Raw genomic sequence first — 71,871 nt, forward strand, 5'->3', positions numbered from 1 at the left:
CTAAATATTTGAGGCTAAACAGGCTAAATTAGAACTACAGCCTTCAAAACTGTAATTGCTGTATAATATATTGTCAATAGCTAACTATGGGTCAACTATCATTGTACTGAGTTATATAATTCTTCCCATTGTCCCAGCCTGGAGCTCTTTCTTTTGAGTCATGCTCCTCATCAGTTATCCAGGTGCATCTTGCTTTGAGTGATTCCATAATTGTTTCCTCTTCTTGATCAGAGAAGATGCCATTAATTGGAAGAAAACAATTTCATTTAAATTTTGAGGGTTTGTTTTGCGAAGCAGGATTCTTCAGCTGTGTAAGGGAATTGTTCAGATGTTTTTTTTCCCCTCACAAAATAATACAACTAAGCTTGAATGTTTCAACATGATGACTATTTTATATTTACTATGTGTGTAAAGCTTAAAATAATAATAATAATTTCATTTGGCATTCAAGGAAAAAAGCTAATGAGAAACAAAGATAATGAGAGGGATTATCCATCTGTCTGTCCATATCACTCACAGTCTCCTGATGAGGTGTTTCCAAGTCACAAATGTGTCATGGTGAAATGTTTGTATACCTTTGTTGTGGGGGAAAAGGTCTAATTTATTTTTAGGTTTTAATGATTTCTTTATTTGAAACATCGTTTCACATAAGAGAAATAACGATGACATAACAGAAAACAAAAACAAAACAAAAAACGTCTTTGCATGATTAGAGCAAGTATGAATTAATAGTATAAACTATGTATGTATGTATGTATGTATGTATGTATGTATGTATGTATGTATGTATGTATGTATGTATGTATGTGTGTGTGTGTGTGTGTGTGTGTGTGTGTGTGTGTGTGTGTGTGTNATGTATGTATGTATGTATGTATGTATGTATGTATGTATGTATGTATGTATGTATGTATGTATGTATGTATGTATGTATGTATGTATGTATGTATGACATAAATAAGAACATGCCACATAGCAATGCACTGCATTTAATAAAATAAAAACTTTTAATGAATAACAGCATGTATATTTAATTTATATGTAACAGCCAATAATACTAAAATGCAGATCAAAATGTTGAAATAAAAAAATAGGCATATTATTTAAAAATATATATTTTTAAAACAGTCTGTGAAAATAAAATAAAACCATCTAGAGTCTGGGGGACAGACAGCCCGTTTTTTTTGTGTAATATATGTATATCAATTTTTTTTTTTTATCAAAGTCGAGTTAATTCCAAAGCTAATTTAACTCTTATAAGGCTGTAAACCAATATAATATTTCTGTATAATATCCCAGTTTTTGACTAATAATTGGTTTGAAATAAAAAGTAAAATAGCTGACTACGTACATCCTGTTTCCACGAAAACATGTTCACCCGGAAGTACTCCATTTTCCGCGGGTCTTTTGGGACAATAACACAGTGTGCAGAAATGGCGGGTAAGGGGCTAAATGTTTACGTTTTATAGTCATTCAGCATTCATTTACGTATATTTCGGTCCTCTATAGATGTCAGGACTCCTCTTCGCCTGCTCGAAGCGCATACCTGACATGTAATGTCTTCAAAACACCGCAAAAAACGAGCTAACGTCACCTAGCAAATGAAGCACAGGGGTGCCTGTAAGCTAACGTTGCTTTCAGACTCATGGCATCACATTTTCGGTTTTAGAAACACTAATATTCAAATCTAAGCTGGGTGTAGCTGTATTAATAAATGCGAAGTTCTCGCTGTGTTGGAATGATGCTATTTAGTCGGCTGACAGCTCTCCTGCTGTATCTTCTCGAGTGAAAAAAAGTACTTTGTAATTGATTTACAAACTATATTATGGATCCATGGGGTTTCAGCCCAGCTTTTCTGTGGTTACATGTCTTTGTAGACCTTCTATAAGCACAGAAACTTGGCATTTTATTAACAATCAGATGTAAAGACACTTAGAGGACGATATAAATATGATTTAAGGTACAAATGATTTCAGAAAGGTACATATTAATAATGTTAACAGAGTAACAGTTTTCATTCCCAATGTCTTTTTTTGTATAAAGAGCTACTGTCAATGCATAGCTATGAAAAAGTATTTGCTCAGTTAGAGGACTCTTATTTATTTTTTTCACACTTTAAGGTTTCAAGTAACTAGCAAAATTCTAACATCAGAAAATAATCAAATTGAATGCAATAAGGGATTTTAAATGAGTATTCACATTGCAATTCTAGAAAAAAATATGTCTAAACCAACCTATTCCTCAGTGAAAATTTATATCAAATTTATAAACTTGATTACAGAGGCCTGATTATGTACCTGTAGAATCATTGCATCCTTTAAATACAACCTTAGACAAAATGAAGTAGGTAAAAGTATCTGTCAAAGAATCATGCTTCTATTAAAAAGACTCAATACAAATGTAGAAAGTTTTGGAACACCATACTCAGAGTCAGACGTGACTGACTCATGTGGTGTGTTTGATTGATGGTCGTCAGAACCTTGACAACTTGGGCTAACTGATGAAACCATAATTTATGTTTTTTACTAAAAGATCTCAGGGAGAAAGTCAGTCTTAAGGTGTGTTTGAGGACAGTATCCTAAAGAGCCTTAAGCACAGAAATAAGGGCACTTCTCAATGTTTAAAAAAATTAAATAAAGACTTTAGATTGGTCTAGTTATAGTTAAATCTGAGTTTACTTAATGGAACTTAAATCTGATTGAGATGGTGTGTGGTAATCTTAGATAGGCCATTTTTGCTTGAATCCTTCCAGTGGTTAAATTACAACTATTCCTCCATGGCATTGAATTCACGCACTGACCTTCTCAAACAGGTCAGTGCGTGACCTGTTGCATACGACATGAATGTCGTATGCAAAGTTACTGCATACGACATTCATGTCTGAGTCCAGTGTTAAGAGTGGCACAACTTGTTTTTAGGTTCATGGTGTGATTATTTATTCACTTAGGGCCAGATTGAGTTGGATATTTTTTCCCGTTTGTTAATTGCATCATTTGAAAACTCCATATTTTTATTTTCTCAGGTTTCTAAAATCTGTTTGATCTGAAACATTAAAATTTAGACAAAAATTTTGCTTTTCATTTGTTTGTTAATTGGGCTTCATGTGCACATTCAGAAGATAATGATAGTTGTATTTATTCATGTGACCTCCAGACATCAATGTTATTTGATCTACAAATGTTGACATATGGAGCTCAGGAACCAGTTAGTGTGGGCTGTAATTCAGTAAAAAATATATAAAACACAATCATATATGCATAAGAAGAAAATTACTGCATTTCTGTCAAAATAAAAAGCGGAGAGCATTTCCTTGGCAACAGTTGTGTTTTATGGACACCCACAGATGTAAATGCGATGGAGAAGAAACTGGCTGAATACAAGTGTGACACAAATGAAGCGACCTGCCTGAAGTTAGGTAGGTGTTTTAATTTTTGATTACATATGCTCATTTATTTATTAAACATTTTTATTTTACTCTCTGAAGCTCTCATACTAATCAGTGATCTGTTGCTGTTAGTGCGATTTCCTGAAGACGTTGAGGATGATGGCACCACATTCCACCCAGAGTACAGCCACCAACTATTTGGAGATGAGTGAGTTTTTTCCCCCCCCCAGTATTATGTACTTAAAGTTGAATTAGTAAGCAAAACCTGACACAAGGAAGTATTTACCTCTGCTGCTCTGTCTGCAGTCTCTGTACATTTTCTTAAAGCTGACAGTATGAGTCAAAATGATGCTTGTGCAGCCGTGATAAACCCATTCTGTATCTTTATCAAAAAACAAATATTTTATTATTTGCTTAAAGATTTTACAGGGAGATCAAACTTATCACTTTCCTGTGTGCCGTTTTATAATTTTTCTATTTTTCATTGAGTACTAAAAGGAGCTATCTGGCTTTGAGACGCTTGATCCTGCATCAGCTGGGAACAATCGATACCAGTAGTTATACCAGCCCTCCCCCCGCACCTTCCCTCTCAGCTCCTCCAGACTAGCGGCAGCTGCAATTAGCCAACAGCTGATTTTAGCTGCGCATCTGCTGAGCTTATCATATAAACTAAATCTCAGTGCAATGCTCCAAAGAAAGTTGTTAGAGGCTTAATGGAGAAGCGTTGTACGATGAGTGTCCGAAAGAGCAGGAGCTTCTTAAAGAGACAGAGACACGATTTCAAGGCATTAAATTGCAAAGTCTAATGTCTTTTAATTCATGTTTAATATATAAGGCATTTTTATAACAACTCAAGGTAACAGTTACTTGATAGTACTATAAATGTCTGGAAAATACACAATGCTGCCCCTTTAACAAGACGAGGGGGAAAAAAAGTGTTGCAACTGTTCCTACATAGCTTCGTTTTCTTTTGTGTTCTTACTTATGCTCTTTCAGATGTGCATCATATTTATAAGCGCTTGTAGTCCTCATAAACTGTCTTGACTTGGCTCGTGCAAGTGCCTAACAACCCGAGCTCTTGGAGAAAGCTGGAAAGCCGCACACATCCCAGGCCTGGGGACAGCATGTAAAATCCTCACAGGGAGGATCCAGTCAGCCGGCATGTTGGATTTGTGAAACATCTTGCTGGGAGGCAATAGTAACACAGAAATTCCCTCATTAGGACGGTTCTTGCTGCTTTATGACCATACATAACATCCTGTCTTGTATATGATTTTGTTTATATGCTGCATTACCGCAGATACTCAGAATATGGCTTGAACAAACTTTCTCACAAGCTTCTTTTAATATTTTGTTTGACATCTGCTAGTGATAAAAATGGTACATTGTGATCCTTTTTTAATGTGTTTTTCCACCTACATTTGCACTTTTATTTCAGGCAATTAGAAGCTGGTTTAATAATTAGAGATGATGACATGCACATTTATGTTTTTTATTAGGATTAAGTAAATTATTTGTAATTGAAACAAAGAGCTTTAGGACAGTTTAAGCCTTTCATTTAGATTAAATTGTGTATTTAAAGAGATTTTAAAGCAGTTTCACGTCTCATTGCACGATATCAGAACAAGTTTTCCATTAAGTGACGATGAACCTAACCAAATGTACATAGCTTTTCAGTAAGCTCATCATTGTTTTCAGATTTTTTTTATTGTTTTTTTTTTCTTTTTTTGCATCTGGGGCTGTAAAGATCACACATTCTGTCAGAACACGTGATTTTCCTTTTTTTCATGTTAGATAAACAAAGAGGAGCCAGATGTAGACACATCAGCACAGATTTACTTCCAGTGTCTGTGGGATCTTACAAAACATTGCAGAGTTCCAGGATTCCAATAATTTGCTCCACTAAAGAGACGTTGAACTCGAGCGGCTCTGCGTTGTTGGCGGTGACACCTGTCTCTGGGCACGGACATACAGTAGCGTGCCGCTCTGCTCTAAATTGCGCTTCCAAATTAGTCAAAACTAGGATCGGTTATTTTTGCGCTCGCTGCAATCAACTCAAAAGGAACTCTGTAATTGGGGCATTAATTATTTCAGCAAGCGTTAATTGCTGGTAAACCTTAATCACACAGTTGCATAATGATGAATCTGTTTTGCCAAAATGTATTTGTTTCTTTCATTATCATATCACAATGCAGCACAGTGAAATTGGTGACCCTAGCAAGCATTCACTATATCCAGCCAGGTGTATATTTAATGATGGCGGATGCAAAAATGATAATCAGATGCTTTAATGAGACTATGCATGAAGCAGCAAATTTTATAATACTGTGTTTGTGAGTCTCTTGTATAGATGCAAACTCACTTGGACTTGTAATCTAACTGGAGTTGCTCTCTCCACAGTGAGGTCGCTTTTGGGTACAAAGGTCTTCAGATTCAGCTCTTCTACACCGCCGGAAACCTGAGCACACTCTTCAAAGTGAAATACTCATCGAAAGTTACAGACACATTTGATTGTGTCGAGGTAAGAAAATTGTTTTATTGAAATTTGACTCCTTTACATGTGGAGTTCTTCAGAGTTTTATTCTAGGCCCTGTCTTATTTTTGGCTCTATATATCTATACTTTGGACATCAATTTCTGATATTTATTTTGTAAACATATCCAAAAGTCGGGAGTACCGAGTGTAAATCCAGGAAGTAGATTCTGTGTTCTGAGACTGCATAAAACACAGATAATATATTCATATATGTGTTGTGTGTGTGTTTCTAGCTACTATTTCAAGCAAAATCATCTGAGAAGTATACTGAATGATTGATAGTTACATTAGGTTGTATGAAAAAACGTACTAATATCTTTATATTAATGAGTTTGTATAATTTGCTGGCATCCCACAATGCAACGGAAACCTGGCTATGGGAAGGTGGTTAACTCACGCTTGCAGCATACCCGAACCAGTGAAGCAAGATGGTGGAAGCACCATGCTGTCAGGATAGAGGGAAAGATGAATGCAGTAAAGTACAGACACATCCTGGATGAAAACCTGCTGCAGAACGCTCTTGACCTCAGACTGAGGCAATAGTCATTGTTTCAGGGGGACAGGGACCCCAAACACACAGCCAAGATATCTAAGGAGTGGCTTCAGGACTACTCTGTTGTTGGCCTTGAGTAGCTTAACCAGAGGCCAGACTTGAACGTCCATGGACAGATGTGAAAATGGATGTGAACCAACATTTCCCATCCAACCTGATGGAGCTGAAGAGATTCTGCAATTAAAAACGGGTGAATCTGCCCAAAAACAGCAGCTGTACCAGGCTAGTGGCAGCATGTTTAAAGAGACTGGAGGATGTGATGACTGCCACAGGTCTGTTAAGAATACTTGTGTACATCTAATCTAAAAATATATAATAATAAAAATGTATAAAAAACATTTTGTGTAATGGGAATTTGCGTGTGAAGTTTTGAGAAATCGATTCAATCCATTTTGAAATAAAACGGCAGAAGAAGTGAAAGTCTGAATAGAAATATATATAAATAATCTCCAGGGTTGAGCTTTTGGTCAAGAACTTATCCCTGAAGATGCTTGAATATAATTGATTTATGTTTCTCTGATAGCTGAATTGGTTTTTGCTGAACTTAATTAAAAGAATCAGAGTCAGCTTAAATACAGAATTTAACTCTAAAGTGAAATTTTGCACCCTGTTCTTTTATTACTTGATAACATTAACCAGGTAAGGAGGAAATACCAGCATTAATCAGTCAACTAAAACCTGTGGCATCCCACTTCTCCTTACATCTTGTGCTATTTTGAAAGAAATGGCAAAGTTGTAAATGCAACAGAAGACGATCTTTACTCTTTGCCTTTATGGTCTCATCTAGGGCTGCATTATTAAAGGAACATGGGGCATTTTGTGATTAATCCAGCCTTTCCTTACTTCTATCTCTCTTTTCCATCATCATGGTCTCCTTTCCAGAGCGTTAGCATCTCTATCACCAAGCTGTAGCTCAGGTGTGGACAGTCAATGCCCTCCCAAGGGGATACGTATATCACTGACGAGCACATTTTGAATGCATGGCGCCCAAATTGTTTGAGCCTGCCAAAAAATAGCACAATTTTATGTAAAGTGCAGCTCTAGCATTAACCAATTAAAGATTCATGTCATTATTAGACGTGTTGGTGAGCAGAGTTTGGAGCCGTCATGCAAACTGGAAAGCGCTCCGACTTCAGCGCTGACCCCGGCGCGTTGGTTCACCTTGTCAAGGGTTTGAGTGCAGCTGCAGGGAGCGAGGGGAGCTGCAAGGTTCAGGCTGCGTCTGAAGAGTGTTTGTCTCTGAGTGTGTGTGGAGACGGTCGGGGTGCGGTGCAGCTGGCGAAAGATGAGGGGGTTGATGCAGCTGCTTGTTACATTGATTCAAAACTCTGACCAGAACTCACCTTCTAACATAAGAAAAAAGACATCCTCACTGCTGGAAATCTTCCAGAAAACTAATTTAAAGCCACGTCATTATGTCGGTCCAAACATCTTTTAAATGTTTGTTTTTAATCCACATTAATGTCTTAAACTGTGACTTCTGATCAGATGAATATAATTATTCAACGCTGCACCGGCCCTCTGAATGGAATTACCAGATAAAATTACAACAATACGACAAATTAGATACTTTGTACTTGCCTTTGTGCTTATTGTTAGAAATAAAAGACATCAACAAACTGCTGCAAAGGAACATTGTTGAGTTAAATTCAGGACAAAACGAGGCGCCTATTCTTGGAGGCTGCGCAATTTAGTGTCTAGTAGGTAGGAGAGTGGGCCGGACAAAGCGACTTGTTTGTCCATGGTCTTTTAAGTGTGGTCCTCGTCCCCCCAGAAATGTGGCTGAACAATCACAATAGTTAAGAGGCATTCAGCTGCAGGTGCATTACTTCCAGTTAGATATTAGCTGATGTCTGAAAGGGGGGAGAATTAGCAGAATGTTGCATTAGCCTTTTGTGGCGCATTTTGCTCAGACCTTCTTCATTTCCCGGTTTTCAAAGCTGAGCAGCAAGGGTCTCTGTGCTCCAATAATGCCCATCACACATGTAAATGGTGTGAAAGGGCTTCTTAGCAAAGTGTTCTCATGTCAATCCTTGTGGAAATGGATACAATGCAAACATCACAGCTGAACTAACCACACGTTGTACTGAGTAAAAAGTCCGTGGGTAGGGGCCCTTTGTCTCTGGGGCTCTTTGAAAACGCGGGGGCAAATACGTTTGATTGGGTTCACTTGGCAGGATTAGAGGAGAGGGCTCCATTATGGATGCCCAAAGGTTTGTTAAGCTGAGATCAATTCATGGGGTTTTCTTCCTCAGTGAGAAGCAGAAATGTGTTTATTGTGGCAACTTCATCACATATTCATGGTTTAACATAAGTAGTAAATGTACGGATTTAAGTGGCCTTGTTACCGTTGGGGAGGTGGGGGCTCTGCTCAGCTGACAGTTTTAATTACCTAATGGGTTTCTATTCAGCCACTCTAAAAATGTACACTTGCAGATTTATTTTTGCAGCTTTAACTTAATAAAGAGAGAAAACACTTTCTAGTTTCTTCTGCATTTCATTCAGCTTTTTCACGTTTTTCTCATTTTACATGCTTAATCAATAATTATAGATATTTAACGTGATAGCACAACAAAAAGTTTTCTAAATAAAAACCATGAGAAATTCGTTGTGCGTCTGAGTCAATGCTTTGCAGACCCGCTGCAGGGTGTAATTACTGCTTTAGCATCATGTGCCTACCAGCTTTGCACGTTTAGCTATGTTTACGCACATTCTTTGCAGAATCACTGAACCAGATTGGATGCAGAGTTTGTGTAACAGAAAAACAATTTTCGCTGAGTCTAAATCGGATTCAGGCCTGGGCTTTGACTGGACCGCTCCAACACATGAAAACGCTTTGACCTAAACCAGTTGAGCAAAGAACTGCTTGTACTGCAATAAATCGTAACTACATAAATGTCATTGATTTAGACTCACCATACCAGTAATGCATTTAGTGATAATTGTGGTTTAATGCAGCAGAAAGTCTTTTAGGAAGAACCTCTTTACCAGAATTAAGTTGTTCTTACCAACAGCAGATGGAGCTGGATGCAACTTTTTAAGATTAGACTATGGTCCTAAGATGGAAAAAAGACGGGGGGGTTTCCCAGTAGCTGGATGTAGTGACCTCTGTGTGGAGATCTATGTTTGCAATTAATTCAAAGAAGAAAGACATTACCACCAGTAGATAGTATTTTATTTAAATGTTAGTATATTAGATATTACTGCATTCACCAACATCACTGCATATTGTGTGCTTTACTGATAGCTATAGAGCCAAAAATAATTGGAAATAAATTGTAATATTAAGCTTGTAGGTAAAAATGTGCAGTAAAACATGTGAGATTTGAGTTTTTTTTAATCTCTTAATTCTTAAAAATACTTGATTACAATGTAAACTAATATATTTAGGTGCTGCTTAAAGATACGAAAGAGAAGTAGGAAAGGATGAAAAGCCTGTCACAGGTTGGGGTCTCGTATGAGACATGAGGTCCTTCCTCCACATGTTTGCTGTGCTCCTTATAAGGCTTACGGCAGCTTTCTTCTTGTCACTTTTCTACAACCAATAGTTGCAGACAAATTCTCCCACCTGAGCTCTTGATCTTTGCAGCTCCTCCAGAGTCATCCTGGGCCTCTCTGCTTCTCTTATTAATGCTCTCCTGACCAGACCTATCAGTCTGTTTACTACTCAGGTGATGCCTGAAGGTAATTGCTTGTCCTGGATTTTATTTTGGGGTGTCAGAATGAATGGTTCTGAATATAAATGTGCTTGCCACTGTTTCTTGGTGTTGGTTTGTCACAAATAGGCCGGTAACAATAACAAATGTTGCTGCATGATAAAGTTGATAAAGTTATTACAATAAACGATAATATTGTTGTTTTCAGACCATTTTCAAATAACATAATAGTGATAACATAGCAGTGTAAGTACAGCCTCTCAAAGATCACCAAACATTTTACTTTGGAACTGGGAGACATTTTAAATATCAAAAATAAATAAAACAACCGAAACAACAAATAAAATGGAGACAGAAGTCTCTGTAAACAAAATTGTCCTTCAACCAAGGGTTAGTTGAGACCAGAGGAGGAGAGAGACTAGTTACATTAACTTGTACTTTGTACTGTTTATTTTGACTCAGATAATTTTATTTTGAATTATTGCTACTGTTATTTGAGTAAATTTTCTTGATACTTTCTTGAACTTGAATTAAGAACAAGCTTGTTTTGGACCAAAATTCACCAGACACAGACTCACACCTTTAGGTTTTAAAAAAGTTTCTTAAGTTTTGTGTTAAAAGAAATTGATTCAGAACTTGTTTTTTTTTTTTCTCCTTTTCCTGATTTTATTTTGTAATGATGTCATAAATTGTTCTCATTTTGGTCCTTAAAATACCAACATTTCCACGTAACTCTATATTTTAAACCATCTGATGGTGGGACGTTCTAAGATTGTCGTAAGGGGAAAATCGGGACAAAATAAAAAAAAGACGGGCTTAAGGGAGGAGTGAACTATTGCATTACATTATTGCATTGCTGTGCTCGTCTTCTCTGTCTAAATCTAATGATTATCGAAGGGCAATATAGTACACTGCTCAAAAAAATAAAGGGAACACTTTAACATTTAAGTGAACACTGAAGTGTTCCCTTTATTTTTTTTGAGCAGTATACAGTATATAGACTTCATAATCTGTACTCTTTTTGGTTGAATGTAGTTTTGGTTTCATGTTGTGTTTAGTTTTGATTCAAGTGCATTTTTTGTTGATGGAAACTGAGAGTCCATTTTATTTTTGTTTTTGGTTGTTTTGTTTATTTTGTTTACCAGGTCCAGTGTTTAGTGTTCTTTTGAAAATAAAGCGTATCTATTTTTGGCGATATCGCACCTATTATTATGTCATTACCATTACATCAGTTTAAAATGGTTTTCAAACAATATTATTGTTAGTCGCAATAATTTTTGAGACAATTAATCTCCCGTGACAGGCGTAGGTGCTAGTTGTTTTGCTAGGCCCAGTATGTGTTTCTTCACTAAGTTGGGTTTTGGTTGCGGTATCCAGGCCGACGATGTCGAAGGGAAGATCCGGGAGATAATTCCCGCTGGTTTCACCTCCAACACCGATGACTTCATCTCTCTGCTGGAGAAGGAGGCCAACTTCAAGCCGTTCGGCACCATGCTCCACTCATACACAGTCCACAACGAGGAGGCAGAGCAACTCACCTACCAGATTCACAAGGTACAGACGCCTCGTGCTCCCCTCCTCGCCTGTTGAGCCAGTTTTGAAACTTTTTTTCTTTTCTTTTCTGATGTTTTGCTCCAGGCTGACATCAGCTGCTCCGGATTCCAGGAGTACCACGAGCGCCTGCAGACCTTCCTCATGTGGTTCATCGAGACTGCCAGTTTCCTCGACATAGACGACGATCGTTGGGACTTCTTTCTTGTGTGAGTGCCCTCCTTAATTGACACCAATACCTCCCTCCCTTCCCCTGCCTGCCCACCCCCAATGCTTTACCCTAAAGCTTATATTGTGTCATTGAAAAACAAAGCCCCCTTTTGAGGCGCTTGTGACCAATTACCAGGCCAGTTTGATTATATTTCCCCCTGTTGGAGAATTGTTGATCAGCCAAGAGCTTCCTTTGTACCCAAAGCCCTTTTCAGATTTTTGGGGGGCAAAGAGCTGAATTGAATACTGTTGTCTTTTGAAACACTGAACAATGTCGTAACAGTAAAAAGAGCCTCTGCCAGTGTTTTCTTTACCCTGGCACCTATTAGAAGCGACAATGGGCAAAAAGGACTGAAGTGATCTGGAGGAGCTCAAACCCTCCTCCAGTCCCTTCTCTTCCTCTAAGTTGCAGTACTCCAATTAAGTGCATAATGTATTCAGGTTGCAGCAGGTGTACCAATCGGGGCTCGAACGCGCCGGCGTAAGACAGGGGGGGGGGGGGTCAGTGTGGATGTGGGAACAGAGAGGCTAAAACGGACACTGCTCCGGGAGTGTGCCTGTAATTGACCTGTTTGCCTTTGTGTTTTATCTGCAGATTTGAAAAGTACAATAAAGACGGGGAGACTCTCTACGCCACTGTTGGCTACATGACAGTTTATAATTACTACGTATACCCAGACAAAACCCGACCACGTGTAAGGTAATTGCTGGGGCAGCGCGTGCCTTCCCATTCTATTGTATTAAAAAAAGGAGTGGAAAATTATACATTTCTTTATCCTCTTCCCAAAGAGCCCAAATTACTGGCTTCTATAGCCAGCCATTCATCCAGATTTTGTTTCAGAACCAAACCAGGGGGATTTGTATCTGAAAACAACTGTATAGATGAGCTTTTTATGTGATTTGATTTGTTGCATTGACGAATCAGTATAAAAGTCTATTATTTGCTGCTTTCAATCAAGGAATTTCTCTTTCTCAGAAAAACAACAACTTACATCACTCACACATTTTTTTCTATTTTTATTTTTTTTTTCTCCTCATTTCCCTTTAACTGAGCAGCCAAATGCTGATCCTGCCTCCTTTCCAAGGAGAGGGCCATGGCGCTCAGCTCCTGGAGGCCGTGCACAGGTTTTACTGCAGCCTGTCAAAAGTACAGGACATCACAGGTGAGCATCACTTGTCTTTGAAGACTGGACGGACTCATTTGTATTTAAACATTTGTGCTTAAACTATCTTTTTTTTTCTGCTGTATCACTGGCTGGTTAAAAAGGCAAGCTTTGAACTGAAAGCTTTTCCTAGGAGTAACTTAACGCTGAAAGTTTGATTACAATTGATTTTCACGTTGTTTTTTTACAAAGACAGGAGGAAAAATCTCTACATAGTTTACATGCAAAAGACATGAAAAATAACTTGGGAAATGCAAAAAAATAAGATATTAAAGTGTTTCCAAGCCATATCCACTAAGTGAAAGCATTTTCAGATAAAAGTGACCGGGTTGTGTTGTAGAGAGCCTCTTCATTTGCACACAGAAGCTTTTGTTGCTGTGAACGATGCCCCCTAAAAACCCATGTGAACTTCCTGCTGATGTTTCAGACCTTGTGTGTCCAAGTCCAGAACTCGACATCTACTATCCTGCAACTTGTAGATGAATCCCTTCCTGAATCAAATGAATGACTTGTTGCTGGGCTAAAAGATGCCGATAAGCCAATTGATTCAGGCTTGTTGGTGAAGGAAGGGATGTAAAACTTGCAGGATGGTAGATGTCGAGAACTAGACTTGAGCAGCTCTGTTCTGGGCAGTTATCAGTGTGTTAAAAGACTTGGTGGAAAAACTTAAACTGTGGTGTTTTGAGTGTTGGGGGCTCAAAGGTGCAGTTTTGTCCATTCTTTCTTATTACATTTTCATTTTTTTCATATTTATTCTGCAGGTTCTGGTAAGTTTTGGTGATTTTCTCAGTATTTCCATGTGCAACACCGTAATCTCAAAGGCCTGCATAGACATTATTTTTAATAGGATACTATTATTAAGGGATCATGCTTATGCATTCTAGCTGCGGTGCGCAAATGCTTCTAATTAAAATCTTAAGTAAATTTAAAAAATTATTAAATGTTATAACTCATATCATCCAAGTACCTAAAGAGTCGCTGATGGTGATTCTCTGGGAAGGAAAGATCTCCGGTAGCAGATCTTTCTTAAAATATGGGGGGAAAAGTTACAATTTTTTTCTGTTTTGTGTTTCTGGATAATGTGTCAGATTTAGAGTTCAGCTTCAAAATACTAAAAAAAAAAAAAAAAATTGGAAAAGGTGAATTATTGAAAACTCGATCAATTCAAACCCAAAATAAGGTTTACAGTAACTAGGAAATAACTTGCTTAGGTAAGTGGGAACGTAGCTCCAGGTGTTAAAGATGGATTCATGCTCTGGAAATCACATGAGTTTTTCTAAACGGCTGCAGTTTGCACAGCCCAGAGCTCTGTTGTCCCATTAAATTCAGATTTAATGGAACTGCATTTACTTTAACTACTATTATATATTTAAGTTTATTTTATCTTTTTATCTTAAGTAGAAAATATGTAGAGGAGGATGAGGATAACGCCTAATAACCTTCTTGTCAATCTTAGAGTTGTTGGCTTTCTACGAGTTTTTCCAATTCTTCCAGTTATCCCAGCTCTTTGCTGCACTGTCAAAGTTTCTGCCCATATAGGAGGAAAATGAATCGAAAACCTGACCAGTCACATCGACTCATGTTAATGGTCTGATTCTGTGTCTTTACAGCTGAAGATCCCTCAGAGAATTACGTGAAGCTGAGAGACTACGTTCTGACCAAGCTCTGCCAGAAACTGCCGTCCTTCGATGCGGACAAGCTGCACCTCGGCTTCTCCGCCGACATGATCAGAGAGGCCCAAGAAAAGTTGAAAATCAACAAGGTGCTGCAAAAAAAAACAAAATATATTAATAAAAAATTAATTGATCATTTTTATTTTAAAAAATTGCATCAAAACCATGAAATCTGTCTAATTTTACTCAATGTTATCACACCACAGCAGTCTAATACAGACACATGCCAGTTGAGTCATAATGGGTTGAATTAAAATTTTAATAAAACAAAAGACATCATGCCAACCGTTCTTTTTTTGTTGTTGTTGTTCCCTGCAGAAACATGCGAGGCGAGTTTATGAAATCCTGCGTCTAAGAGCAACAGACATGAGCGACGAGGAGAAAGCCAGAGCGTACCGGTTAGAGGTGAAGAAGAGGCTCTTTGGGCCCTATAGGGTGAGGTTATAATTACGTCGGCATGGAGTCGGCTTTCAGAGCGCCACTCTGAGCGATTTCCATATGTATTCAAATATATGTGAATGTCAGATTGTCTCTGCTGTCAAACATGGATCCAGTGTGTAGTCCTCCACCTCTTTTTAGCATAACATTACATCTGATTGATTGGGAGAAGACGAATGGTGCATTCGCAGTGCTCGCTTGATCGGCTCACAGTCTTGTATTGTCACTATTTATTATGTTACCTTTTTAAAACAGCAGAAAAATTGATCTACAGGCCTGTGAAAATTGATAGATTACCAGTGGCGCATTGTTAGAGCCACAATGGGGCGCACCAGGCGTCTGTGGTTTTGCTGCGGCTCAGGCTTTTTTCTATTCAGGCATGTCATTAGCCGGGATTTGCATTTCTTTGGGAGAAATCATTTCATGATCGTGCATTTGAAGCACTTTGTCGTGGGGGGGAGGGAAAAAAAACCTGCAACTATTCAGAATTTGGCTCTTTTGAAAGCCAACGCACTTTTATCTCATGTTTTTGTTGTTGTTTTTTGTGCTCTGGGTGAGTTCCACAGAAAATACAGAAACTCCTCTGAGTCCGTGTTTCAGACTCGACATGGGAAACACTGAGTTGATGTGTGCACCAGAATAACTCCCTACATCCTGTTTGCCTGTGACATGTTCTGTTTGAGCTGCTCAGTGAAACTTTGCATACCATCCATTAGAGAATTTGCTGTCAGCGGGGAAACCGCACGTCTCGGGCAAAAGGCAGAGACTGACACTGAAAAGACCTATGTGGCAAAGCGGGACGGAGGAATTCCTTGGGAGAGTGGCAGCGAGGGATCTGGTGGCCAGATGCAGAGGGATTTTTTTTTTTTTTTTTTTGCTTCCCTCAGGAGATTTTAGCTTGTAGTCAGTTGAATGACAGAGGCCACAGCCCTGCGAATGTAAGAGGGGTTGTTAATTTCTGCTCTGAGCTCCAGTTCCCTGGTGAACGTGTTGGCCAGCATGGGTGAGCAGCTTTCTCCACACGCAGCACATCGTTCAGGTCTCACTGCGTCTGCGTTTTCTCTTGCAACCTGCTGAAACCCTGGGAAATTAACAACACTGTCGCAAATTTTGTTTCATTGTCCCTTAAGTATTCATTTGTCTTGGCTAATGACTTTGCTGCCTGTTAGTTCAGTGGTAGTTCAGACACAGCGTTTGTAGTTGAGTACCAGGGTTTTCCAGGTTGAGGTCATTTCAAAAATGACAGTAGTTTGGAAAAATATTTATATTTCTAGACTTTATTTCCTGCAGCCTCAATTTATCTGTTCACCTGAGCATCAGTCATCAATGGATTTATTCATTTATTATTCTGTCCCTCATCCAATCATTTACTCACCCACCATCCTTTTGCCTATCCGTCCGTCCATACATTAAGCCTGTCGCAATAAGCAATTTATCAAATAATCACAGTATAAATTAAAATGAACTCAATAATTTCCATTGTGATTATTCATATTTTTTGAATGACAATTTTTTTTAGAGACATCATAATTCATTTTATTTATGGTTTCGATTATGTGTGTTGTTTATTTCAGTTGTATTTATTGCTTTTGGTTGTCATGTTTATTTTTCAATATTTGAGTTCTTTGCTAAATGAAAGTTTATCGGTCTGTAGGAACGCAAACTTGGTTGTTATGAGACTTGAAAATGATCTCAAAACAACAATATTAACATTTATCGCAGTAATTACTGGGAAACTATCATCAAATGTATTATCGTGACAGCTGTATTACCCATCAATTCTAATGTAAAAGTATCTATTAATTCTGAATCATTTTCTCATTTGTTTGTATTAACAGTCGTCCAAAAACATACTAAAAATATTTAAAATTAGAGTCTTGAGGGGAAAGAAAAGTATATTTTAATACTAAGAGAATGCTGGATTCTGCTCCGACTCTTCTGATCAGTTACTGGTCCCGATCAGGTTCTTGTAGTTATTGGGTCGCCTTTGTGATATTTGTTTTACGAAGGTGCCACGAGTGTGAAAGCTCCAGATTCCTCACCGCTGGTTCATAGTTTGGCGGTAGAAATGACGAGGCTAATCTGGGACGTTTGTCTCTGCCGGTGCAGAAAAACCAGAGGGAGCTGGCGAAGATGAGGAAGTGCTTACGGCCAGAGGAGCTGGTGTCCCACATGGGCCAGCTGGACACGCAGACGCAGCACGAGGAGCTGGAGAAAAGCTACCAGCTCGCCCTGGAAGACTACAGGAGAATCATCGAAAGGCTAGCGTCGCAGGCCTGATCCCGCTGGGCCAGAGTCCGGTCTGTACAGAAGCCCTCGTCGCCGCAGCACTCGCGCTGCAGCCGACATGACGCTGGTCGAGTCCTGCCTGATTCCCAGCTGATGTTTCTACACCAGAGGAAGTAATTCATTCAGGTTGAGTGGGGAGGGGGGGGGCTTCCTGTTTCTTCCATGTGTTTGATCACATTGTGCGATATGATATGATGTGTTATATTTTCACATGGAACCACAAGTTCACTATCCTTCAAATAAACTCAATTTATTCTCCATTATTTTCTTAACCTCTGCCATCTGCAGTTTCAGGTGTTTTTGAAGGACTTCATTGTAAAAATTAAAAAGTGTTTTGTATGTTGTTCAAATGGCGGTCATTCTTAAGAAAACAAATAAAACGGAGTAACCAAATCTGACTTTTTTTTTTTTTTACTTTTGTTTTCATTTACAAGGTTACGGGTTTATGTTTTTACAGATATGATGTTCTGATGTGGAGACATTGTTCTGTTGAACATAATTTATTGGGATGTATGCGATAGGTGAATTAGAGGGAAAAAAATACATGGTTGACACTTTGAAAGAAAGTCCGAGGAGTTTGACTTTTTTATTCATCCTTTATCCGGTGATACCCCAAAATGAAACCCAGATATGTCGTGAAGAACTGTTTTCAGAGAGCATCGTAAACACCAAGGAACAAAGCAGGTAAATAGAGATAGAGTTGAGATGTTTAAAGAATGGTTGGATTATGAATTAATAGTTTGAAGGTCACCGAGAGCTCTTTAACCCATCATCTGAAAAAAAGATCAAAACATATTCATGTACAAATGGCCTAGTCAAAGGCCTTAATCCAACTGAGGATCTTTGGCAAGACTTGAATACTGATGTTTTCCCTCAAATCTGACTGAGATTAAGTTGCATATACAGTGGGGCAAAAAAGTATTTAGTCAGCCACCAATTGTGCAAGTTCTCCCACTTAAAAAGATGAGAGAGGCCTGTAATTTTCATTATAGATGTACCTCAACTATGAGAGACAAAAGGAGAAAAAAAATCCAGAAAATCACATTATATGGCAATATATGGTGGAAAATAAGCATTTGGTCAGCTACAAACAAGCAAGATTTCAGGCTCTCACAGCCGTGTAACTTCTGTAAGAGGTTCCTCTGTCCTCCACTCGTTACCTGTATTAATGGCACCTATTTGAACTCGTTATCAGTATAAAACACACCTGKCCACAACCTCAAACAGTCACACTCTAAACTCCACCATGGCCAAAACTAGAGAGCTGTYAAAGGACACCCGAAACAAAATTATAAACCTGCACCTAGCTGGGAATACTGAATCTGCAATAGGTAAACAGCTTGGTGTAAAGAAATCAACTGTGGGATCAATTATTAGAAAATGGAACACTTACAAGACCACTGATAATCTCCCTCGATCTGGGGCTCCACACAAGATCACACCCCGTGGGGTCAAAATGATCACAAGAACGGTGAGCAAAAATCCAGAACCACATGGGGGAACCTAGTGAATGACCTGCAGAGAGCTGGGACCAAAGTAACAAAGGCTACCATCAGTAACACACTACGCCGCCAGGGACTCAAACCTGCAGTGCCAGACGTATCCCCCTGCTTAAGACAGTACATGTCAAGGCCCGTCTCAAGTTTGCTAGAGAGCATTTGGATGATCCAGAAGATGACTGGGAGAATATCATATGGTCAGATGAAACCAAAGTAGAACTTTTTGGTCAAAACTCTACTCGTCGTGTTTGGAGGAGAATGAATGCTGAGTTGCATCCAAAGAACACCAGGCCTACTGTGAAGCATGGGGGTGGAAACATCATGCTTTAGGGCTGTTTTTCTGCAAAGGGACCAGGACGACTGATCCGTGTAAAGGAAAGAATGAATGGGGCCATGTATCGTCACATTTTGAGTGAAAACCTCCTTCCATCAACAAGGGCATTGAAGGTGAAACATGGCTGGGTCTTTCAGCAGGACGATGATCCCAAACACACCACCCGGGTAACGAAGGAGTGGCTTCGTAAGAAGCATTTCAAGGTCCTGGAGTGGCCTAGCCAGTCTCCAGATGTCAACCCCATAGAAAATCTGTGGAGGGAGTAGAAAGTCCGTGTTGTCCAGCGACAGCCCGAGAACATCACAGCTCTAGAGAAGATCTGCATGGAGGAATGGGCCAAAATACCAGCAACAGTGTGTGAGAACCTTGTGAAGACTTACAGAAAACGTTTGATCTCAGTCATTGCCAACAAAGGGTATATAACAAAGTATTGAGATGAACTTTTGTTATTGACCAAATACTTATTTTCCACCATATTTTGCAAATAAATTCTTTAAAAATCAGAAAATGTGATTTTCTGGATTTTATTTCTCCTTTTGTCTCTCATAGTTGAGGTACATCTATGATGAAAATTACAGGCCTCTCTCATCTTTTTAAGTGGGAGAACTTGCACAATTGGTGGCTGACTAAATACTTTTTTGCCCCACTGTATATATGTATAAATTATTTTTTTTTTATGTGAAAAGTTTGTAGAAACAAACCCCAAAAGTAAAAAGTATTAACTCAAGGGAGATGAATGTAAATGTAGAACATCTTGAAAGTTATAGCTATGGATCGTAATACGGTTGAAAAGTTTGGGTTCTTTAACGTGAGTAGAGTGGTGACTTCAAAATTTTGCACAATAATCAAGCGGGTAAAAAAATTTACATTTTCAGAGGCATTTTTTTGTAAATGATTTTGCTCTCATATCTTGTTTTTCTTTCTCAAGCAGGAGAAAATTAGCTATTCCTTCTTTTTCCTCATTGTTTTTTTTTTCTCTATTCACAGCTATTTTTAGCTTGTCTAAAATAGCTGAATGTAATTTCTGCAGGATCTGTGGGTTTTCCCTCATCCCCAGTCATCATGCTCTTTTGAGACAAATAATGATGTGAAATTGCAAGGATGGAAATCTTCATCCTGTCGAGGCTGCAGCCGTCGCCGTGAATGATGATGCCAGAATAAAAACGAAGTGTGGGACATGCGGATAAATCCCTGTAAAATCGGACATGTAGAAAAGCCTTGTTGTAGAACACAATAGGCTGATTAATTCACTTTCCAGTGTGTTGAGGGATTTTTTTATTTTTTTTTTAGTGGTGTAATTTGTCCGGGAGACCCTCTCAGAGCTAATGTAACTTCTGATTGGTGCTGGCGTTGAGTGTTGAGACTAATGAGCGTTATAGTTTTCAATTGGAAACCCTTTGTGCTGCTGTGTTGCCCCTGCTTGTGCAGATCACTGTGATGAATACCCATCATACTTTATATTACTTTAGCACATTGTCACTAAATGAAGGCTGCGGGTCAATTTTCAATTTTTCTCCCCCTCTCCACTTGAAACAAGACCAAACCTTGGAACTCTTCACATCTCTAATTCAGACTGATTGAATCCACTCATGGTCACCAAGGGCCTCCTCTCACTTTAGTTTTATCTGCTTTTTCTACACTGAGTGAACATTTTGTATCGCGCTGTACAAGCTTAGCACACCGACCTGCTAATGGGAAGTGGGATTATCGTTTAGTGGGTGAACAAGTTTGGATGCTGTGTCATTATTCTCAGGTTTGCTTGTGGGATCTGTGAGGCTCTGCTTAGTTCGTAGGGGATGTGAAACTTACTCTGCCTTACAAAAATATTCATAACTCCTTGAGCTTTTCCATATTTGTCAAGTTTCAACCACAGACTCAGACGTGAACTTTTTTTTATGTGGTCAAACTATATTCATAAAAGTGGCCTAGTCAAAGACCAGACATGAATCTGATCAAAAATAATACACTTGAGCTCTAATGTCTCAGCCACTAAAAATATACATCAAGTTTTCATTAAAGGCAGTTAGACTCCATCAGACAGGCCACTTTATTCGATAAGCAGAACGTGAATTCATGACGCAATATATACCGTATTTTCTGCACTATAAGGCGCACCTAAAAACCTTCAATTTCCTCAAAGCCGACAGTGCGCCTTATAATCTGGTGCACCTTATATATGGACCAATATTGAGTCACAACAGGTCTAGCAACTACGGTAAGCAGCCGCCGACTTCATTTTCCCCCGTAGAAGAAGTGCGCTGTGCATGCTGGGATAGTTGTCAGAACGCTGGTTTGTTAATAAAGTTTCATAATACATTTAAAGCCAGGGGTGTGGGGAGGTGCGGGGGAAGAGAGACGGAGACTGCGGCGGCAGCGTGTCGGTTGGTCTGTGTTACCCAGAAAGCAGTTGGGCACAATATCGCAGCACCGACACCGTGAGTGAAACAATGACTGGGGCAGCCTACTATATAAAGTACTCGGGGAACACTTCTTTACAAATGTAGATGTGTAATAATAGAGTATGGCACAAATTGGCAACCCAAGCTGAAGTGTCTATTCTATGCGCCTTGTAATGCGGTGCGCCTTATATATGAAAAAAGTTTTAAAATAGGCCATTCATTGAAGGTGCGTCTTATAGGGCGGAAAATACAGTAGTTTTTATCACCAGGCATTGCCTCATTGCATACCTCTGCAGGTGGGAAATTCCACCTGCATCTCAGCAAAGGACAGGAAGTCACATCATCTCATCATATTATGATGAAAATGATTTGATTATTTACAGCTAATGTTCACTGACCCTCTCCAACCAATATTACAGAGTAAAAATGTTAGTCTGTAGATACATTCTACTCTTTTCTGACTTTATTTGATTAAAAAAATGTTTTACTTTATGATTGGAAGATGGGAATTCAAAGGGTATGAATACTTTTGCATGGCACTTTTGATAGAGTGACAACTCTACACTGGGAACTTCTAATAAACCAGGCACAGTTTGATCCTGACGTCTATATTGTCCAACACGATGGATCAGAATAACATGAGTCAGTGTCAAACCCGATACAATTAAACTGGAAAGAAAAACTTCCCTGTGTTCAGGGTGGAGGTGTGGCAGGATTCATCTTCAGTTTCAGTCTCCCTGCATTTCATGTGCCAGAAAAGGACAGGAAGTCACATCATTCATTGCTGCCTCTTCCAGATCGTGTTTGTGGATGTTTAATCACTCCAGTAATTGCCCGTCACTCGGACTGAACCAGACAGGAAGGCCGAACGCCACTTCTCCCGTGGAATCACAACAACAGTATCGGGCTCGACTTGAAGATTTGGTTTCGCCTGTTGGCATTTCTGCTTCTGTTCTGTTACTTCGTGGCGCCTCGGCATCTCTGCGGTGAGGCAGATAGTCGGGGGTTTGGACCGGAGCCCGGCTGCACCGAAGGACTTGCTGAACTTGATACCTGTGTGGAGGAGTTCCTCCGTCCTGGCCTCCAGGTTCCCAGGAGAGAGTCCTCCCTCCCCTTTACCAACCTCCTCCCACCACCCTCACCATGTATCCATTTCTTTTGTCCTCCCCAGATACCCCCGGGCTACTGAACCTGCCCATCACAGTCAGCGAACCTGGACGGTTCCTTTTCTTCCCTAAATGAGTCCCCTTTAAGATAATGTTTGATGCGCTGACAGCCGGGACCAAAACAGAGTAAGAGAAACCAGGTTTGACATCTTTTAATTGTGCGTCAGAAAGCCCAGATTGTGCTTTCTTAGGGCTGCATTCAGATCCTGATGCTGATATGGTAATTTGCTCCTGTGAAGGACGCGGCGAAAGTGCTGCTGTCGAGCGTCTGAAGGCAGGAGTCGCAGGAGTCTTATCGGACAGTTTCTCTCACAACAAACATGACATGACTTGTGAAACTGCAGATTTAGACTCCGGGTGTCTCAGTTGGTCAGGTCTGCAAAGATCTTTAATCTCCTGTAACAAGACGTCTCCAACCCCGGTCCACAAGAGCAATTATCCTCCAACTTCTACATGCATCACTTCTCTAATTCACCTGAAGCAAATAAATAGCTCATTTCCAGACTTGTGTAACGTGACTGATGTGCTGAAGAGGAAATTCAAGTGTGTTGGAGCAGGGATGCATCTAAAAGTTGCAAGATAGTAGCATCACGCATTTCTGCATATTTTCTAATCTTACAATGTGTTCTGCTTCATTTTTTATTTATTTTTTGCTTTTGCTACTTTCCTCTCATTTTTACTCCAGCACTCGACTAACACTCTGACAAGTGTCATGCAATTGCTGCTTATGATTGTAAGATTTGATCTCAGTTTGCATCCAGATGTTCTGTGAAGATTACTGAAAATAAAATAAAAAAAAGAAAACTGCACAAAGTGAACACACCTTACCATCAAGGACACACGGTGGTGGCAGTGTCATGCCACCACCGTGTTGATGGGATGAGTTGATGGGAAGATGGATGGAACTGACTAAGGGTCAATCCTGGAAGAAAATATGTTAGAGGCTGAAAATACTTGATACTGGAGGGTCGAAGGATATTTCTATTGAACATTCAGAACCTGAGTGAAGCTGCCACCTTCCCCGCCCCGCAATTTCTTCAAATCAAACGAAATTGCTGCCAAACATTTGTCCTGGTTTGTGCAGCAAAAATTTCTATTTTGTTCCATTAATATCTAATATATTAATAAATGTTTCCAGAGGTCATCAAAGGTCAACCATCATGCCCACATTTACAAAATCAAACAAAATGTGGTGTAAATCAAATCCACTGTGCTACTTTTGTGGCGGTTTGTTCGACAAAATTTTTTTTGTTTGAGTCATTATCATTTTTAAGATAAAAAAAAAAGGTTGAAATATTTCAGAGGGCAAACCAAACAGATATAAACTGATTGTGCTGGTTTAGTTCAGCTAAAATGGTTGGAACACAGTTGATTCACAAGACATTTGTTTGATTTTTGTAAACATGCTCTGGCTGGTTGACCTTTGATGACCTCTGGAAACATTTTTATACTATCTTTAAAATCATAGATGCGCAAACCAGCACAAACTTTTGACACAATTTCACTGATCTGAAGAAAGCGGGAGAGCCAACTTAACTCGGGTGTGTCGAGACTTTCCAGTCTGAACGACTTTTGCATGTTTTGCAAAGAAGGGAGAAAATCTTCAGTCAGTTGACGTGAAAAGTCAGTGGAAACATGTTGAGTTTGCATTTTGCAAGGAGGCAAATTCTGTTTGAAAAAAAATGCTCTCATCACCTCTTACCCTATGACCGCTGGAGATCGGTGCACCAGCCACCTGCCACGCAGACGAGGAGGAACGTTTCTGCTCCAGCACAAACACTGGTCTGAAAATGAGAGAAAAAGCAGCAGAAGTCAAATGAAAGACCTTCAGATATTCAGGAGAACTATTGATGAAAACCACTTTAAAAGAACAGAGGGACGTCTGGATCCTTGAAAGCGACGCATAAAGAAACCTCTGCAGAGTTTTCTGTACGTGAAAAGTGTGTTTGTTGTGATTGATTTCTGTGCGGTTTTGTTTCCCCAATTGGGGTCATGCTTTTCTTTCAAATCAAGACCGCGTTAAGCCGGATTTCTATTCAGATGACATGAAAATAGATCAGTTGTGCACATAATGCGCCGCATTTTGTTAGTCTGATTGACAGCGAGCATGAGCAGACTTGTTATTTTTGCCACAAGTGATGCATGCTTGCAGAATAATCTTTTCCTTCCTCACAGCTCGTTAAATACGACGAAGCTTATTGAAAAGACCTAATTTCCTAAACCGTTTTTTTTTTTTTTTTGTGCTCCTCTCCTTCTGTTGTGCCGTTTTAATTGACTTGAACAAATGCAAACGACCCCTAGCTTTTCAAGTCACCGTGCTTCGTGTAATCACTCTGACTGGAACCTGCTGTGGCATTTGGTTTTCATTTGCTCCATGTGCAGCATGAAATATGACATTAACAGCATCCACCAGGAAGTTGGTTAAAAAAAAAATCCACAGAGGACTCGTTTTCTTTGTGTCTTTAACTAAAAATTACTTGTGAGTAATTATGAGGTGGAGGAAACATTCACGTGTCAGCCTTTTTGCCCAGCGTGGAGGATTTTAATTGTATCTGTGGAAAAAGAGCAATAACAGTGGGCTTTATGTTGTGATCTGCACATGAATGGCCTCCCGAATGAGTCAAAATGTGAGGTTTCTCGTGCTGCTGGGCCTCGTTGGATAAAAATCTCTTAAATGAGCCGTGCCGCTGGAGCTGGACGAACACGTTGGGGTTTTCTAATTCAGACTGTCCCATTAGGCTGTAATTGTTGTTATCTGAAGGTCGGGACCAAGCGGTGAGGGAAGGTGGGGGGGTGGGGGCAGAAGTCAGACTCAGATGGTATCAGGTCCAGGAGACAGGAAGCCTCTCTGAGTAATCATGTCAGCTCGGAGATCTGGGCCGAGATCGAGCCAACTGGACTGAACTCTGCTCGTCTTCTGCTGTGCAAATGCTAGCTTTTGTTTTAGCAGAGTGTTCTGAGAGAGCGCAGATTTAGAGACTTAATTAATATACAAAAGGCATCATAAAAATTTCCATTGAAATGTTCACATTTTGACACGTTGCAGCCACAAATTTTGCTGCTTTTTATTGAGCTTTTATGTACGAGAGCAGCGCAAAGTTTGCGAATAGCAATTAAGAATAAGAAAACTATGGTTTTAAAATGTCTGTTTACAAGTAAAAATCACACTAGCTTGGCTTGCGTCAGTATCTGTCCTCCTGCCGTTGAAGATTTGGGCGAACACAGTCGCAAGTCTTCCATCTTTGCACGTCTTTGACAAATTTTCTTTACTCAAGCTCAGTCAAAACATATGAACAGTGATTTTCAAGTTATACCACATATTCTCAGTTTGACTGAGGTCAGGACTTTGACTAGGCCCTACAAACACATAATTATACATTGCAGCTCAGTCTTTATGTTTAGGGTTGTTGTTTTTTCCAGCACAGAGCCTAGAAAGATCCATGTAGGTTTCATCTAACCAGCTCAGAGCGGCTTCTTCCTCATGACTCTTCATGGCCTGGAGGTAATTGCAAACTGGATATTTCTAGCTTTCTTTCTTTCATTCATTTGTTCTGTAAAGGCCTGTTATGTAAATGTATAAACTAATGGTTGCTCTGTCGACAGATTCTCCAACCTGAGTTTTTTTCTTTTATCTCTGCAGCTCCTCTATGGTTACCATGGATCTCTGGGCTGCTCCTCTGATTAATGTCAGTTTAGGTGAGCAGGCATGTTTTAGCAGGTTTGCAGTTCAGTCGGGCTTCTTCTGTTCTCTGACGTCAGATTGCTCCCTGAGAAAGTGTGCAAATATTTCAGCACGCTTAAAATAAGGCAGAAGTTACTTAAAGTAACTTTTCATCAAGATATAAAACCTTGTTTTAAGCCAATAACTCCTAAATATTGATGAAAAAGAACTAGTTCCACTGGTTGATCTTTTTCACTTACAAAGCATTTTTCCCATGTTAGAAATTAAATAATTTTAAGATTATGTATTTTTGCAGTGTGGAGGAAAACACTCCCAACAGGAAGCGCTTACAACGGGAGCAGCTTGGTTTTGTTGTGAGTCACCAGCCGGACTCCACCTGCCTGCACTAAAAAAACAACACAGGCATTTAAAGAGGTCTTATCCTCAATTCCAGTTTGAACTCAATCAAAATCATTCACAAAAATCCTCTGTGAAAATTTTACAAATCCACATCAGGAGTATTTTTGCTTCACTAACAGAGTAATGGACATGTTTGTGTGGGCGTGAAGGACCCTCCAGTGGCACCGGGAAACGCTCGGTAAGCTCCAAAGAGTGGCTGGATAATGACACGGCTGCTGTAACACTACACATACTGTATGTCACTCTCCCAGGACGCCTGTTTGAAACACTGCAAACCTCTCTGCCGCATTTGTTCCAGCTCAAAGCAAGGCTTACTGAGCAAATAAGAAGTTCTGCACGCTGAGACGTGCTGACATTTGCCAGATGCTGGGCGATAATTAGGGCCAAGTATTCCCCAACGGATGGAGCGTGTGAGAAACCGAGAGTGCACCACTGGCTGACTTGTTGGACCCGAATGGGTTGGAGCCGTTTGGGCACACGAACATAAACTGTTTGGATCTTTGGAAAGGTGTGAATACAAGCTTTATACTGGTTTCAGTTTCTTTCTATTTTTTTTTTTGTTGTTGTTGTTGTTGTTGTGGAGAATAATAATGAATTCAATGTGTCGTCTAGATTCAGCTTGTATTTGTGTAGCCACTCTGCAGCAAAACCCGCTCACCCTATTGTTGGTTTTTCACCATTTTCCAACTCCATGGGACACATTTTAGTATTTGCATCCATAATTTAACATTTCCCACATCTATAAGTCTGTACCCCCCCTCCCTCCCTGGGCTCTCAGACTGGTGGTAGTGGTGGTGCATTAAGCAGGAAGTGAAAGGAGACCTAAAATTGCCCAGCCACCCACCCTGTGGATCTCCTCGCCCTCCTCTCCCAGGCAGCGTTGTGACTCTGTGTTCTGGCTCCTGTCCAGGTTTCTGGGAAAAGGGGTCACGATTTTTCGCCTGACCCCAGGTCTGCATGTTAGATGTTGTTATTATCAGAGCCCCTTGCCCCCCAACTCACCCATCCCCCCACGCGCCCCCTGAGGCAAAAGGAACTGGCTTGCTCTGTAGACCTGGAGAACAGCTGTGCAGGGTTAGAGGCTGCTCTGATCCCCAGAGAGGCTGAGCTGGTGGAGGGCTTTGCACCGACTCTCTGCACAATCTCACGGTGCATGACCGACTGAGCGGTGTAGCGGGCAGAGGGTGTAACGCAGAACGAGACGGTACTGTAACTGGAAGCGCTGACCTCACAAAGAAATCAGATTTTACAGAGCACTGTGAGACATTAGAAATTTGTGAACCATCAAATATATCCCGTTTTTCCTTTGCTCTGCAGTTCTGGGGGAGGAGGGAGCTCTGGAGCATCTCATCTGTGGTTTTATTTTATTTTTTTCCATGATTTGGCAAATGATAAAAGAGAGTTTTATTTCCTTTTCTTTTTTTTCTTTTTTTCATTTGGAAACCTGGTGACGTCATATGTTTCTGTAGACTTCAAAAGGAAAAGCTTAATTACAAAAAGACGCATGATTAATATGCTATTATTGTTTTTTGTCCCTCGAGCTCTTGAATGTTAGAAGTTATGAAAGTACAGTTTTAAAGCATGCTACTCCGGCAGCACAAATGCACAAGAGATGTGAAGGAAGGAATGAAGGCAAACGAAGGGAGTTGAAATATCTAAAATAAGTCTGAAGAGCACAGAAAAGAGTCACAAAATAATCACAGAGGATATCCATATTCCTTTACTTCTTACATATTTTGCCTAGATACAACCACAGACTTTAATGCACTTAATTTGGATTTTATTGAAAGATCAACATAAAGTAGAACATCATTTTGAAGTGGAAAGAAGAGACTAAATCTAAGGCGTAGGAGACAGAAAAATGAGGAAGACGACGCTCTGGTCAGATAAGATCTAAATCAAAATTTTTTTGTTTAACCACACGTCGCAGAAAGCTAATGCGAAATTTAGTCCAAAACACACACTTCCCACTGTTAAAAGTGGCAGCGGTATGCTGTGCGTGTGCTTTTCTTCAGTAGGGACAGGGGAGCTGAAAAAGACGTAAGTCGTGTCAACAACAGTCAGAACTACAATAGAATGTTTTTGATCAAAGAGTTTGTAAGAATGGTCCAGTCAAAGTCTGGAACAAAAGCACTATTTTTTTTGTTGGTGTGTCATGTAAAATCTTAAAAATATTTTTAAAGTCAAATTCAGAATGATTATTTCTACAGAACTGAATATAATTTTTTTTTTAAATTAGACCCAAAAAAAAGGGCCAAAATCAAAAAGAAGGTTATATCAAGCAACACAATATCATTAACAACTGAAAATTTAGTGAAATCAGGACATAATTACCACAAAGGAATAAAAACTACCAAATATAATCAGGGTGTGAGGTAAGATATTAACAGGAAAAACTGTTAAAAATCCAAATCTCTGATCTTTGTTGAATGATGAGGAAAATCTGAGGACAGTTTCTGAAGAAGATGCCAGTTGTGTCCAGCTTGGATAAACTGGTCACGAAGAACGCAGCCCGCTAAGGTATATTTTCCCCTATACTGTTAGTGAACAGGTGATTTTTATGAATGCATTTGTAGATTTATCCAGTGTATTATACATGCTGCATGGCTGCTGCACTTCAAACATGCAGCCTTCAGCTGCTTTGTGAATGGATTAAAGCCACAAGAGGCCAAAAGGTATTTAAGGAGTGCCCTCCCTCTCTCTGCCATCTTAATTCTGCCTATTCTTGGCAGGTCTGGAAGGAAGAAGGAGTGAGGGGTGGGTGAAGTTGGGGGGGGGCTTCTAACTGTGTAAATAGCTCTGGAAATTGCGTGTGGCCTTTGACTGTCTCTGTAATTGCGAGCCTCTTGCCGTATTTTGCTTGGCAGTCTGAGAGGTTAACCCCCGAGGGCCGGAGGCCCGGAGCTCTCTGTCTGACTGGCAGAGGGCTCCTCAAAAGCCTCACTTGTTCACCTCCCAGCCCCGGCAGCTCTGAGCCGCCGCTGATCCTCTTCAGGGTGAGAGGCAGAGTGGGAGGCTGCAGCATTCAGCCCGGTGGCTGAGACTCCGCAGGTTGAAGTCTGAAGGTCCGCTGGCCCACGCAGTCGGAGCCATTTCAGGCCGTCTGTCTGCACCTGGACGATGAGCGGCGCGTCCAGCTTCAACACCTCTGTTGCAGAGCATCGCTGAGTCGAGGTTTCCGTAGCATTATCCAGAGTGGGCCCAAGACTTTCTCTACCCAGAGAGCGTTTGGATTTGGGTTCCAGTCACCCACCAGTCACCACTAACGTTGTTTTGTTGGGGAATTAATATTCCTACTTTAATAGTTTGGCAATAAGTCAACAGTTTATTTCATTATATTGCAAAGCTTTGTCTTTATGCAGGACTGTTGGACTTGTAGGGCTATAAATTCAACCAAAGCAGAATACCATCAACAAAGGTGGAAGTCCTGGATTCCACACTTTCTGCTGGCTTGTTTCTATTCAGTTTTTATCTGGATGCCTGACAGCACATGATAAGAACCCATACTGATAATTCAGTGTTAGGATATTTACTGAAGGCTTCGAGCCTTAAAGCCTTCAGGCTGTACTGATGAATGCAAACGTGAACTCCAGTTAATTACGTGCGGATGGATGCACTTAGTGTGAGGATTCTGAGTGAGAGCGCTTTAAACGTTTGCCGTTTTGAAATGCAATTGATCAATTTTATAAACTGCACTGTTAATTTATAGAAGCTGCCTCTTTCACAGGCCACATGGCGAGTTTGCAAGCAGTGAAAACAGAGAGCGGAGAGTCAGGTTGGGGAAAATAAACATCAAGTGAACTGACTAAAGCCAAAAATAACGTCACGTTGAATAGATATCATCCTGACTCTCCTCATTAATCCCGGTATTTTGAAGCAGTTTTGCATCCACAGTCCAGAGTTCCTGTTGAAGGTGCACTCCGAGTAACCTGTCTGCTGTGATGGATGGCTGTTGCCGTATGAAATGATCTGTGAAGACGCAGCCGAAACTCTACAGAGAAAAGATAACACATGCCGCTTGATTCCCACATTGTTCTCTGCAGAACTGTTCTCCCCCCGTCTCCGGGCATGCAGAGCGACTCGCTGCACTCCAGACAAAAGTACGCCAGCAGAAAAGAAATATCAAGACACAAAGGCTCTTTATGTAATGCTGTCATGTTGCATTGATTTTTTTTCTCCTGTATATTTGACAGACAACATAAAATCGTTGCTTCATGTCGCGTCGAGCAGGGCCTCAGAGACCGCGGCTGGATCCAGCCGTAGCACACAGATCTTTCCTGGACTCCCCGGCTTTATGGAGATGTTTTTCGTGGTGTTTATTTGTGGCAGTTTAAACAGCGACACCAACTCCATCACGGTCAAAATCAGACTCAATTCTGATATTAGACTCCGGTGCACTAGACCAAACTACAACAGCTCCATCTGGTTTGTCACTGGATGAATGGATTTAGAGGTCAGGAAGTAGGAACGAGGCGCTGCTTTGCCTCCGAGTCTTAAAGCAGGACCGGCAGCTGTGCAATCAGGACCCAGCTCTGACCCCACCTGTCCGGACGTTCCTCCATGCCCTCCATCACCGCGGAGTGTCACGCACACGCTGATGAACCGCTCTGGACGCGTGCTGCCTGATTTAGTGAGGATAAGCCCCGGCAGCCAGCTCTGCAGAGACTAACAGGGAATCAGAGTGAACGGTTATTTCCCTTTAACATTCATCAGGGCTTTATTTAAACTCGCTCTGATTTATTCTGTACCCACTCAAGCCGAGCAGGAAAGAACATCATTAGTAGTTCTCCTCGGCACAATTTGAGGCACTTCAAGTTTACGTTTTAATGACCAATAGGGAGTAAGTAAACCAACGTGTTCCAGCTTCATCTGTGTCGTTACGGAGTTGCGCACTCAGACTTGGACTTGAGTCAGTTTCTAGTAATTTATTCATTTAATACCTCACTTCTCAAGTTGATGAAAAAATAAAAGAACTGACCGCCCAGGGTGACATTTTGTTGGTTCAGAATGAGTTTTGCTTCCGTTATTTGCATCTATTTTTTATGTAGTCACTTAATATTATTTGAATGCCTAATTTGTAAGTTGTGGTCACCAGGATTTGTTGGGCACATTGTGAGCACTGAATAAGAAGGCCTTTTTCGTCATAATGATGCTAAAGTTGGTATCTGACCCTATTTATCTTTTTAGGCGCTTCAGTAAGGGCAAATTTCATTGTTTTTTTTTACTAAATCTGGACTGTATTTTCTCATTTCTAGTTCAAAACCTTAAATAGTTAGACTTGTGAATCATGACAAAGTTTTCTATTTGTGAAAACAAACAGGGCCTTTTGATGCCTTTGCATTAGCGCTGCTATCTGTGGCAATGCACACTATCTACTAGTAAAAACTGTACTTATTTAATTTCTTTAAAATAATATGTGAATTTTACTATTATTTGTTAAAATGAGAGTAAAGAAGGAACTCACTCTGAATAGCATTCATACAAAAAGCTCCACAGTGCGGTTTCTGATATGGTTGAGGCCAACACAGTCTAAAGACAATCTACAAGCACTTGGACAGAAATTATTCTCCTTGTTGTACCATCAACTGTTTTCTATTTCTCATTTACATGTGCAGTAAATGAGGAGAGGGTGTTCTCCTAAGTTGTGGTTATAGTTGAAGAACCACTGTGTTGCCAAAAGTATTTTGCTCATCGGCTTTCATTCATACACGCATAAACGAGAAGTCTAGTCTAAATCCATAAGGTTTAATTTGTTGTTGACCCATCCCGTACAGCTACAATAGATTCAGCTTTTCTGAGTACGACAGCTTGGGATTGCATCTGTGCTAATTTCTTAGTTTTCTTCCAGAATTGCATTTGTGAGGTCAGACACTGATGGTGGGCGAGAAGGCCTGGCTCACAGTTTCATCTCTAACTCATAACAAAGAGTTTTTTTTAATCAGGTTCAGGTCAGTCAAGTTTCTTAGCTTGTGCATGTTTTTATGGACCGTACGTCCTGTATTGGTGTGCAGTCATGTTGGAACAGGACGGGAGTCGTCCCCAAAACACTGCTGCTTTCGAGTCCAGTGGCTGTGTCCTCCACACCGCTGCTGTGCATTGCAGCATTGGTGATGTAAGGCATGGCTGCAGCTGCTCAGCAATGGAAATCTATTCTACAGAGCTCTCTACACACTGTTCCTGATCTAATCTGGAGGCCACATAAAGTTAGTATCTATTACCTTGGCGACCTCTGGGCATTACGCGCCCGACCCTGCTTTGTGATTTTACGTGGCCTGCTACTTTATGGCCTTGTTTCTGTCATTCTCAATCTCGTCCACCTTGTTATAAGACCACTAACAGCTGAATGTGGAATATTTATAAGTGAGGAAATTTCACGACTGGATTTACTGCACATGTGGCACCACAGATCCAACCACAGTTTCACGATAGTGTTCACTGAGGGTGACCCAGTCTTTGCAGAAGCAGTCTGCAAGCCCTGCTGTTGGATTTTATACACTTTTATACCTGTGAAAAGGATTAAAAGTCCTGAATCATTTGGGTTGGTGAGTGAATACTTCTGTAATACAGTCCAGGTTAGGTTCAACAAAACATTAATAGAAATTCTTATGTTGTTCTACTGGGTTAATATCTGCTGTGAAATGTAGCATGAGTGTTTGAAGTTTCTGATATTCATTTTCTCTTCCCGATTGCTTTGTATGAATGAAGTCACATTTATTAATTTATTTTTTACCTCACTTCTGAGTTTTGATGCAGACCTTATCTCAGGACTCGACTCAAAACTGAGAGTTTTGACCTTGATCTATTTATTGGCTAAATTAGATGCGGGCGGATAAGATTTTGGAATTTATCATGAGCTAGAAAATTTGAGTTTTGTCTGACAGAAGTCTGATGTCAAAAACGCTTGATTTCTTGATAAACTAGGCAAGATTCAATGCCAACATTTTGCCAACCTGAATCTGTGGCGGAAGGAGATTGGTTGTGATATTTCTGGTGCAAACCTTTAGTTGTTCCACCTACCTGAAGTCTGAAGGTAGTCAGTGCTCCGATGTGGGACGTAGGAAGTGTCTTAGGAAGTTATTCAGTTTCCTCTTTCCAGCTGGAGTAAAATTTTGGAAATCAGAGTCTGGAGGAAGATTGGAGCTGCCTAAAGTCTTCCATGGCGTTTTGAGCTATTTCTTCTGTCCGCACAGTCATCTACCAGCAAATTTTAAAGCACTTCATGCTTCGTTCTGCTGACAAGCTTTATGGAGATGCTGATTTAACTTTGCCACAGAACTTTGGAGGTGTCCACACAGCTGAAGGTACCAAAATATAGTTTAACGATTGTGGTGTTACTCTGCTTGATTGGCCAGCAAATTGGTCCAAACCCAACAGAAGAAGGTCAGAGACGCCGGACCCAACAATGTAGGCGAGGTGAAGGTCGCTCTTAAAGCTACCTGAACTTCCATGCAGTAATTCCTGAAAAAGGAGCCGTGAATCTCCATCAGCTGTAGGCTGTGATCATCAAACTGATCAGAAAATAATGTCCGAATTATATCACTCAGTTTGTAATGAATATATATATATATATACAGTGTATAATCTGAATTACTAAAACAAAATAACTTTTTAATTATACAGTCAGCTGATGATCTGCGCCTGCAATTACTTGAAATCAGTGAGATTTAGCTTTAAATGTGGCTGATTTAAGCTTGTTCGTGTTGTCAAGAACAAACTTGCTGTTAAGTTTTCTCTTGACAACATGTACTTTTACTTTGATAAAAATCATGAATAAATGAGTTGAAAATAGTTTATAACTTGGGTAAAAGGTCCAGCCTCTCTGAATAACGAGGCAGTTTTTGTGCAGATGTTGTTTATCTGAATGCGACACAATAGAGGAAGCCGTCGGTGTCGGACACCCGGGCTCTCGGCGGTCCCCGTCGAGAACACTAAGCTCTGTATTTGCTCTGCTCTTGCTGAGTACAACAGCCTCTCAAGCCCAGGTTAGGAGTGGGGCTCCCTGCAGCTGCTGTCTCTGAGGCTGATTAGTGCAGTGATGAGCGAATGAGAGCCCAGGGAGCCGCTTACACACACACACACACACACCCCAGCACACGCACACACACACACACACACACATTTACACACTGTGAAAGGGTTAAGCAGCCGGTTAGGGAGGAGACCTGCTCTGTGTCCAGGATGTAGAGCGCTGCAGTGCGATGGTGTGCTGTTACACTGCGTGAGGCCTCAGCTCCACTTTGGGCTCTGATTGGGCCTGTAAGATCACAGTCACCCCCCCCACACCCAGTTCCACCCTCCCCTTCCTCCTCCTCCTCCCTCAGGGTTTCTCTCCCCACATCCTCCCTGTTGATTATCACTGCTGCCAGAGCTGACTCTTGCACTCCAGCTGCTGTCCACACTCTGGCTCTGGGGCTAATTTATCCAGGCTGCATGGAGGGAGCAAACTTTCTCACACCGTGCTAAGAAGCCAAGCTGCTGCTCAGCAAACAGCCAAAAAAGGTTGATGCAGAATCTGCCACCACTGCCGCTTTTCTCTCTGCTCCCGAGGAGTTTGAAGCGGCATCTAGAGCTGCAAACGCTCCCAACAGGGTCACGGCCGTCTGCAGTTGCAGCCGTTCGTGGGCGCAGGCCGACATGTGCTGCTCTCTGCAGGTGTTTCCGGAGCAGATTGCTACGTCTGGCTGTCCTGAGGGCAACTCTCAATGCGAAACCCAACTCTTAACATCTTAACATAAAACACACATTGAATATCTCAATAGCTACTGTATATGAACACACTTCTTTTTTTTTTTACTCTTTGAACGAAGAAAAGAGGCAAAAAAAAGATGTTTTTCTTTTCTCTTTATTGAAATAAAGTGCTGGAATTTCTTGAAATCACTCGTATTTCTGTATTAGCCAGTTTCAAGTTCTCGTTATTTGATAAAAGCAGACTCTGAATAATTCCCTCAAGCACTGACATAAGACAGAGCTGTGAAAACATCAATTTGACTTTGTGCGGCTGTGAGGGGGGAAAAACATAGCAATTGACCAGTCAAACAAGTGACTTTGGAGCGTTACAAAGGAGGTGGATCTCAAAGAAGACGGGAGGAAAAATAAAATGCAGCTCACGGCGCGGGTTCATCTCATCGAGAGCGACTTTTCACATCCACAATAAATCCCAAGTGACATATTTTGACTTTCAAAATATAGTTTATGCTCATCATGTAAAAATATTTTAAGTTACATTTGGATTTAATTCCATGTGACAACCTACAATTCAAACAATATGCACTCTATAAACATTAGGTCTGCCCTCTGCCTTGCTGCATATCCATGAGCCACTGGGATGTGGAGGTGAGGGCGTCTCAGGGAAAAGCCCTGTTTTTTGTTTTTCGTTTCTCTCTTTTTTGGAGTCTTTAGCAAAGCAGCAGTATATCAGTGTTGATGGGAGGAGTCCTCTGTCAGCCTCATGTGTCTTTCTGCCGGGCTGTGCTGGGTCGCACGTTTGGACAGAGAAGACAAGACAAAAGCCTCGCCTCCTCCACCGGGTCATCATGCTGTAAGACAGCGCCGTCTTATCTTCATCGTACGGACTGTGTGGTAACAGGAACTGTACGAGCTGCAGGTGTCTTTCTGCTGTGTTGCTGCACCTCCTATGTGTAAAATTAGCATGAATGTGCATTAACATCTCCCTACATGTGTTAAGTGTTCTTGTGCGATGCCTCGCCTGGTGTCTTAAACAGTGCAGCAGGAGGCAACAATTGATTAAATCAAATTTCTGCTCAGAGGAAGAGCTCAATTATGGCATTAAGCCATAATCCCATGCAGTCATGAACTGAGGACGTCATAATATTATACAAAAAGAAAACCAAGCCACAGTTCAGTCCTTTATCTTCTTGGTGCAGGTGGGATGCTCCTGACGTCTCGGTTTCAGGCTGAAATGCAGCAGCTGCAGCTCAGGTGTGTGTGGTGACTCTTGAAGCCCCGACTCCAGCTGCTGTCTTTGCTTTATGATTCTCCCCCAAACTCTTGAGTTGGTCTTCAGAATCCTTTCAATGAGACTTTTTCCTTCCACTTAACTTCTCATTAATGTCCTTACATACAGGACTTAATGAGCAGTATTTTCTTTTCTTTTTTTCCTTTTTTTTGCTATTATGTTTAACTGCTGGGCAACTGTGAATCAGCAGTATTCCCATTGACTATTATGAATTATTACATGATTACGGAGCAAAAAAAAAAAAAAATTCCATGTTAAAAATCTGTTTTTATTGCCTTTATGTCTAAGAGATGCAAAATATATGGTTTTATTAGCTGAAAGACAAACTGAACAGAAATTAATGCTTTAAATGTATCATTTTGAAAATAATAAATCTATGAAGTGCATAGATTTCTTAATTTAATTTGATTATTGAAACTAATAAACTTTGCAGTCATATTCCATAGTCAAGTTTCCTTCATGAACAGCAGCCATAGAGAACTGAATACTGCAGTTGAAAAAAAAAGTCATATGAGGCATAGATGTGAGTGAGACCTAAAACCAGACAGGAAGTTCACAATAAGTAACACCCAGCTTAATAATAATAATAATAATAATAATAATAATAATAATAATAATAATAATAATAATAATAATGAATAAAGAAACACATACATAAAGTGCTAGAAGCTAACTCAGATACACTGGCAACGAAAACTTTTTGGTTTTTGTTTGCAAATGAAAGATACTTGTAAAATGTTTCATATGTTGTTGCTTTTGTTCAGCTTTCAAGTATAATTTAAATATTAGCAGTGTTGGCACTGCAATAATTCAGATAAGTCCTGTTTTCCTGACTTTACTCTACGTACATAAACATGAAGAGGCCTGGACTGTCAGTTTTCAAGCCTTACAGTAACTGTGAAGAAACTAATTATTGATGCTATGTAAGAGTAGAAGCAGCAGCAGTTAAATGCAATACATTCTACATTATGCTTTGTTTTTATTTGTTTGTCCAGACTACTTTTATTTCCTGTATCATTTCTAACACAAACATGTGTTATAAATGCAAAAAAATTCTTCCTTAAAATGTTTACAGAACCATTTTAGTGGAATAAATGTTTTTCTCTGACCACAAACATGCACACGAGCATTTTTGGAGAAATATGGACAGATAAGAAAAGCATCTGAGTTCAACATGTTTCATTTTTAATCATGTTGAATAATTGATCTCATTCTGACATACGTGCCTTTCATCTGGTTATATTTGAGGATACAACTCTCTAACAAACATCTACTGCATGAATCACACTTTTCACTGGAGCCATCTGAGGCTATTCTGCACACAGAGAGATACCATCTTGGTCTCAGAAGGCAATTAAAAAGAAATTAAGTCAAATTACGTCTAATTTTGTGTCGTCTGCTGCATTCGGTGTTTATTTTGAGCAAGGTTCCTCGGAAACTCCCAGGTTTTAATTGCGCCGAATGCTTATTTTAGCCCGCCTTTCCAAGCGCTTTAGAAGAGTGCATGCACGCTGGCAACAACGATACCAGTGTGGCTATTTCTGCCTGCACGTCCACTGATCTGTTGCACGAATAAATAATTCCGCTCAGGTCAAGCCTCGATGCTCTGATACGGCCTCTCAGAATGACAGGCCGCAGCAGGAAAACCAGTAGATTGAAAATGAGGAATGCATCCAGGGGTGTGCTGTTTACTTGCAGCATGGGCAGCTGGTTAGCCGGCCCCTCTGCCGGTTCCAGCCCCCTCCCTCTGCTTTTCAATTCCAGCCAGGCCCCAGGCTCGGCCGCTAACCGAGGGCTGGAATATTGTGCACTGGGGATCAATGCGGCCCTGAGTGAAATGTCAACTACGGCCCTGCAAAGTGTCAGGCTGTGAGGGAGTTGTAATGGCTATTGATCCACTGTGCGCTTAATGCAGAGCTGCCCCGCCACGGCGTGAGCCAGCTGCAGCGGGGAGATATGTATGAGATGAGCTAAAACTGAGAAAATGGAAAAGAAAGAGCCCACAGTTTCATCCCCTCCTCCCTCCCTCGCTCCATCCCTCCCTCTCTGGCTGCAGATTGATCTTCCTCTTCCTGCTGATTCTAACTGGGGTCTGTCATTATTTTACTCTGTCATTAGGGGCTCCATTGACAGCCTTGGCCTGTCTGTGCCACTCTATTGAGACAGCAACACTTTTCCCATGCGGCGTTCCCTACATTTATTAAAGTCCCTGACAGCCTTGTCTTTCTCTATAGATGGCTGGGCTTCAGGTCGCGCTGCAGCGATGTAATTGGAAGACGAGTCTCTCTCTCTCTCTCTCTCTCTCTCTCTCTCTCTCTCTCTCTCTCTCTCTCTCTCTCTCTCTCTCTCTCTCTCTGTCCCTAGCTTGTAATATCTGGGAGGTACAGCTGTAGGTCAGACTGGTTTACATCAGACTGCCGGTTAAGAAGAGAAAAATCAGACCACCTCTGTCTGAGGGTCAGTGTCTGTGCTGCATGAGGCAAAGATGTGGACCCTGCAGTTACGCCTCCATCTAGGAATCCCGCTCATAACTTTTAAACTTTTACTTTTTCTTTAACTAGAATACGCTTTGTGGTTATTTTAGAATAAAACATAGTGTTTTATGCGCATGTATCGGCTCAGGTGTCTTTGTATTAAGACTTTTTTCCCGCCCTCTCTGCTGTTGCAGCTAAAAGCAACATCTGAGAGATAACCCAGTTAAATTCATTGCGTTGCTGCACAATAACATGAGGCAGGCACCAAAAATGGTAAAATACCTGGATGTAAAACTTATTTCAGCACACATTATATCATTTAATGCTGACACATGATGATGTGTTATTAAAGAAAACATAGTAAATTTTGCACATTTATTTGGAAACAGAGGGATCTGAGAGGACAAGCTAGTTCTATAAAATAATTGGTTTAACTATTAAATTGTCTTTTTTTCTCCTCATATGTTTATACTAAAGTTAGTACACTGTTTATATGTTGATTTTAATAATTCTGCTTAAAGGATACTGTAAGGAGGGACTATTTATCATTATTATTATTATTATTATTATTATTATTATTATTATTATTATTATTATTATTATTATTATTATTATTATTATTATTGTTGGTTTTCAGGCTCAGGAGGAGCTTCTATATGAGAAAGTTTTTGATTATTACAATGTGTTTGAATGACGAAGGCTGTATTATAAATTTTGCCTGTTTGACAGCCCATCTACATGAACATGAACTTTCTATTTTATTCAGTCAAAGTTGGATTTTTGCCAGATTTATCTGTAGGCAGACAAATAAACACAACACTTGTAGACATAAGTTCTTTAAAATCTAATCCTTTCTTCTTATTTCAAGTCTTAAGCAATCTTTGAATAAAACTAAAGGGGTTTCAGAGGTACAAGGTGGTCAGCTGGGTTTTTCATTCCTTTTGTTACCAAAGTCCTTTTCTGCATGTGTATTGGTCGATTTGCTAGTTTAATTAAACTTCCCTCCACTATTTTAAGCAAAGAATTATGCAGATTTGTTTGTTTGCAGGGACAGAATCTGATTTGTTTTCCTAATCAGTTGCAGGGATTTATTCAGTGACTCGTACCTCAACATAAAAAAAACATGGAGCTGGAAGAGCAGCTGCAGGTCACACTTTTAAAAAGCATATAACATGCTTTTAAAATGTTAAAATAAAATTTTAAAATATCAATAAATGGCTGTTTGTATCAGTATTCAATAAGTACTTCTTAAAATTAAATGATATTGAACGTCTTTTCACAATAGTTAGTCCATCCAGGATTTTATGAATGTTTGTGGGGTTTTCTTTTGTTTTTTTTTAAATCAAAATCACAGATTTTGTTGTGTTAATTTATAAATGTCTGTAAGGAATTTCTATGATACTTTTGCTAATGTATGATACAAAATGTGACTTTTATTACTCACCATATTGGTCACAGACTACAGTTTGACATCAAGTAAGGCTGAGGCAGCAATAACTTAAACCCAATGTTTTTGGACAATTTTAAGAAACATTTTCAGTAAAAGTTAGGAGAAGAATGTGGGGATTGGTTGATTTTGTATGGATTTTCCATGAATTTTGCAGATTTGTGAAAAACTGGAGGGACTAATTGGTATAATTTGGAGTCTAAAGGGCCACATAAAGAGCTATGGTGGGCCATATTTGGCCCCCGGGCCTTGGGTTTGACACATGTGCTCTGGATCACATAATACAGAAAAACAGGGTTTTAATCTGTGTATTGAATATTTGCACACAACATTTGAATGAGAAGGACCATGTGAGGTGCAGAATTGTGCTCTACTGTAATCCTATTTTTATTTCAAAGGCTTAAATTGTATTGCTGGCAGACAAGTGTACAAAATTGTGCTTTTAATGATGGTAAATTGGAAAACTTCATTCTTGTTTTGGCTGACTGAGGGGCCGAGGAGATTTTTTTTCAATCCCATCTTAAAGGTTAATTCATGTTTCATGGTGAATTAAATTTGATTTTATTGCATGTTACGCTGTTGCAAAATACAATAACTCAGCAAATACAATCCCAGTTACAGCTTGAACTGTTCTCTGCTTAATTGTGTTACTTTTACGGTCTGGAAAAATGAATCCTGTATTGCCTGGATAAATCCCGATTTGGCAGAAGTGTAAAAAAAGACATATTAAATTCATTGTTAGGATTAAATGAACCGTGAACTGAGATGGTTTGAAGCTTGTTGTCACATCTTCACCTGGTTTGAACCCAGTCCTCATGAGCCTATAGAGGTTCACAGCAATGTTCTGCTTAACGGCTGAAGTGTAAAAAGGGACCACAACTGAAGGCACCTCATGGTCAGCTGATGGAAAAACCTCCACCTTTGATTTAACGCTGACCTTTAAAAGCAGAGGTTATGTTTGACCTTTATGCTGAAAACAGAATACATTTCTGCCAGTGTTGGGAAAACAGAAAGTTAAGCTCTCTATTGTCATCGCCTCAGGAAAAAAAAAAAAAAAAAGAAGAAAATAACTTTCTTCATCTTCTTTTCATTCTCCTAATAACTTTCCAGCTCGCTGCTGTCAGTATAAATAAACCTGTTTGTAAAAACTTGTTTGTGCTCAAAAGTCTCAGCGCCTGCTGCTGCTGCAGTTGACAAACAGCTCAGAGCCTGTTTGCTTCTGTGACAAGGTGGCCAAACAGTTTAGATATCACTCCCTGGTTTTCTGTGTGAAAACTAAGAGAGAGCAGCAGCTGAAAGGGGCTGATAGATGCAGCCCAAACAGCCTTTACATGGCCTCCATTTCTGATCACATGATTATTGTTTTGCTGCGTTCTCTGCACCCCGGAGTACGACTGTGGGGATCTGACAAGCTGAAAACATTTCAGGAGGCTGTCAGGAAGTTCACAGTGGGGTGCACTGATTTCAGATTGGAGGTTTTAGAGGGGTTTTGTGTGCGTGCACGTCTGTTTGTGTGCGACGCGGAGCTCAGGCTGTTGGTGGGACCGAGCTGCTCCTCCGTGTCACAAGAGCCACAATCAAGCAGGACCGGGGGGTCTCGCGCTGTCTTGGCGCCGTAACACAGAAGGCGGCTCAATGGGACGGAAGTTATTGGGGTGGGAGGGCGAAACCGATGACACGGTTTGTGACGTCGACTCGTCATTTCGGTGTGATACGAGTGTTTTGAGCTGAAAGGCTGCAATGTAGCTCAGCTTGACTGGGACGATTTACTCCGGGCGGACGTGTGTGAGGGGCCAGCGGCGTCACACGTGGGAGGAAGGAAAACTGGTGGGTTAGAGAGGCGGGGTGGGTAAACGTGAGAGAAACAAAAAGAAGATGCAGCAGGTTCTTCTTGTGTTTATGTTTTGTCTCCCAAATCTGGAAATCTTCAAAACAGAAGAATGTAATCGCTGCTGAATTCTGATGGCCACTGGATCTCTTGAAGTTTTCCCACGTATCATCACATTAAAACCAGTGAGTTTATGTTTGTGTTTATGGTTGTGATGGACCCACACAATGCAGCACATCACTCTGAAGTGAAGAGAAATGGCCATTCTCATGTGACTAAGTCCCTCCTAATATGGGTTTTCTTCATAGATTATCCAGCATTTAGCTCCATTTCGCATTTCTGCACGAGAAAAGCGTCCCCACGCCACGATGCTTCCATCACCATGTTCCTTGGTGTTTCCTCACATATTCGTTTCATTTTGGTTTCATCCGGGCAGAGCGTCTCCTTAAACGAGCCTAGATGTCTTTCTTTCCATCAAACTTTTCTTCTCACCAGTCAGCAATAACAAAACTGATTTGTGGAGTGCACAGTTTATATGTATCCGAGCAAAAGAGTCTCCTGTGTTTTCTGTAGGTCCTCCATGTTTACTGTGGGCCTTTAAGCTGCTTCTAATTCTGCTTTAAACTTATCAAATGTTCTGCTTCTAAGGTGGACTTCTTATGGAAATTGGGCGTAGTGGGTTTCATTCGGTGCTCTGTGAGTAACAAGGAGAAGAAGACAAACGCTTGTCGCAAGTACGAAGTATTTCCTTTAAAAAAAATTAAAAACCGTGTGTCATTTTTCTTTCACTTCACAGTTATACTTTGTGTGGTTCAGTCACTTAAAATCCCAGCAAAATCCATTTAAGTGCGCTATGCACCTCTCTTCTACTTTTTTATTAACAAAAAAACAACAACAATGTTTAACTTGCATTTAAAAGAATCACATACATCTCTCTATCCCTTATCCCTTACACTGGGACAGAATTGACATTTTAAAGCATTTTCAAGTTTGTTTTTCTTTTTTCTCCAAAAAATGTAGACGTTGACAGATGGAGCGATGCCTTATTTACAGAAAGAATCCAAATGGTTTAATGCACTCCACAATCCTGTCATCTCCATGTTCTTTGGAATAAAACATGCTCTTGAAGATGAAGGAAAAGCACAAGAACAAAATTATTCCTCAAGCTTTCCATCAAGCCTCTGCATTCATGGCAAAGTCTAAAGGGCATGTCAGTCTCGCTGCCTCTGAGAGAGATAATTATCCTTTTCCTGTCAGAGAACAACAAATGATAGCCAACTATGGGGGTGCATTTTCAGGAGCTGAAATTCGTCAATAGGAAGAAGAAGAAGGAGGTTTAATTTTTTTTGGCAGCTGCACATCTACCTTCTTATTTTTTTGTGGTCATTTGTTGCTTCCCCCCCCCCCTCACTCCTCTCCTCCATCCCTTCTCTCTCTTCTTGTGGACTAGCTCAGTGGCGTGCTGTTTGTTTATGTCTGCGAGCTTCTGAGGGTGTATTTATGTGGCCCTGCATTAACATACCTATTTATAGTCCTTCACTTTCTTACAGTCATCTTTTTTTTTTCTGTTGTGACCATTTCACAGATTATATATTGTCCAAGTAATTTCCCTTTCAGCATCTGTGTTTTTTACCTTTCAGGGAAGGCAGTGAATGGAGGGAAAATTATCACAATTACTCATATAATTGAGCCGTCTTTGTAGCAAGTGCGGCTCCAGTAGCCCCCTTTTTTCCATCAGCCCAAAATGGTTTCATTATATGGGTTTTTCATATTCCCTGACACGGGGCTCCGCTGAGGGCCTGGCGCGTGGATGAGATGCAGGATGAACAGAGCGAATCATTAAGGTCACAGTAGGAATAATTATCCCAGCTATGGAAAGAGCATCTACAGCCCCCTTTTTTCTCCCGCGGCACAAATGCAATGTCCACGGCTTTTAGTCACAAAGAACTTTGTTACAAATGGAGCTTCCACCTTCTACTTATACAAAGAAGAGAGGGGGAGAGCAAGACTTGTATCAACATGACAATTTTCCATCATTAAGACTAATGACAGGCACAGACTGTGGGGATCAAGGGGAGCACAAAAAAGAGAGCCGCATTCAGGTGTTGGCTGAGTGCTGACCTCCTTCCTGTCTTTGTTGGAGACTTAACTCTTAACAGAAAAAAAAAAAAAAAAAAAAAAACTAAAAAGGGTTTCAGACTAAAGGCACAGTGGCAGCTGAACGTCAAGCAGCCGCGCTCTCCATGGGCAAATGACTTAATTGCCGAATTTGCATGTTTTCCATTTGCTGGGGAATTAATTCAATAAGACCTACATGTAAAGATGTTTAATCAATCATTGTTTTGGTGTAATAATTCCCCCGGCTCACATTATTCCAGCCGTTACGTCACTCCGCAAAACGCTATCCCCGCTTCTCACTTATCTATAAATGCATTTCCTGCCTGAGGCGCAGATCTTTCCCCCTAACAGGTGGGATGCTGCAACATGTAGCAAGTATGAGGCATCGCCGTGACACTAGTTTCTTTTACAGTTTAGCTGAATTAAGTAAAAGCCATATTTTTCCAAGTCCTTTCTCCTCAGCCTTCACTCAGGTAATTGGTCATTTTGCAGCCAATTTTGGGCAGCTTGGATGCTTGCTGCCATGGCCTGACCCCTGCTGCTGCTGTAATGGGGACAGCATTTCCACCAGTTCACCGGGGGCTTTTTCCACACCGCGACCCCCTTGCCTTCTGGAGAGGAGAGCGCCTCTGAACGCTGAAATGGAGAGAGAGAGAGAGAGAGAGAGAGAGAGAGAGAGAAAACGATAGCTGAAAAGTGGCTTTGAAGTTTCACCATGGTGTCTGTCACTGTGTACTGGGTTAATCAGGAAGGTTAATCGAGATTATTTGTGTTTGCAAAAGAGGATTTTGCTGTTAGGGATATTAAATGCGAATAGGACTTTAAATGTTATTTGCATAAAAGCAATCTGAAAATATAAGTTAACGTGCGGGCAAAAAAAAAAAAAAAAAGATGCTTCTTGATCTTTCATCAAATAGATACAACTCTGAAGTAACTGGTTGTGAGAACAACAAGCACAAAGTGATGTGAAGCGGGATCCTGGTGTCACCAGTGCCTAAAAACAAACAAAAATCGCATTAATATTCAGCAAATATAAATCTTATGCTTCAATAAAGTTTAAAAGTTTTACTTTTTTAACAACAGGAGAAGAAATTGCTGAGCAATATTCCCGCTAGGCTTCCTTAGACAACTTTATACCAAGTGGCGTTTTTTTTAAGATCAGCTGATGTTGCTATTAGAATCAAATTACACCATTTCTAATTGGATCTGAATGTGACTATGTGCCTGGATTGTTCTGAATTAATCTGAGCAGAAGCTTTCATACGTCTGCATATGAAATGGACATGTTTATAAAGTGTCTTGAGATGACAGCTGCTGTAAAATAATTTGTGTAGAAATGAATTGAAGAACATTTAAATTGATTTTGGCTGCTAGAATGAAGGTGATATTTCCCCATGTCTATGTTTTTATGTGAAATGAGGTTTTCCTTTATTTCGATTTGGATATAAATTCCACTACAGCAAGAAGAAAAATGATAGAGAATACATTTGAAATAAATGCAATATATAACTTTACATTTGTGCAAATAGAAATAACTGACTGCACCATTACATTGCAATATATTATAATTAAAGAGGATTTATAATTACAAATAGAAAATGAGTAAACCTTCAAAAATACAAATAACTGTACATAATATTACATAATGTTATTATTATTATTATTATTATTATTATTATTATTATTATTATTATTATTATGTAAAATATGATTTCTGTATTTTTACAAAGGCATTTTAACCAGTGTAACAATCTTATTCCTCAGATTCTATATTCATTTTTCTTCCTGTTTACGTATAACCCATCAAACAAAATCAATCCACATTTTGACGCCGCATTGAACGTGAAAATAGACCCAGAATCGAGTTAATTGTGCTGCATCTAGTTTGCGCTAACTGACGGCCGCAAATTACAGGATGGCAGGGAGAAGCAGCGGCGGAGACGGCGCAGAACAAAAGACAATTTTTCACTTGTTTGATCGGCTGCTTTAAAAAAAAAAAAAAAATGTAAAAAAAAAAAAAAAAAAGTAATAATAATAAACCTGAAACGCGAACTTCACGGTTTTGACATTTTCTGCTGGTACATGCTCACCAAATGACGCTTGGATATGTGGCTGAGCTGATGTCCGTAATTCCATAAATAATTTTATTTGGTGGGATTTTTTTATATTTATTTTATGTTTGCTATTTAAGGACGATATGCTGCTTGACATTTTTGAGGCGAATTAAACGTAAGATGGTGTGAATGGCAATTAAATAATAAAATACGTAAATTTGATCATAAGTTCGAATTAAAACATTTTCTTATTCACAAAAAATAAAATAAAAATAAACATGTAATTTTGTTGCTCTCCACCTGCAGTGACAGCAATTAATTGTCGCTCAGACGCAGACGCTGCGGGGTGCGTAAAGGCGCAGGTTGCGCCTTTACGCACCGGTTTGGCACGGTCCTCCATCCGGGATAACATTTGGTGGATAAGTGGGGAGCTGAGGTGAGCCTGCTATCACCGGACTGAAATAAAGTCGGTGACATGTTGGCCGTTTAGCCCCGCCACCCCCCGTCCTGCACCACCTCTCCCCGTCTGTCTCTCCACCTCTGCACTAACCCCTCAGGTGAAGAGCAGCAGGTGTTAAAACACCCTCAGCCACAGAGCTACTCACTCCTAATGAGTCCTGCCTCCGCGCTCCATCCATCCGTGCATGAAGGACTTTATTTTTAGTGCGGTTAGTTAAGAGTCCCGCTGCAGGAAGCGCTGCTGTGGCCTGCGCTGCCCTCCTGCCGGCGAGTCAAATTATTAATGACAGTGCGGTAATATTATCACATGTCTGCCTCATCCTAATGGCGCTTTAGGAGGCTTGAGAAAATCCATCTAGTATTAGATTATTACTTTGGGTTACTGGAAACCTTTTTGCGAAAAAAAAAAAAAAAGAAATTGAAATAAGTGTTTTCTAGCTCCAAATTGCATCACATAAACATCTTTCATTTAGGAGTACACTTGTGCTATTATTTTACATGTTTCCTCCAAATTCTGCCTCAATTCTGCTAATGGTTTTGCTCACAGTCGTCTGTAGATACTATAATCGTGGGAAAATAATGACAGTTATCAGTCGCACCCACCAAGTACCCATAAAAAATCTGTCCTCTGTTCTGGAAGATGATAATTATCGGTTGTACCACCATTATCATTGTCGTTGTTGATGGAGGAAATCTTGAGGCATTTTTCGAAAGTAATTCCAGGAGAAATCACTTCAAATTGGCCTATTTTAAGAGAGAGGGGGGCTTGGGGGACAACGGGACCAAGCCTTTGGTTATAGCCTAATATTTCACAGAAATCTTTAAATCCCAAGCATCCGCAGGCATTCTGGCACATTGTGGCGCACACACACACACGCGCGCGTGTTCTGTTGTCAGCCGCCTGCATTTTTTTTTTTGACAACACATTCTGCAACTTACTCGTTCTGTTTGCCGTTCAATTATGCAATTACGCTGATAATCGCAGTGAGGGAATTTAACTGCCTTTAATTTGTTATTCAGGTGGAGATGATGGAGGGACCGCGGATGGAGGAGCGGAGCTGCGCCTCTGCTCTGCGCAGACTGCGGCGGAGGAGCTGCGATCTGCAGATGAATCCCGGGGAAATGAAGATCTGCTGGAGACTTTGCACTGCTTTCATCCTGAGGAGGATCTCTGACCTCGGGTGGCGCGCACATCTGGTTGTTTTTTGTTTTGTTTTTTCTGCGTCACGTGATTTTTTTTTCTTTCTTTCTTTCTTTTTTTTTTTTTTACAAAGTAAGTGGACATTCTTTGACTTTAGCAGCTGATTAATACCAGGGGCGTTGATAGAAATCAAATCGAGGGACAGACCCAGTTGTATTTATTCAGTCTTGCTGAGTCTGAGAAACAATCCCATTTCGCAGTGGCTCAGCCAGAGGTTTGACCTGAATCTGACAGGGAATCTGTGGATGGAGTCAAAGATTAGGGCGATGGCAGGGAGGCCTTCCAACCTCTGGTCAGCAATTATAATAAGGGTTTGATTGCTACAGTCTGAAAATGAAGATTTGTCTTTTTCATTGATTATTTAGAAGGGAGTAAATAATTTCCAACGTTTTTTTTTTTTTTAATGAAATGTAAATATGCTTTCTTATTTCATTTTAGAAAAATGTTTTTATTATATTTAGCCATTTTCTAGCTTAAAAAAATATTGGTTGAATGAAAAGTAAATTTAAATGCATATCTGACGTGGGCATGAATACCTTTGAGCTTCGCTGCATATAAATTTGATGTGGATCTGAAATGTATTTACATCAGATCTTGTAACTTAGGAAACTTTACGTCCAGTATCCTTTTCCTTCCAAACAGCTAGACGTAATGTTTTGAAGTAAATCTTTAAACATTTCTTTCTTTTTTATGTTCTTTCTTTGTTGTTGAAATTTAATGGAAGAAATAAGATGGAAGATTTAACATCAAACCTGTGACCCTCACTAAGATCGCACGACTTCCAGTGTATAAACATTAAATTATGTAAATCTGCTGCTTCGTTTATTATTTTTTTTACATGTAATGGTTAAAACGAGACAAACAGAAAGTGATAGATGCTAACTTGAAAATGAACCTCTTAGAAAACATTTGCATGCATCAAAAAATAAACCTAGATTACATAAAGTATGCAGAGAGAGAGAGATAAAAAAGGGGGCTGCTTTAAAATATTGGATTAGTTTAATTGCATGTAGCAGATTATTTCAAACTGTTGTGATATTTTTGCAAACGTTTTAGGTGTCATGCACCATCACTAGGCCCATACCTGAGCCTGCAAATCCTCGTCCTTCTGCTGCAGGTGTAACTGACACCTCAGGTTGCTCTCCGTGTTAAATACATGACTAATTACAGACCTACTTATGAAAATTGAACGCCAGTGTTATGCTAATACACGCCGTCCTCCTGATGGCACATTAGGAGCTTTAATCAAAAAGTGCTTTAATCAGACTGGCCAGCAGACAAAGCAGCTGTGACTGGGAGGAAAATGTTGTTTAACTCCACTGTAGACGCCACCTTTAATACTTGTATTACTATCATAAAATAGGCGCGCTTTTTGTAAAAGAAAGAAAGAAATCACATCTTTACATATATCTATTTAAAAAAAAAAAAAAGATCTAAGGTTTTGTGGTTCTTCCTTGACTTTGTCAGGTTCCTCGGACCCCCAGCCCCAGCCTCACCAATCGGCTTCTCGCTCGTACAGAGTGGACCAATCAGCAACAGCCTTTGATGAATATTCATGAGTCCGAGATTCAAACCTTTGAGCGAGTTTGTCTCGGTCCACAGCATCACTCCCAGGACTTTTTCACAGGCGCAAACTGCATTTTCTTATGAATGGAAGGAGAAAAAATCAGGCCGGCTTAAATTGGGACCCGTCCTTTCGCTGAGATCACAGAAGGAGGAAAACAACAAAAGCGCAGAGGAGASAGGAGGGAACCGCCAGAAGAGATGACAATGACCACGATTCCAGAAGGTCTTAATAGCCCTGCATCAGGAAAAGCCGTTTTCATGGAGTTTGGACCCCCGAGTCAACAAATGTCTCCTTCCTCCATGTCTCACGGACACTATCCCATGCACTGTTTACATTCTGCAGGTCACACGCAGCACGACAGCTACAGCCCAGCCTCGTCGTTCCCCAGATCTCTGGGTTATCCGTACGTAAACTCCGTCGGCAGCCATCCCACAAGTCCATACCTGAGTACAGTACAGACTTACCAGAACAGCTCGGGGCTCACACAGACGCGACTGGAGGACCCAGGTAAGCGTGCAGCGGCATCTTTCCCCCCTCCCGCCTCCCCCCAAACCTCATTTAATGGCGCCTTTCTCTGCTTGTTGGATTTTTCTGCACTGACAGCGCGGAACAGATACCCCAGATGTGGAATTAGACTCTCCAATTATTTATTGCGTAACGCTATAAACAATGTATGCAATTAAGGGCAATTATACCTAAAGTACAGCGTGTAAAAACTTGTGCTTCAAGTGTTCGCTGTTGCATAGCGGTGCTGGTCGCAGCTGCCTCCTCATCTTGTTTCTCCCCGACACGTCTCCCCTTTGTTTTTCACCAGCGGCACCAGAAGCTGAGAAGAACACAGTAGTGGAAGGCGGGGAGGTGCGATTTAACGGCAAGGGGAAAAAGATTAGAAAACCAAGGACTATATACTCCAGTTTACAGCTCCAAGCGCTCAACAGGAGATTTCAACAAACGCAATACTTGGCGTTGCCGGAGAGGGCTGAGCTGGCGGCGTCGCTGGGTCTCACTCAGACACAGGCAAGTAAAAATAAAAATAAAAAAAAGATCAAATACCTACACACTGTTATTATTATTATTATTATTATTATTATTATTATTATTATTATTATTATTATTATTATTATTATTATTATTAATAATGTTTTAACTGCATGTGTAAATTGTGCGTAAAAGTCCTATTTTTTATTTTTATTTTTTTGCTTTCCAATCTTGACACGTCCTTTGTTTCCCCCCCCCCCAGGTGAAAATTTGGTTTCAGAATAAACGCTCCAAATTCAAGAAGCTAATGAAGCAAGGCGGCAGCACAATCGACACCAACGTTTTAGCCACCGGTCGTGGACTTTCCACCGGCTCGCCCACCGTGGCACCGGTCTGGACGTCGCCGACCACCGTGAAGACGTCGGTGGGCACGACCGGCTCTTACATCCCCAGCTACACCTCGTGGTACCCGACCACACACCAAGAGTCTATGCAACAGTCGCAGCTCATGTGAGCCGATGCTCCAGCGTCAAGGACGGTGACGGACCCCGCAGCCGCCCGAGCTCGGCCTCGGCATTGATGATAAAAAAAATAAAAAAAAAATTTTAAAAACCCCAACAAAATAAAACAAACAAACAAAAAAAAAAGCTGCCGCATCCAGCGAGCTGACACGGCTGCCTCCTCGTGCCAGCTAGCAGAGAAGAGGGGAGGGAGAAGCAAAAAGTGGGGGGTGGGACGCTGAGAGAGCGAAAAGGCGCACAATGCACCCACGCAGGGCAGCAAGTCCGTGGCAGCGGGAATCAAAACGACAAAAAAAAAAAAAAAAGATAAACATTTTTCTTTTTTTCTTTTTTTTTCCTCTTTGGCTGCTGTTGTTTACGTTTCTTTTATTATTTTTTTTCTTAAACTCGAATTGGTGTGAAGAATTCTGTTGTTGAGCTGTATGTTTATGAGAAAAGCTTTTTTGTTTTGTTTTGTTTTGTTTACGCCAGATGATGACCTAAAACCACGTATTAACACCTGAGGGCCAATCAGGCCTCAGCAGTGAAGGCTTTAAACCAAATAACCGATCCCAGACTCCACCGGTCAGGCCGCCCAGCGTACAGCATGACACAACCACAGTAAATCCTCACGTCGCTGTGTTGTTTTCTATGTGTTTGTTATTTAAGTTAAATTATTCAGACTTGTCTGTGTTCATTCTGTGTGCGTGTTTGAGATGACAACACTGTGTTGTTGAAATGCTGCACTAACGCAAGCAGAGCTTTTTTTTTTTTTTTTTCGTTTTTTTTTTCTATGCCGTGCCCCGATGTTATGTGAAGAAAATGTAAAAGGACAGCCGATTTGCTGCTTTTGAGAGAAAGAGAGAGAGAAAAAATATCCAGAGGATGAGCAGCTATAACTTGTCACTGTATTTTGTGTATAATTTTCAGATACGTTTTTTTTTATTATTATTATTATTATTATTATTTGTGCTGTTACTGGATACGCTGTGAAACAGGGTTTTAGGCTTTTTTGTGTGTGTGTGTGTGTGTGTGTGTATATTACTCGTCGACATGTGTTTTAGTCACCATAGAGGATATTTAGTTTTGTATTGATCACTTAATTTATTTATCTGTTCCTGGAGTTTTTTATGTACATAAAAGTGAAAAAGTTTCAAAAGCAGTAAAATATGATTTAAATTATGTTTAAGCACGGTGTCTGATTCAAACCCTCTCTTCCTGTGCACCACCTCCTCTTCCTCCCCCTCCTCTTTTCTTAAGCGCCGTGCAGCTTTAATGCGAGCTGACACAAAGCAGGATCATGTTGGCTGTTGTAGCAGACACCATGTGAGCCGCAAAAAAAAAAAAAAAAAAAAAAAAAAAAAGGCGCCCCGTTTAGATTATGGCCATGTTTAACAATCGGCCCTACATGCCTACATTGTCCAGCTTCTGCTCAGTGAATGCAGATGTGATAAAACATTTGGAAAGAACTACAAGTTAGAAATGCAGATTCACTTATAAAATGATTGCGTCCGTTCGTGACCGCTGAAGCATTTTTACTACACATTAATCTGGAATCTGTGGATTTAAAACCAGAGCTATTAATATTTCAATATTTTTTTTTAGTTTTTGCCACTTAAGAGATTATTTATGTTCCAGATATGTGAAGGGTTTCAAACAGTGTGAAAATGCTATTTGGTAAAAGCACAACAACTTAAAGAGTAAGTAATTAAGATCGACACAACGGGCTTCTTGACTGGACATATGGCATATAAATATTTGAACTATACGGTTCAAGTTTCCATGCATTTTTTTGTGTGTGTGTGTTGTTGTTGTGATGCCACAAAAATCCCTGCACTCTATCTTAAAATTAAAAAGACAAACAAACAAGCAAACAACATTCTAGTGAAATTAAATGTTATGGTTTTATAAACAGGAAAAAGCTTTAAAAAACACACACACATAAGCATCGCATGAAATGCACTGATGTAAAAGAGCAATGCATATTGAAATAATACAAAACAATGTACTCGGAGGGCGGAATGGAAAGGAAAAAAGAAAATGTAATACTCGTTTTCGTGTTTTCATATTTGCAAGAGAAACATTGATCAACTTAAGCTTTTAAATGGTCTCCTTCTTATATTTATACAATTAGAAATCATTTGTTGGAGAGATGCTTTACTAAATAGACGCAAGTTACCATTATTATTATTATTATTATTATTATTATTATTATTATTATTATTATTATTATTATTATTATGAGCAACAGCAGCAGCTTCAGAGAAATAAAAAAAATTTAAGACGCTCTGGCCTTGTTTATTACTCCTTATATTCTGCTTTCTTTGTTATTTTAAGAACTCGAGGCACATATAGTCCTTTGTGAACAGCCCACATCACGTCTATAGGCCTATTGAAGATATACCCACTAAGGAAGCAGGAGCACTGTGGCATAAAATCTGCCTACCTTCTCCCAGAAAAGGCGCAGCTGCACACCCAAGAGGGTCAGTGTTATTTCGCTGTATTCTCCCCTTGATTATACGAGTTGAGCCCATCAAACCCGGTATAATTACAGTAATTTCGCCCTTATTTATTCTAATGCAGTTTCCTATCTCTGAGGTAATTATGAGCAATTTTTTTTCGCACCGAGGATCTTTCTGCCTTAACAAAAGAGAATGTGCTCTGAAGGAAATTTTCTGCTGCTAAAGAAAAAAGGAGAGAGAGAGAGAAAAAAAAAGCGAAATAGGTGAGCTGCCATTTTGTCACTGTTCCCTTAGACTAAGCCCAATGTGCAGCTATAAGACTGACAAATTGCTTGCAGGTGTACATCACCGAGTTGTCAATGCGGAGAGAGGCTTCAGAAATTAGCTAGGCACAATGTCAGAGTAACGAGTTTACTTCGCTTTGCTTGCCTCGGTTTTTAAAGCGTTGCGAAAAAGAAAAAAAAAACATATGAAGATTTTATTTTTACTACGGGTTTACCAAACTGAAGAAGTGAATTAATAATCTTTTTTTTTTTTTTTTTTTTTTTTTTTAAATAAGTTGAATACGCACTTCAGAAAATTAGACAAAAATAAATACATAAATCCAGTTGGTTTCCTTTCACTTTTTTTATTTTTTATTTTTATTAGTAAAATGCAATCTGACTTTAAGGTTAAAGCTTAACGATTAAACATCAAGTACCCACCTTTCAGTTTGAATCTTGAACTCCCTTCCCTGGAGCTTCAGGAATCAGCATGGATGAGCGAAAGGCTTCCCCGCAGCACAGGCTCCACATCTGCGCTCTAAATCCCCACAAAGTGCCTCCATGTGTCGGTCCAATGCTATAGCTGCAGAGTTCAGAATATGACTGAAAATCTCTGCTTTATTTCCCCTTTTTATAGGCGACGAGGGGGGAAAAAATTGTAGATTATTAGCATAAATGTTTACTCCTCATTACGCTGATGACATTGTGCACTCGAGATCTTGGTAATCTTTGGGGGAAATTATGAGTAATTTTTTTTTAAAATTTAAAGCAGCAGTTACCATGCAATTCAGGCTAATTCCGCGTAGGCTCCACACGGATATAATTATCGTTGAGTCAAGATGTTAGGCTAAAAACTATGCATTGATATTCCCATTTATTATGTACATACAACTTTGACAATGTTGATGCTTGAAATAGCGGGAAATTGTCTTGTGTAAAAAATTACACCCCATATTAGGACATCTAAAATTGCGAAGAATTATATAGTAATTGCAGGCTTTCAGATTTGAAAGCCGGAATGCTCCAACCAGAGCAAATGTGGATGAAATTACAGATCAGGGTTTAAATGGGGATAGGGGGGTTTGTGGCATTTACAAGTTTCCCAGAGAAACGCAAAACTATGAACCACAACAGCTTTAAATGGCACTGAGACACAGAAAAAAAAAAAGTAGTTTCACACTGCAAATATACTGATCATGAAAATCTGTCATACGTCTGGGCTACATACATCAGCTGACAGTTTACAGAATAAATTAAAGATATAGAATGTATTTAGCATGTTCATACATGCAGGACACAACACAGGCTGGCTGCACGCCTGGAGGCCTGTCAGATACTGTCAGCTCCCCAGGAGGTGGAGGGCAGGGATGGAGTGTGGGGGTCTCCATCAGATATAACAACTGACATGCTGCAGTCCTCATTATGTACAAGGAAAAGATCCCACTTTATGGCCTCCAGTCGGTTAAAGGTAATAATTTGATCATTTTAATCCCACCTGACTAACATGTACTCCACTGAGAAGTGAAGAATCAATAACATTGACTACAATTTGCATATATTTTACTTAAATAGATTTAAATGTCTTTGTAGAACTGAGCTAACTAGAAAAAGATAAATTAATTAAATATTTATATTTACTAAACCAAATTAGTTGAACTGCAATAATTTTTGCTCGTCTGGAATAAGAGCTGGTTTGGGATTGTGGCTGAAATAGCAAAAACTCAAAAACAGAACCAAAAGAAAATGTTTAATTTCTTTTTAAACAGGTAGGATGCTAAACTTCTTCCTCAACACAAGTACAGGTGTTCATTAGCAATTTTTAGCTTAACGAGGAATCTAAGCTTGCTAGAAAGTTTAGCCATAGCAATAGCACTTCAAAATTAGCTTACGTTGGATACATAGTTTTAAAATCAAAGTCTAATGAAGTGACATGGAAACATTTGTGTGTTTCACTGACAGCTTTACCTCAAGGTTAACAAGCTCAGCTTGCTTGGAGGACTGACTGTAGCATTAGCGCTGTTGTCAAACAAATAAATGGTTAGTTAAAAAAAAAAAAGCATTTCTGAAATCTATTCTAACAAAACGTCATGTAGCCTTTTTCTCTGATAATTATGACTAAGATATGATGTTAGCTGACGTCATGTGTGTCAGGATTAATAAGTGAAGTTTGCTAGCAAGTGTGACTTTAGCATTAGCACAGTTGCAAAGCCAAAGCTGAAATTACACTGAAATTACACTTCTCAAGGACAGGTTTTATCACAGTTCTCAACTTTTAGTAACCAGATATAGTAATCCTGTTAAAAATCCATCAAATGCTAGCTGTTAGCATTACAGTTTTCTGCTGGAAACCACATTGACTGACTGAATGCTTTCAGTTCATTTTTGTTGCCGCCCCAAAATTTAGCAGTCTAAATATTAGGATTTAACTGTCATTTACTTCATTTTCAAACTTGATAAGTTTCAAATTATTTTAATGAATATTACTCAATGCTAATTCTCTTTACAGTGCACTGCACCAGCTGGAGTTGTAACAGCTCATTTAATAGCCTCAAAAATCGAAATAATATGTTCAATATATAAAATATCTTTGGTCCGTGTTGCTTCAGTTCCAAGGCGTGTGTCTATGTTCTCTTCAATCTACGTGAATAATGTGGGTCAACTTGCTCGTCCTCAGAGATCAGAGGCTTGTTGTGAGACGTGAGAAGTGTTTGCCTGATGGTCTAGTTAAGCTCCAGGCTGCCTTGGATCTTGTTCCTGTCTCCTTTTCTCTTGCAAGGCTGAGTTCATAAAACGTCTGGGGGGAGAGAAAAAAAAAAGTCTCCCTGACTCCACAGAGTCTGAGGAACTTGTCTTCTTTTTTTGCCCTCCCTCATCTTTCCCCTCTGGCATGCCAGAAGCTTGCTGTAGCTACCCATGCTTCTGCTTTCTGCTCGTCTAAACAACTGGTAATGGAAAATACCAAGCACATACATTTCAAGAATTCCCATAAATTCTGCCAACAAGGGTGGTTTTTGATAAGGGACATATTGCCATCTGCCCTGGGCAGCATTACCTGGGGGGAAACCAGTCAGGAAAAAGTTTCTATCTGTTAATCCGCAAAGTAACTTTGTATTGCTTGTTGCAAACAATCAAGTGGGGGATTTTTATGCTGTGTAAGCAATGTAAGTACACTGTGGCTAGCTGACGACACTGAAGTTGGTGACGGATTTGCAGGTTACAAGCCAGCATTTATTTATTTACTTATTTTAAAACTCTCCGACTGCTCAAATCTTTCCTTAAGAGGAATTTGAGATTAATGGAAACTTTATTCTGTTTGAGAAATACAAAACAGAATATTTTGAAAGGTTTTGGCCACAAGGACCACCTTGGATAGATATAAAAACACAAAATGTGGTCAGCCAAGTCAAGGTCAATGCTAGTTAACAGATAAAAAGAAAAGTACAATTTCTGACAAGTTACAGAATAAATAAATATAAGAACATAAACCTTTTTTGAAGGTTTTTTGGTCTTTGTAGTTGTGGGTATGTTGGCAGGAGAATGGGGGTAGTCTGCAGAGGATTGGGACTTACTAAGAGCAACAACATTCAAGGGAGACTCACCTCTGCCTACCAGTGCCATAAAGGTCAAATATGTACAAATAATTACAAAAACAATCCAACAGAATTGTTTAATTAACACATGATGAATAACTGCTATGTTAGCTACTTCAAAGGTTTGCTAACTTAACCCCAACCACCCAAGCTCATCAATCGTCATAGTTGGTTAGCAATCCAAGTTAATTAATCCTGCAGAGTTTATATAAGGTGGCTATTTGCATGACAGCTAATGGTAACATGATGGCTTAACTACTAAGTTTCTAACATTGTTGACTAACCAAGAAGTTTCTGCATTTCTTGTAATAATGTGAAATAAATTGACCTTTTAAATTTAATATTGTTTAAAAAGCATAGCACATGTTAAAGAAAAAACAGGTTTAATTTTGCTTTCTAATTTATAGAATATAAGCTATATAAACCATTAAATGTCACCAGTACATAAAGATTTTTTTTCTCACATACTTGCAGCCTTGTATTTTATAAGTTCTGTTTTATAAGCTAAAAATATCGGCATAATATTAATTAGCCTAAACGTTTTTTCGCTTATGTCAAATTACCCAAGATAACCAATGGTTACTGTTGCTTAGCAACCTAAGCTCTACAACGGAGAGGAAGAGCAAACGCTTAGCACCAAGATATACATTTTGCAAGTACCTAGATGTGTTTGTATCTGTCTGGTTAAGGAATTTCTACATTTTGTAGGTATTCTAGTTAAATATTGTTATATAAGTAACAATTTTACGCTTGAAACTGTCAGCTATGAGGTAGAAATATTCCTAAGCTATTAATTATGTCAGCATCTGCAGATGTGTTTGCAGCTGTCTTGACAAGGATTTTTAGCATTTATGCTAATTATAAAATTATTACTGCTAAAATAATTAAGGCGTTTCCTTTTAATTTGACTTTTAATGAGGATGTAAGTTGACATTTGAGAGTACTTTGATGATGTATCAAACTATTAGTATGTTTTTTTATGATATATCCAACTAAATCTCTCCATAAATAGTATAAATGTTTTTCTACGAACACAAAAATGCCACTATATTAAGGATCTAAATTTTCATATTAAAAAAAAAAAAGTTTGAATTCCCTTTTTTACAATGAAAATAACGAAATAGAGTTTTTTTCTTTTTCTTTTTTTTTAAACAGATACCTAGAAAAATATTAATTATTGAATGAATCAGCATAGTCTGAACAGCATGTGGCTAAGTAAAAAGCTGAATGCATGAGCACAGGAAACATTTTATTTAAATAACATCTGACCATATATGAAACACTGCTAAAATAAATAAGACCAAACCACAATAAAAATGGAATACAAGTAAATCAGGGGTGGAACAATCAGTAGCTTGTACGGTGATTAATGAATTTGCATCAACATCCTAAGGAGAAGAGTCAGAGCAACAAAGACTGTAAAAAATAAAAAAAAGATGTGATAAAATAAGCTATTTACAAAGACCTTTACCATTCTTGTATATTTATATCAACTAAGCTATCTGAGGAGTGAATATGCTATTTTTCCCGCAGAACAAATTGAGGTCATATTGCAAAAGGCACAATACAGTTAGGATATAATTTTCGCTACATCTGTGACAGCCAGGTTGTCCTGATGTCAAAGTTTTCAGGTTTCTTTTCCAGAAAATGTAAAAAAAAAAAAAAAAAAAAGTGACGTCCGCGTAAAAGTAGGCTCGTAGCCTTGCTGTAAATGCTTTGGGTAATAGTGGTTCATTCATCCCTCACACAAAGAAAATAAATAAATACAAAAATAAGTGTAGAAATCTGTATCCATCACATCACAAGCATCAAAATTAGTCCATGAACCTGTCTTGCTGCGTTAATTTCTGCTAGCTTCTGCGCGTAACGACGCACACGAGGTCTGTGAAATCAAGGTATTGGCATTTATTTATTGTCCGATTTAGAACCGATGCTTTGTTGTTGTTGTTGTTGTTGTTGTTGTTGTTGTTGTTGTTGTTGTTGTTGTTGTTGTTGTTTATTTCAGAATATCGTCCCAGCGCTTATAGCTGAGTTGTGGTGATGCTGGACCAAAGGAGGCTGCAGATGCGTCGTAGAGTTCGTAGTTGAATACCAAGAGTAGTTTGCCAAAAACGACGAAGGCGCAGTCGTGTTGGGAGGGCTGCCGCTGCTCTGAGGTAAAACCGAGCTGACACCGTTCATTCTTTGAGTCTGTGGAAAGTCCCAGGCAGTAGTCGACGGAGACGTGCACGGAGGAGATTCGCTGGAAGCGACGTGTTGCTCTGGGGGGATCTCGCCACTTTTCCACAGCTTCTTGAACTTGGAGCGGCGGTTCTGGAACCAGATTTTGACCTGAGCCGGACACAGATAGCAACACCGATTAACCACGTTTAAGTCTCCATTCGTCAGTTTAATTGGGAAAGTTGACATGTCGATAAGCACAAAGCCTTGCCTCAAATGYACCCACCTGTGTTTGCGTAAGGCCCAGCGAAGCTGCCAGCTCGGCCCGTTCTGGCAGAGCCAAATACTGGGTCTTTTGAAACCTCCGCTGAAGAGCAGCCAGTTGGAAGCTGGAGTAAATGGTTCGAGGTTTCCTGACCTTCTTTGGTTTTCCATTAACCATCCGAATTTCTGGCTCGCTTTCTTCTTTCTCTAATGGGAAAATCAAAAGCAATTTAAGTAAAGAATTTAGCTACTTCTTTTTGGTCAAAACTTTTTCTTTTTGCACATTTGCAGCGGTTTATAATAATCAACTACATTTAGATGCATCAAATAAAAATTTTGGGCACAGATAAGTAATGTTTGAAAAACTGAGAAAGGGACTTGTTTTGAAATAAGCTTGGTTTCTAATCACACTGCACAAAGGATTGTGGAATGAATTGTTAATTTGTGTCCCAGCAAATTGTCAGCCACCAGTCAGCATCGCAAACAAAATGCGTAAAAGTCGATAAAATGCGTGCACGTTCMAGGAAGAAAGATTACCTGTCTCGGCTGGAGTAGGAGACGAGTTGGAGCCGTAAGAGCCATATGCACCATACGAAGAATTAAAACCCAGGTCGTATGACTTTGCATTAGGATATGGCACAGAGCCCGTGGCGCTGCCGTGGTACTGGTAGGAGCCGAGCTGGCCAAAGGGAGACCCGGCGCAGTGCCCCGGCTGCTGGTTGTTGTAAAAACTGCTGTCCGTCGCCGTGGAGACCGGCAGAGTAGGGGACTCCTGCGATTTGTGCAAGCTGTGGTAATTGTTCGAGGTAATCTGGTTCGAATGCATATCTGTGTTCAGGTTCTCAAAAACCCCCGTCATCGTGGGTTGGGAACGCCGCAGCCTCGGAGACGATGCGTGCGCAAGAAATGGCAAAATTGCTTGGCAAAAAGCACGAGTCGGATGTTGAACCTTTTTGTGGGTCAAAACGCATCCCCGTGCAAACTGTGACAAAAATCAGCGGAAGGTGTGTCCTCCTCTTCTCTGTGGCCCGTGACTCTCTGCCACGGTTGGCGGTGGGAGCGCATTTATGTGAGAGTGAGAGGGAGAGCTCCTGTGTCTGAGGCAACCAATGAGTATAGGGCTCCACGGCTGACTACTCCCCACGCCAGTTTCTATTATTTGCTTAGGTCTGTGTTTCCTGGTTGTCTGAAGACATTAGAAATAATTAGAAAGAAAAGAAACACTAAAGTCACAAAATATCAGGATCGTTGTTTATCTCTTCTCCCTATTTCGACAGATAAACAAGAAGCAGTGAAAATAGATGTTATGCACACAAATGCAGTAAATTGTTTTAATTAGATTTTCTTTTAGTTTTTTTGTTGTTTTTTTTTTTTAAATCTTCATATTGTGCTTACAGTGCGTTCTGTAGGAGTCTGGTTGTGTTTATTGAACGTCCAGTATGTGTCTAAAAGAACATCTGACTTACCTTATATAAGAAGTAAAGGGCAATGGCCAACCGGGATGCAGAATGAACTTAAACTGTGCGATTCACACTGGATGCTAGAATATGATTTCCACAGAGTGTTGCTACAGCGCACCCAAGTGTCGAAACAAGCAAAATTTCTTTCTTTCTTTTCTCGTTCATTTTCCACACTTATTGCAAGTGGACAGCAGACACCCCCTTTTGATTTCGCTGGTATATTACCGGTCTATATTTAGATGAATCCTATCTAGTTTTGCTGTCGGACAAATGTAAATAAATTAATGACTAAATAAATAAATAGTCGTGTGTAATTCGATTTATTATACAGGTGCGTTCGCCTATCGCCACAAGATGGCAGTATAGTTCCGCCTGCTTAAAGACCTTTTTTTTCTTTGTTTTTTATGAAATGCCAGTGGTTGATAAAGTTAACGTTCATCCATCAGCAGATAAAGAGGGTTGTAGCTCTTAAGAAGATTAATTGAGCTGAACAACTCTGTGGAAGTTTATGCCTGAGTTTTAGTGATACCTTATTTTTGTTGATTAAATTTATGATTTACAAAAAAATACACAAATTTTGCTTGTTGCGCACGTGTTGCGTACAGGATTAAACCACACAACAAATTTCCTTCTCTAGTTAAGTTTGGATTACCAACAAATACTTCTGTTTGCTACATGTCTGAATATTTGTAATTTTTTTGAAAAGTTTTTTTTTTTTTATGTATTAGTTTATATAGATTTTAATATTTTTTGGTTAATTTACCCTTTAAAACATCTGAATTTTCACAAGTTTTTCACAATGGCTTAAAGAACTGGTGTAACTGATTCAGATTTGCTCACACACCTTTTCAGTTCTGACCACATTTTTATGGACTTTCTTATGACTTCTCTAAAACACAGACTTTGTTGTCCTTTAAAGATTGTCACTAATTCATAGGGACGCTTTAGTCCATTTTGCCTACACTTTAGCATCCTTGCTGATGTGTTGGGATGTCTCAGTATTTACACATAATGCTTTTTATTTTATGAAGTGAGCCACTTTCTCCTCACAAACACCCCTACAGCACAATGCTGCCACCTCCATGCTTCACAGGTAGGCTGGTGTTTTCAGGCTTGAAAAGCTTTTTCTCTTCTGTTCTCCAAATGTAATCATGGTTACTGAGGTCAAAATCTGTGACATTTCTGAGTCTTTTTTTTTATTATTCTTTCAAATATTCAAAGGCAGATCAACATGAATTGATCAGATCCCAGTGAAGAGTGACATCCACTGAGTTATTTTACTTCCACGAAGTTATTGCACTGGATAAAGGCAGCTTTTGAATAGTAATATCCTGAACTTAATGGAGAGGTTCAGTAAACGTGGGATCACATTTTATCTGTCATCATTCAATGTTATTCTGACACAGCAGTTCTCCAGCTCCAAAGGTTTGTTACTCATTGTGCTGCACGTGCATCTTGTTATGAATGTTTTCATTCCAACCCCAGGCTGAGAAATGCTGACAGCATCATGCGCACTCATTTTCTTAGCCTAATTAAAATCTTTCTGCAGCCACTCAGCACAGGAACTTGTTGCAGCAGATTATTTTTCTATTGTGTTCTGTAAAACGTTCTACAAAATAAGTAAAATATTATTTTATTTTTATTTGTTTTAATTTTAAGCTCTTGGTGTTATAGTAAAATGACTGTTAATATGAAATTTTAACCTCGAACTGCTGAAGGACAGACACATATTTATTATTCTTTGGTAGAAGGGCCTATTATGTTTTATATTTTTTGCTGTATTCAACTGAAAACATATTTAAAACCATCTTCATCTACATAAAACGATATAATATTATGAAATATCAACATTTCAGACCGTCTTTTAAAATTAGCACCAGAAGGTGCTGTAAGCTAAAAAAAACACACAGACTCTAAAATATTGTGACAGGGTAACCATTTTAGAAAAAATATCAATAGACATCTTCAACCCCTCTTCTTCTTGGTAAGCTGAATAATTAATTGCAATGTCAGCCACAGCTGGTAAATTGATCCTAAATGTTATTTTTCCTGATCTGTCGCAGAACAGCTGGTCTAATGAACCTTCCAGGGTTGAGTGGCTTCAGGGAAATGAAGGCAAGTGACCATACAAGAACATGATTTATTAAAAATATATTTTGATTTTCTCCAGGACGTTCAGATAAAACAGTTTTTCTTAAACTAAAACTATAAGCATATTTAGCACTACATCTAAAAAAGAAGCAAAAATTTTACTTATAGCCACTTTTTCCCTGCAATCAATAATTTAGCCTCAAGCCTCACCCTTGTGTCACCATTCATTATTAAAATACAATAAAAGCATCAAACATGGCATAATCACACTTAATATGTTAAGTTAAATATTTTTCAAACACCAACTCAACTCATCCTCCTACTTTTGAACTGTTTGGGTGATTTGATTATTTTCACTGCCTTTCTAATTCCAGTATTTTTTTCTTTTTTATTATCATTTTGATTTGTGGACAGTTGCAACATTAACTTTCCTCAGTTGAGCTACATTGCCCTTTTACCCATCCATCTTTTATATCTTTTATTGATTCAGTTGTTGCTGTTATTTTATTGCTTGACTGTTTTTTTTGCAGCGGCGTTTGGGGTGGGAGGTTCATGTTTACATTTCCTTGTGTTAAATGGAGGCAGATTCCTGTTTCTGCATTGATTTGGTTGTCGGCTCTTTTTCCAGATTTCCTGCTGAGTTAGCTATAGGGCACTGAGTTCATCGCCTTGGCAACTCCCCCCTTTAACTCAAATCACATTATTAGGAGTTTTTCAGCCTTGGCATAAAAATGCTTTTACACTAACCAAGGAAGCAGCAGGGGCTCGGTGTGTTTCTCCATTGTTTCCAATGAGTTTTAAGCCGACAATCCAGAGTCAGCATGGAAAACGTCTTTGGGACTCACCTCATGTGTTTCTTACAAACATGGAAATGATCTACCGAGTGTTTCTTGACCTCTCTGCTTCAAAGGTTGAGCTTGCTTAACTCCGGACACGAGCAGAGTTTAAGTTGGAAGTCTGTGGCGGGGTTTTCTCGACTGGGCATGCGTTTCCTCACAATCAGACACAGTGGCTGTTCCCCCCCCTGTGAGAAACTATTTTTATCAACAAAAGCCTTAATGACGAGTGCAGGCCGGCGCTAACAATGGTAAGGAAGTGTCCAGTGCTGAGCTCATAACAGATGCAGAAGTTGATGTTCGATGAGTCAAGATGTTAGTTAAAAAAAAAAAAAAAAGAAAGGGGCCTGCTATGTTTTTTATTCTGCAAACTGGACATAAAGGTAAAATGCCAGATTTAGTCACTGTTATTACTGAAAGAAAAGACCATTACTTTTAACTTTTTATAGTTTTGAATGATTATATGAAAGATATTCTTTCACAGATATTAAAACTTTAAATGCAAAGCCTTGCAAAAGCATTCAGTTCTTTGGTTCCCCCTCTCCCAAGTAATAACCTCTAACTTTCACCTCAAATTGATTATTTTAAGATATACTTATTACTATACAATTTTGAAGTAGAAGGAAAAAACAGTTTTTTTTCTAAACAGGTAAGTATATTTTAAGTGTGAAATGCTGCTGTTCCTTGGATTTTAAGGAGGAGTCTATATATAAACTATATTGACTCTTTTTTGTTTGTTTTTGATATTAATTAGGTGACTTCTGAAGGCAATTGGTTGCACTAGATTTTAGGGGTATCAGACTGAATGGGGATGAATATATTATCCTCAGCAAACCTTTCGGATTTTTCAGAATATGTGCTGCTTCTTGTAGGGCTCTTAAAAAAAGCCCAACAAAATAAAAACAGTTTGTACTTTGTAATGTGACAAAATTTGAAAAAGTTTAAAGGTTGTCAATACTTTTGCAATAAAATTCTGCTACTGAAACTAGCCTGTTACACCTGTAGGTTCCTCTTTGAGGACTGAAGCCTCACCTCATAATTATTAAAAGTTCAGAGTCTAACATGACAAAAGCAAAAAATAGTTTCCTATTTTGCTGGGCCAACAAAGCAGTCCCCCAGAGTTCCCAGTGTCGTCTGCATTGGCCCGGTCAGAGGAGGAATAATGAGAGGTCTGAGAGGTTCTGCTCCCCTCTTTGTTGATTCTGTGGCACGCCCACTCCCTCACCACCCCCACCCTTTGTGCGAGTGGAGTGGAGCAGATTTACTGCGGATGGCCTCCTCACAAAGGATCAGCGACCTGTCACAACACGACCAGGATGAGCCGCTCCAACTTCCACACAGTGTGTGTTTAATGAACAGCCACTGATGCAGACACAACTTCTGTTTTCATATCTCCTTCCACATAACAGGGAGTAAATATTCCACCCTATCTGATGAGGGAATCAAAGCTGAGATTATCTAATTTCTGCTGACCTTGGTTTACAATATACTGGCTGAATTGCAAAAAATTCGCCGTTTATGTCAAGGACAAGCTCAAGACAAGTCAAATACTTGCAATGACTGTTTTATTAATCTTGCGCCTGTTAGCCCATTGTACTCCAGTTCTTTCTTAACAATGAATAAATCTATTCACATCTGTTTTGTCATGCATTCCTTGATGTCTCTCGCTGTGCATCACCCGGTCTTTGGAGCGTCCCGTACAAATACGTAATTTACAAAATATAAAAATCGGAGCTGTACTGTGATTTCTCAACTCAATCCCAGAAAATTTTACTCTCTTATTTTGACCTATTTGCAATTCTAGACTTTTTGTTCAACATCAGATAATATAAAAAGAAATTTGAAACGTTCCAGTTTCTTTGTGCTTCATAAATTGAYGCTTTCAACACAATTAGGTATCAGTTACAGCATGGATAAGTTATTCTTATGCCAAACAGTACAGTCCTTTTCCCCTCTTTGACTGTGGCCCTTAGCATGATTTAGCTWCTTGCATCACCAGCTGGTWACTGGGAGTTTTCTTGGCTCTCTGTGACACATGGCTTCAGTTTCTTCTCTCTGCCCCGTGCGACATGGACCCAGTTTTGAAATCCAAGTATYCAGTCATACTGTCTCACAAATAGTGCTGCTGTTTGAGCTCCAAGAACCCACAACGGTCATCGTGTTAGACGCCAGATGAATATAAACAGAATTCACTTGGCGTCTCAGACACAAATCTGAGATTCGCTGCTTGTAAATAAATRGGTTAATCAAATAGCTGAACATTTTCTACATTTAATTAATTTTCTGTAAAAAAAAAAAAAACATGTTCTTAATGTAGATACAACATGAGTTTTGTGTTTAAAGCTGAATCATATGCTTCATGGTATCAGTGGTGCTCTATGTGTTGGTACACAGCAAGCTGCTTGTAAACAGCTGGTCATTTTGGAAATGCTTCCTCACCCACACCTCAGTAAYTTGTGGGCTTGAATTCCTCCATCTCTCTGACATATTGTTCCTCAGGACATTGAAACTTCAGCAGCATGCCCTTCTGGCCCATCAGGGTTTGGATTTCAGAGCCTTGAAGACCAAAAGTGTTCAACATGAAAGGAGGTAATCAGAGTAATCCAACGGAGAAATATACTTTTAGGTAATTGTTTTTGTTCGCTAAACCGTATTGAGAGGAATTATTTTTMAAACTGATGGTTGTCCTTTCTTTSTGTTGGGACCACTTTACAACAGTGTGATATTTTATTTGGGAGAGGTAAATGGAAGTTAGTATGTTTTCCATTAAAGCTTGAATAAAGACTGAGTCATGCTTTTTTTTTTAAATAAAGTAGAGCAGAAAATTATCTGACATATAAATATTACTTTAGGCATCAAAACAAATCCTATTCACAAAAACTAATAAAATAAATGTTGTTACAAGTTGTGGTGAAAAAAAAGCCCTTCTGGCACTTTTGTGTTTTTATCATGAAACTGGTGAATCTTGATCAATTTCAATTAGGAATATCATTAAAYATTCTCTGAACTTTAAGGATCTAAACACTAATAGCATGAAAAAGGAGTCATCAGTGAATCCTAAAATGCAGTTCTGTGATTTGACATTTTTGGGGGGCTGGGTGAGGAGGGGTTGCAGACCTTCCTCGTGTTGAGTTTTCATTTTGTTTGTACAAAACCACAACTAATCTTGAAAGAAAGGTGCTGTCACCTGCAGGGCTTCACCTGTTGGACTTGCTTCTGCTCTCTGGTTTCTCTCTGATCCCSCCGGCCTCAGACTATACGAGGCCAGGCAGCTTCACCTCCTCTCACAGATCCTGTTACATCTCCACTCAGGGCCATAATGGAAGTACTGTAACCTCAAAGAAAAGGCAGTTAACACACCTTCACTCTGCCAAACAGAATGCACCCATTACATTAAGTCTGGTACTAAACCTGCTGAAAGTAACAAACCTAGGTACATCACTTGGATTAAGTCTGACTTTGTGAAGGACTTTTTTTATATGTATAAAACTTCAATAAAGCACAATGAAGCAGACTCAGTACTTGATTGAAAAAAAAGAAAGTTTTATTTATCCTACTTACCCTTAAAGAAGTTCACCTCACCCCAGGGTCAAAGGGCCCTGAAATGGGTTGTTGTTTTCAAAAACATTGCATTCACACCCCACCGGTTTCAGAAATGTTTTAATCCACGTTGAAAAACAGAGGCTATTTTTATTCTCCCAGACCTGAAAGTAGAGCAAAGCATGAAGTATGGCACATTTGCATAAAGCCTACACATGATGCTAGTGGTAAACGCAACAAAAACATTTTTTATAATAATAAGCGCTGCAAACTACRAAGCATGACTGGAATCTTTGGTAGGACCTTTTGCAGCTGTTGCAGAAGTTTTAGCCTTAATGAGGTTTAGCAGCAGCTGCAGCACCTGCATGAATCCACCATTGTTGTTTGCAACTCCAATCCTCATGTGCAACTGGTCCAGAGTTGCAAACCCCTGATTTAATATAACAGAATGTGAAAAGGTTAAAGGGCATAAATACTTCTGTTTGGGAGCATACATGAAAGCTGTTACTCAGTTTTAGTTTCCAGGTTTACTTTTAACACACCTTAATTTTATTCATACATGGAAAATGGGACTATCTTACATTCATTTATCCGTGCCCGATGGATGCTTATCTCCAGCATTCATGGGGTCAGGGGTGATATATCTTGGACAGGTCGCCAATCTATCGCGGTGCAAACAACCATGGACACAAACACAACCTCCTAAGGGCAATTTAGGGAGGATAATTAGCCCAGCATGCATGTTTTTTGACTGTAGGAGGACCTTGGACAGAACCCACGCATGCATGTTGGAAAACATGCAAGCGCCATGTATTAACAGGCYTGAATTCAAACTCAGTACATTTTGCTATCACAGTGCAGTTTTTTCCATAAATCTTTTCACAAAAACACTATCATCAGGACACTGGTGTCCTCAAAACTTCTAACCTAAACGTAAAATGAGATCTGAGAGTCGCATTAACACTGAAGATGTATCCGTCACCAGATGATGTTGAGTTAACCCTTCACTGAAACTGGTGGRTGCCTGTGATGTGTTCAGTACGCAGCAACAGGAATGCCTTTCACCTMTTTTACTCTAGTATTATTTGCAATTAGGAATGTGACGAAGACCCTGCTGCACCCCTCCACACAGGCACACACACACATGCCAGCACACACTCACTCACACTGCTACAAACAGAGGCCTTTCGATCTTCAACAATATMCGCATTGTGTGTTCTGCTGTGTGATCTTGGCCCATTCCAGTTCAGGCTTCACACCCCCATCCAACACCAGCAGAACCGCCGGGATGACTGGGCGTGAAATATGAAGGAGCAGCTTTGAAATCCTGGCAGGTTTTGAAARATGACACATAATGCCCCGTATCACTCCAGATCGCGATGGGAAAACTTCAAACATCTCAAATGCYGTTTTCCTAAGAACCAGGCTCTATATGGTTCTTTGTGAAAGTGTGATTTAAACATTTAGGATTTCAATCTCTGTGATTCTTTTTTAAATACTTCCAAATTATCAAACACTAATCAATAAAAAAGTCAACATTTGATTTAAATCCAGTGACAAGCTCAGAAGAGGATCTGATCCTTTACTTGAAGCCAAGAAGTTCTGAGCTGACTGGCATGTTAGGCCCAAACGATCTCAGGCAGTAATAATTTATTAATGAGCATCAGCAGGTGTTCTTAATAATGGAAACATAAATATTGTATTTAGAGTCTCGTTGAGATAAACCTAAGATTACCAGCAGATATGCCCTTTGATCAGAAAGCATTTGTTTTGAAAGCTCAGGGGTTTTATTTGCAGTAAATCTCATTGCTATGAGTGTGTAAACGCTAGAGGAACAGTTTACTGGCCCTGCAGCCGATCGTCTCCTGGTTTGTCTAAAATTAGGTGGTTTATTTGCCCAGCTGAGGTAAACACCTACTGTTCACAACATCAGAATAATCTTTCAATGCCGCCACCACAGGTTACAGTAAAATGCCTCACCAAGCACAGATGTGATTTTTTTTTCTTCTGTTTTGACTGTTTTGTCAAACTTAAATATTTCAGATCATCAAAGTAAATAGAAAAAACTAAATAAAAATTATTATTTGACTTATTAAATACCACTCAAAATCAGATCAGAGATAAAGCCATTGACAATAAAGGGTTACAGAGCCATTTTTGAAGCATCGAGACTCCAGCGGATCACAAGAGCTGTAAACCACAAATGGGGAAAGCACGAAACAGTGGTGAACCTTCTCAAAAAAAAATACTCGATAAAAACATTGAGGACCCATTCAGGAAGTCACAAAAGATCCAGTTTAAAGCATKTATACCTCACTTGAACGATATGCAGAGACAGTTAATGGTTCACCATTAAGAAAGCAACTGGGCAATAAYTGGGGAGTTCCCAAGCCGAGCATGTTGGTAGAGCTATGGTCCAGGACCTGGACCTCAGACCTCAGATTCTGATTCCTACAAGAAAATCCTGAAGGATTTAGAYGTCCAGCAATCAGTTTATTACCTGAAGTTGAGGAGCTCTTGAGTTATGCAGCAGGACAATAATCCAAAATATGCCAGAAAGTCTTCCTCTGAATGGCACAACAAAACATAATAAATGTTTTTGAGTGGTCTAGTCAAAGTTCAGATTCAGTTCTGACTGAGATACTGACTTTAAACAGGCTTTTCTTGCAGCTGACTTAGAACATTTTTGCAATGAAGAGGAGTGGCCTAGATTCTTTCAGCGCGATGTGAAAAACTCATTTCCATTTGACTGCAGTTACTTGGCAGCCAAGGAGCTGCTGTTAGTTTTGGGGGTCGTTACTTTTTCTTACAAGTTGGCTTAGAAAGTTTCTAATCATTTGAAAAATGTTGTTGTTGACTTTTGTCTTTGTCTGAAGTTGGAACTGAAACATTKTAGAACTACTAAAACATTTTCAGGCAATGTCTCGATACATTTATCTGGAATCTCCTGTAATCATCAAAAATGTTTRATTGCCTATGTCTGACTACATGATGACGTCATGTTGGAATGAACAGGATCAATATGAACAGATTTTGGACCCAAATGAACTTGATGAACTGGACATGACTTGAACCTGTTTAAGGTCCTTATAAAATGACTCTTTTTGTGAATTAGAGTTCAGGATTATGATGTGCAGTTTCCTGTTCAAATCTAATTAAAACTGAGTAACTTATTGGAAACAAGTTTCATCTGGTTAAGAAATTATTACAAATAGAACTGTGAATGAGACATGTAGTAAAGTTTTAGGCCTCACTTACACCTATATAATTGCACACGTCACATATCCTTAGCGTATCAATTGTTTATTGAATAATAATAACAATAATTCTGTGGTTTTGAAACATGAAGTTGAACTGAGACTGCAAAACAACAACAGTGATACAGATGCAGGACGGATAGAGTCATGCTGTGACCTTTAAAACCTTCAGAGGCTGCAAGTCATGAGATTCATCTTTGCTCAGAGCACAGATTAAAAATAATGGCAGGTTCTGTTTCAAAGTAACCCCTGTTACTGGTTAATCGTGTTAAAAGGAACAGAACTGAGTTAACACAAGTAGAGAGAAGTAGATTTCCGATCATTAAAGATGACRGTAGCAATGTATCCCCAACCACGTCTTCATTTCATAGCAATTTTGATTTGATTGTTTTAGTTTCAGCTGCATTTAATGATGAT

At 39.6% G+C, this 71,871-nt stretch overlaps 3 protein-coding genes across 4 annotated transcripts; 2 read left to right on the forward strand and 1 right to left on the reverse strand.

Moving 5' to 3' along the window:
* The first annotated feature begins 1,366 nt into the window (after positions 1-1,366).
* hat1 (histone acetyltransferase 1) lies at positions 1,367-17,848 on the forward strand. Of its 2 annotated transcripts, none has more exons than XM_008399370.1 (11): positions 1,367-1,437; positions 3,341-3,412; positions 3,515-3,590; positions 5,783-5,903; positions 11,504-11,680; positions 11,765-11,886; positions 12,483-12,587; positions 12,944-13,050; positions 14,661-14,812; positions 15,042-15,158; positions 17,271-17,848. In XM_008399370.1, the coding sequence occupies exons 1-11, from the start codon at positions 1,368-1,370 to the stop codon at positions 17,439-17,441; spliced, it is 1,290 nt and encodes a 429-aa protein (XP_008397592.1). In that variant the 5' UTR covers position 1,367; the 3' UTR covers positions 17,442-17,848. The 2 variants fall into 2 exon arrangements, with proteins under 2 accessions (XP_008397592.1, XP_008397601.1); XM_008399379.2 differs by lacking the exon at positions 1,367-1,437 and adding an exon at positions 1,584-1,617.
* Positions 17,849-47,418: 29,570 nt separating this feature from the next.
* On the forward strand, positions 47,419-52,713 carry dlx1a (distal-less homeobox 1a). Its single transcript, XM_008399358.2, has 4 exons — positions 47,419-48,482; positions 49,954-50,560; positions 50,868-51,070; positions 51,294-52,713. The coding sequence occupies exons 2-4, from the start codon at positions 50,251-50,253 to the stop codon at positions 51,543-51,545; spliced, it is 765 nt and encodes a 254-aa protein (XP_008397580.1). The 5' UTR covers positions 47,419-48,482; positions 49,954-50,250; the 3' UTR covers positions 51,546-52,713.
* A 6,361-nt stretch (positions 52,714-59,074) lies between these two features.
* Positions 59,075-61,411, reverse strand: dlx2a (distal-less homeobox 2a). Its single transcript, XM_008399335.2, has 3 exons — positions 60,808-61,411; positions 60,293-60,477; positions 59,075-60,177 (listed from the first exon to the last, which is right to left on the reverse strand). Exons 1-3 carry the CDS (start codon positions 61,127-61,129, stop codon positions 59,848-59,850), a joined length of 837 nt encoding a protein of 278 aa, XP_008397557.1. The 5' UTR covers positions 61,130-61,411; the 3' UTR covers positions 59,075-59,847.
* Positions 61,412-71,871: the final 10,460 nt, after the last annotated feature.

This window comes from Poecilia reticulata, linkage group LG2 (genome assembly GCF_000633615.1).
Source record: "Poecilia reticulata strain Guanapo linkage group LG2, Guppy_female_1.0+MT, whole genome shotgun sequence".
Taxonomy (NCBI): Eukaryota; Metazoa; Chordata; class Actinopteri; order Cyprinodontiformes; family Poeciliidae; genus Poecilia; species Poecilia reticulata.

Bases quoted from the DNA above. Each gene is read 5' to 3' on its own strand.
- hat1 (XM_008399370.1), top strand. From the start codon at position 1,368: ATGTTCACCCGGAAGTACTCCATTTTCCGCGGGTCTTTTGGGACAATA. The intron at 3,591-5,782 runs GTGAGTTTTTTC...CTCTCTCCACAG, and splicing joins CACCAACTATTTGGAGATGA to TGAGGTCGCTTTTGGGTACA. The intron at 13,051-14,660 runs GTGAGCATCACT...GTGTCTTTACAG, and splicing joins AAAAGTACAGGACATCACAG to CTGAAGATCCCTCAGAGAAT.
- dlx1a (XM_008399358.2), top strand. From the start codon at position 50,251: ATGACAATGACCACGATTCCAGAAGGTCTTAATAGCCCTGCATCAGGA. The intron at 50,561-50,867 runs GTAAGCGTGCAG...GTTTTTCACCAG, and splicing joins GACGCGACTGGAGGACCCAG to CGGCACCAGAAGCTGAGAAG. The intron at 51,071-51,293 runs GCAAGTAAAAAT...CCCCCCCCCCAG, and splicing joins TGGGTCTCACTCAGACACAG to GTGAAAATTTGGTTTCAGAA.
- dlx2a (XM_008399335.2), bottom strand. From the start codon at position 61,129: ATGACGGGGGTTTTTGAGAACCTGAACACAGATATGCATTCGAACCAG. The intron at 60,478-60,807 runs GTAATCTTTCTT...TTTTCCCATTAG, and splicing joins TCCTACTCCAGCCGAGACAG to AGAAAGAAGAAAGCGAGCCA.